The sequence below is a fragment of the Triticum urartu genome, chromosome 1, assembly GCF_003073215.2.
Source record: "Triticum urartu cultivar G1812 chromosome 1, Tu2.1, whole genome shotgun sequence".
Classification (NCBI taxonomy): Eukaryota; Viridiplantae; Streptophyta; class Magnoliopsida; order Poales; family Poaceae; genus Triticum; species Triticum urartu.
In genome coordinates, this window is record NC_053022.1 from 370,782,753 (window position 1) to 370,854,841 (window position 72,089).

Below are 72,089 nucleotides of genomic sequence, written 5' to 3' on the forward strand. Positions count from 1 at the left end.
GGGGCAATCTCCACAACTCAATTGGAGGCTCCCAACGACACCACGAAGCTTCACCACAATGGACTATGGCTTTGCGGTGACCTCAACTGTCTAGGATGCTTAAACACCCAAGAGTAACAAGATCTGCAAGGGATTAGTGGGGGGAATCAAATCTCTCTTGGTGGAAGTGTAGATCGGGGCCTTCTCAACCACTCCCGAGCAAATCAACAAGTTTGGTTGGCTAGGGAGTGAGATCGGGCGAAAATGAAGCTTGGAGCAATAATGGAGCTTGGTGGTGGAAGAGGTGAGTCAACGGGGAAGAAGGGGACCCCTTATATAGTGTGTGGAAAAGATCCAACCGTTACCCACCAACCAGCCTGCGGCCAGCGGTACTACCGCGCCTGGCCAGCGGTACTACCGCAAGGCCGCGCGGTACTACTACTTGCAACCAAGCGGTACTACCGCACGGCTGTGCGGTACTACCATACCGACCCACGGTACTACCACAACCCCAGCACAGAACCGATAAACAGACGCACAGAAGCTGGGGGCGGAACTTCCGCACGCGCGGTACTACCGCGCCCCCCCATGCGGTACTACCGCGAGGCAAAAGTCCTAGCCAGGGGAGAAGCAAAACTTCCGTGCCTACTTCTGCAAAAAAACGGAAGTAGCAAAAACCCGACACAGTAGTACTGCCGAGGGGCGATACTACTGCCTGACCGCATAGCGCGGTACTACCGCACGGCGAAAGCGGTACTACCGCGGTAGGTGCGGATGTAAAAAATTACATCCGCTCCTACTACCGCAAGGGGGCGGCACTAGCCTGGTGGGCAGCGGTAGTGCGGCTCCGGGGGAGCGGTACTACCGTGGGCACCTGCGGTACTACCGCGCCACCGCGCGGTACTACCGCGGATACCTACGGTACTACTGTTGACCCAGGAGCAGTACTACCGCAACCAACAATGGCAGCGAGACAAGGGAGGCAAGAAAACGGAGGAAGCTCCAAGGAAGAAGGAGGGGATAAGAAGGAGACGTGTACGTGATGATTCCACCCAAACCTTTCCAACACGGACCCCCTCTTAATAGTACGGCTTTCCTATGACTCAAATCCACCAAAAAGAAACGTAGAAAAGACGCCGTCTTCGTCAGTCTTCGAGGGGCACCCAATCGTCTTGTGCCTAGCAAAGAAGTGTCTGGAATACTCATGGCACACGATTAGTCCGCAAATGCGTTGTCATCAATCACCAAAACACTTAGGGATAAATATGTCCTTACAATCTCCCCCTTTTTGGTGGATTGATGACAAAACGGGATTTGCACAAAGAAAATACTATTAAGTAAATGAAAACCCCTCCTCTCTATAATATAGACGGGCTCCCCCTAGATGTGTGCCACTTAGATGAGTGCTATGGACTGCATGGCACACGAATACTAGGACCAGAGCTCCCCCTATATTATAGAGACAAGGCATATCTATCACTAGACAAGATAGTACAAACATAAGTTAACTAAGATAGATAGAGTGCATATGTCTTACACCATATGTAGGATAGGTCTCGAAGGAACAAACCAAACAAAAGCAAATGAGGTCCAAACGACAAAGCAAACAAACACACCAAGCACGACACAACGCAAATCCCTACACTCTCTCCCCCTTTGGCATCGAGACGCCAAAAAGGCAGAGAGGACACCTACACACACGGGGTGGCTCGGGCAGAGAAGTCGTCCCACTGCTCCTCATGCTCCTCGTCAGACTCAGTGGCGGGGATAGTCTCCTCGAGGTCATCCTCTGAACTGGTCCACTTGTATCCCTGCTTTGACATCCAGGCAGCCTCAGGTGTGATGACGTCCTCAGACCCGCCAGACACATTCTCTCCAAAGAGCCTCATAACCTTCTTGTCACGGCGGCGACTCTCCTTGTCTGCCACGTGAGCCCTGTACTGTCCCTTCGCCTGCATGCAGAAGAGAGTCTTCATCTTGTCCTTTAGCTTCTTGGCCCATGACGGCTCAGAGGAAGAAGTGGTGGACCTAGCAGCACGGTCATCAGCAACATTCTCAGCAGCAGTAGCCTCCCCCTCACCAGCAGCCCTCCTAGCAGAAGAGGCCTCAGCACGGGTAGTGGTGTTGGCCCAGTTGGGCTTGACGCGGAGGCTGATGGACTCATGGCGAATCCAGTCTGGAGCAAGGAACTCATCACCCGGGTACATCTTCTCCCAAGTGGTGGAGAGCAGTAGAAACATGTACGGTCCATAGATAGGTACCTTGCGAGTGAACACCGCAAACCGAAGCTCACACCACATGATGTGTGAGACATCAAGTGGCTGAGTCTGAGAAGAATGTGCCTCTGCACACAAGAGCAACATGTCCACTAGATATGCATGTACCTTGTCCTTGTCGCCAATGCATGGGAACAGAGTGTTGCGGAAGATGCGATGCATGATATCCAGAAAGGAGTTTAACACCCAAGATGACTTGCCATTGGGGAGTACCTTCTCAACAAGGAAGGGCTGAAGCAGGTTCTTGTTGGCAGACTCAGAGTTGGCATGGGGGCGAACGCCAACGGGGGTGTGAAGCCCGTCATCAGGAATGTGCAGCAGATCCATGAACTCTTTCCATGTAGCAGACAGCTGGCGGCCATTGGTCATCCAGGTCATCCTCCGCTCCTCCCCGGGATGAAAGTATACTGAGGCAAAGAACTGACAGATGAGCTCAGGGTCATAGTCAAGGTGAAAAGAGATCACCGCCTCAATAGCAAACTGCTCCACCAAGTCCAAAGCCTCTCCAAAATAGTCACGAAACTTGTCCTTCTGCATGTGATGCATGTCTATCCACTTGACCTCCACGAATGTATTCTGCTTGCTCTTGATTACATCCAGATAGATGAGAACCTGTTGCTTGTTCCAGAACATCTCAGTGCCTCTGAGCATAGCCCGAGGAGTCACATATGGATTGACCTTCCGGCGTTCGACATACTCAGTGACAGAAATCTCGTCCATGCCCTTAGCAGGTTCCTTTTGCTTGCTGGCAGTGGTCTTGACATTGCGCTTGGGGACATTGGAGCCCTCTGGGGCTTCATCTTGGGGGTTGCGCAGATGCTTGGAGCCGGTGTCACGACTGGGATTGGAACGGCGAGAGCCACCACCTGAGACACAAAACGCAAAAACACCCACAACAGCCAAGAGAGATTAATGCAAAGACCACAACAACGCAAGTGAAACAAGCAGAAAGCACACATGATAAATGCCTAGAGAGAGATTTGATTCCTACGGTAGTACTGCCAAGTGCTGCGGAGCTAAGATAGTAGTACGGCTCTTAGACGCAGTAGTACCGTGCAACATCACGGTAGTACCGGGTGTAGGAGCGATAGTACGACCTTAGCGCCGCGGCTGGCGTGGTAGTACCGCGTCTACAGAGCGGTAGTACCGCACATTAGGCGCGGTAGTACCGCACATTAGGCACGGTAGTACCGCACCGCGTCAGATCTGAACAGGTTCAAATCTGAAAAAGCCCGCGAAACCACGGCGGTACTACGGTTGGACAAAGCTACCACAAGACAGCATATCAAGTATGTTTCCTACGCATCACGACTCTCCTACATCCTACTCTTGCAAAGATTTGGCCTAAAATCTCAAGAATGACAAGTTTCTCCCCAAAAACCTAGAAGCAAGAGAACAACCAAGAAAAAGAGGGATTTGGGGAAAAACCTTGGTCCATGGCAAGAGGAAGTGGTGGGGAACGATCCCACCGGTCGGAATCCGAGGAGAGTGGCCGGAGACGGAGATCCGGCGAGGGCCTCCGGCGCCGTTCTTGAGAGAGAGACGTGGAGAGAGAGACAAACGAATGGGTATGGGGAGTTGGAACTCCCCTGCCCGAGTCATAACCCCCACGCGCCCTCGACGGCGCGGTAGTACCGTGCCCAAACACGGTAGTACCGCCCGCGCGGTACTTCCGAAGTATCGCACCAGAGCGGTAGTACCGTGCTGTGGCGCGGTAGTACCGTGCCTCCCAAAGCGGTAGTACCGCGGCTAGACGTGGTAGTACCGTGAGCTCAAGAAGATGCATGTTTCGAGCACACGAAAAACTGGATCTTTGCACAAAACACTCCGAGCCAACACGACACCACAAGACCACGCAACACACAAAACCAGAAAGGCACACGACAAACGAACCAACCATGAGACACCACCTCTCCAAAAGAGAGGGCGGTGGTCGTAGCCACCTATATTTGAGTCAATTGGTATGGCACCGCGAAGAATTATCCTTGGGTCCATGACCAAAACTCGTCTTTGAAGCACAAGTACCATCAAACATGGCTAATGTGAAAGACTTGATTGATTTATGCATAAAGGGGGGAGGGAGAGTTCATTGAGAGAACATCACTCCCCCTATGTCCATGCCTACATCTAAATAGGACAACACGTTGAGTATGGTGGGGTGTGCAAGGGTTCAAGCAACATTGCTCGAATCAATGATATTTAGCTCATGCCTTAACTCGCGAAATCTTGCTTCATCCAAGGGCTTCGTGAAGATATCTACAAGGTTATCATGAGTGTTGACGTAGTTGAGCTCGATCTCTCCTCGCCTAATGTGATCCCGGATGAAGTGATACCGGATCTCAATATGCTTCGTCTTGAAGTGTTGCACCGGGTTGAGAGAGATCTTGATGGCACTTTCATTGTCACACCAAAGAGGCACTTTGTCACAAGTGACACCATAATCCTTTAAAGTTTGCCTCATCCATAAGAGTTGTGCACAACAACTACCGGCCGCCACATACTCCGCTTCAGTGGACGAGAGAGACACACAACTTTGCTTTTTGGAAGACCAACTTACCAAAGAGCAACCAAGGAATTGGCACCCTCCGGAAGTGGACTTCCTATCCACTTTGTCTCCCGCCCAATCGGAATCCGAGTACCCTACAAGCTTGAAGTTTGATCCTCTTGGGTACCATAAGCCAAAGTTTGGGGTATGAGCCAAATATCGAAAGATTCGTTTGACAGCCACATAGTGACTTTCCTTAGGTGCGGCTTGAAACCGTGCACAAATTCCCACACTCAACATGATGTCCGGTCTAGACGCACAAAGGTAAAGCAAGGATCCAATCATGGAACGATATACCTTTTGATCCACCACTTTACCATTGGGATCTAAGTCAAGTTGGCACTTGGTGGGCATTGGAGTGGAAGCCGGCTTGACATCACTTAGCTTGAATCTCTTGAGCATGTCTTGAGTGTATTTGGATTGATTGATGAAGGTTCCTTCTCTTCTTTGCTTCACTTCGAACCCTAGAAAGAACTTCAACTCTCCCATGGAGGACATCTCGAACTTTGAGGTCATGAGAGTGGCAAATTCCTCATTGAAAGCTTTGTTAGGAGAACCAAAGATAATATCATCAACATATAATTGGCACACAAACAACTCCCCTTTGACCTTCTTAGTAAAAAGAGTGGGGTCGATTAGCCCAACTTCAAAACCACGGTCTTGTAACAACTCGGTAAGGTGGTCATACCACGCACGTGGGGCTTGTTTAAGGCCATAGAGTGCCTTATCGAGTTGATACACATGATCGGGAAAGTAGGGATCCTCGAACCCGGGGGGTTGCTTGACGTAAACCAATTCATTAATAGGACCATTAAGAAAGGCACTCTTCACATCCATTTGTTGTAACTTAAAGTTGTGATGAGAAGCATATGCAATCAACATGCGAATGGATTCAAGACGAGCAACGGGAGCAAAGGTTTCACCGTAGTCGATACCCTCGACTTGGGAGTAGCCTTGTGCTACCAGACGAGCCTTGTTGCGAATGATAATCCCATGGGCATCTTGCTTGTTCTTGAATATCCACTTGGTTCCTATGACATTGTGATTCCCAGTTGGTCTTGGCACCAATCTCCACACTTTGTTGCGCTCGAAGTTGTTGAGTTCTTCATGCATGGCATTGAGCCAATCCGGATCTTCTAGCGCCTCATAGACCTTGTGGGGTTCCACACAAGAGCCAAACGCATGATGCTCAGCTAATTGTCTACGAGTGCTTACCCCCTTTCTTAATCTTCCAAGCACATTCGTCATGAGATGATCCTTGGGGGAGAGCTTGGAAGCAACCTTGGCGGCACGACGCTCTAATTCCTCCTCGGTGGTGAGTTGAGGAGCGGTTACTTGATCATCTTGAGCGCCGTCATGAACTTGTTCTTGATCTTGAACTTGCTCGGGGGAGAGAACTTGACCTTGGGCATCACTTGGTGTGTCCACACCATCTTGAGTATGATCTTGCCCTTGGTCTTGTTCATGAGGTTGAGGGCCTTCACTTTGTTCTTCGGAAGCGTGTGGGCCTTGGGTTGGTGATGGCTCCACTTGAGTGGAGCATTGTCCTTCTCCTTCGGCCACAAGGGGTTCCTCAATGGGTAGGATAAAACCAACACCCATTCTTCTTATGGCTTGAGGAGGAATTTCATCACCTACATCACAAGTGCCACTTTGCTCCATTTGGGAGCCATTATTCTCATCAAACTCCACGTTACACGTCTCCTCAATAAGTCCCGTGGATTTATTGAGGACACGGTAAGCATGAGAGTTTGTAGCATAACCAACAAATATGCCTCATAAGCTCTAGCCTCAAATTTAGACAACCGAACACCTTTCTTGAGAATGGAACACTTACACCCGAATACCCGGAAGTACTTGAGGTTGGGCTTGTTACCGGTGAGTATCTCATATGGAGTCTTGTTCAAGCCCTTGTGGAGGTAGAGCCGATTGGATGCATGACATGCGGTGTTGATGGCTTCGGCCCAAAAGTTGTACGGAGACTTGAACTCCGCCAGCATGGTCCTTGCCGCATCCATCAACGTCCGGTTCTTCCTCTCCGCAACACCATTTTGTTGAGGGGTGTAGGGTGCGGAATATTGATGTTTGATTCCCTCATCACTAAGAAACTCATTCAAGGTGTAGTTCTTGAACTCGGTGCCGTTGTCACTTCTTATTGTCAAGATCTTTGCATTGTGTTGACGTTGAGCTTCATTTGCAAAGTCAATGACAATTTGTTGGGTCTCACTCTTCCTCTTGAAGAAATACACCCACGTGTACCTTGAGTAGTCATCCACAATCACCAAGCAATACTTCCTACCTCCAAGACTATCGAAGGATGGAGGCCCAAAGAGATCCATGTGAAGGAGCTCCAAAGGCCTCTTTGAATAAATGATAGTCGTGGGAGGGTGAGCCTTCTCATGTAGCTTTCCTTCGATACAGGCACTGCAAGCACGATCTTTAGCAAAACTAACATTCATTAGTCCACGAACATGGTCCCCCTTGAGGAGACTTTGCAAAGATCTCATATTGACATGGGCTAAACGGCGATGCCAAAGCCATCCCACATCAACTTTAGCCATTAGGCATGTCGCGGTCTTAGTGGGTCGCTCCGAAAAGTTAATCACATAGAGACCGTTCTCGGCATGCCCAACAAAAGCTACTTTAAGAGTCTTGCTCCACAAGAGGGCCACGGTATCGATAGCAAAGAAAGTGGCAAAGCCCATGATAGCAAGTTGACGAACGGAAAGTAAATTGTATGCAAGGGACTCAACAAGCATGACCTTCTCGATCGTGAGATCATGAGAGATGACCACTTTGCCGAGTCCCAATACCTTAGAAGATGAGGCGTCACCCCACTCGACATTGGTGGGCATAGATGGAACTTTGTGCACGTCCACCACCAAGTCCTTGCTTCCGGTCATATGATTTGTAGCTCCGCTATCGAGAAACCATGATCCACCACCGGAAGCAAACACCTACAAGAGATCAATGCTTGGTTTTAGGTACCCATTTTGTAATGGGTCCTTTCATGTTAGTAACAAGGGTCTTAGGAACCCAGATAGACCATTCAATGTACTCATGAAGAGAACCAACAAATTTGGCATAAACATGCCCATCACTAGCACGGCATAACACATAAGAAGGGTTAAAATCGTCGGCTTTGTTGAGAGGGGTGACATTGCCCTTCTTGACATTGTTCTTCTTCTTCTCCTCGGGGGCACTCTCTCCCTCCCTCACAAAGGTTTGCATGAGGGGAGGAGGTTGTTTGGTCTTGTCATTCTTCTTCTTGTTCTTGGAGTCGGGCACATACCCAACCCCTTCCTTGGCCACACCTCCCTTTTGGTTGATCAAGAGATCGTTGAGGTCATTCTTGCCTTGTATGCAAGTCGCAAGACCTCTCTCAAGTTGCTCCTTCAACTTAGAATTTTCCTCAACAAGATGTATATGCTCACAACATGGGTTAGTAGCATTTGCATTATCAATTAAAACCATATGAGGAAAAGTTGCTTTCTCCTTAGTTAGCTTCACTTGGAGTTGATCATGAGACTCCTTGAGACTAGCGTGAATACCCTTCAAGGCCTTGTGGGCCTTGTCAAGTATATCAAACTCCTCTTTGAGTCTAGCAAGATCAACCCCGAGTTTGGCCTTCTCGAAATTTAGCACACGGGAAACAATGAGGACATGATCATAATCTTTCTTTAACTTAGCATGATCAACATTGTGTGACTCCTCAAGAGCCAAACGAAGACCACGCTCTTCCTCAAGAGCATTGGAAAGATCCGAAATCTCATCGGCATAGTCACGACTATGCCCTTCCATCTTAGAGATGGTGTCTTCGTGAGCCTCGATCATGTCATTGGCTTCACCAAGTTGTTCCAAGAGAGCAACAAAGTGCTTCTTGGATTTTCCCTTCAATTTGCCCATAAAGGCCTCAAACTCGTTAGCCTCCACATCAGCTCCCTCAAGTTCATTAATGCTATCCGTCGGGGAAGGATGATTAATGATGGTAGTTTTGATGTTGGAGGTTACCTTGTTGGTGGCTTTAGCCATGAGGCACTTGGTGATGCTCTCATTGGGTGAGTCAAAGAGAGACACCCGTGACGTTGTTGCAATGGCAACGGAGGCCATGGCAACCGACTCACCATCTTCATCATCGTCATCATCCTCATTGTACTCTTCTTGCACAACCAAAGCCTTGGGAGGAGTCTTCTTGGTGAAGTTGTTCTTGTTGGGGAACGACTTGGCCTTGTCCTTTCGGATGAGCTTGCCACCATTGTCTTCCCTCTTCTCATACGGGCATTCCGCAACGAAATGACTCACGTTGCCGCAATTGTAGCAAGTCCTTACACGTTGCTTGCCCCTTGTGCCACTCGAGTTGCTTTTGCTAAAGTTTGGCCTCGAGTTTTTCTTGCTCCAAAATTTCCTTGAAGCAAGTGCCATGTGTTCATCATATGCATACTTCGTATCTTCGGGGTTTCTCTCCTCTTCTTCCTCTTCTTCTTCTTCCACGGTGAGCTTGGTCTTCAATGCAAGGTTAGGCTTCTTTGCCCGTTGAGAACGGAGCACCGCATTGTCGGCGGTCTTGTCCAAAATGTTCATGGCCACAAACTCATCCAACACTTCGCTTGAGGTCAAAGTGTGGAAGTCCGGTCTTTGACGAATGACGGAGGACATGGCCTTGTGATAGGGCATCATTGCCTTGAGGAATTTGCACTTGATCCAATTGTCATCCGTGTCCTTGCTCCCGTGATCTCGTAGTGAGACCGCGAGTTTGGTTACTCTCCGATAAAGCTCACGAGGTTCTTCATCTTCTTTCATTGCAAACTCATCGGCCTCATCTTGTACCACTTCATAATTAGAGGGTTGAATGCTTGCGCTTCCCCGGTAGAGAGAGACAACACAATGCCATGCATCTTTGGCCAAGGCGAAGGGACGAAGATGAGGTAGGTCTTCGGGTGGAATTGCATCTTGAATGATGAAGAGAGCATTCTCATTGAATTGATTATCCGCGGCTTCTCGAGGAGTGAAGTTGCTTGGATCATGCGGATAAAAACCTTCTTCAATGATTCTCCAAAGGTTAGTGTTCACATGATTTAAATGACGTTTAAAGCGGTAAACCTAAGAATCAAAGTCCTCATTTTTCACAATCTTAGGGGGAGGACCGGCATGATTCAAATGAGTGGAAGGAACCGGTCCACCATAAACAAGTGGTGGTTCCACATGGGCAAAGATGCCGGTGCCATTCTTACCACTAGAAGAAGGAGCCTTTTCACTACTAGCTTCCCCCTTGTCGGGGATAGCATCCGTCACCTTGTTGGTGAGGTCACCCACTTTCAATGGTGCGGTGGATAGTTTAAGCCCCTCAAGAAATTTAGTAAACATGCTTTCAACTTCGGTCGTCATGGAGGTTTTCAATGTCTCCAAGGCCACATTGAACTCCTCACGAGAGACCGAGGTTCCCCCATCACCCGTACACGAGATAGGATTCACACCGGAGTGTTCCTCCACACCGTCTACGGTATCAACCATACTTTTTGGACGATAAAGTCCTTAATAAAGAGACGAGGCTCTGATACCAATTGAAAGGATCGATATGGTTGACTAGAGGGGGGTGAATAGGCAACTAACAATTTTTAACTTTTCTTTAGCAATTTAAACTTTGCATCAAAGTAGGTTGTCTAGATATGCAACTAGGTGAGCAACCTATATGATGCAATACAGATAGGAACACAAGCAAGCAAGATATATGAAACAAATAAGCTTCCACAAGTAAAGGCATGAGATAACCAAGAGTGGAGACGGTGGAGACGAGGATGTGTTGCCGAAGTTCCTTCCCTTTGAGAGGAAGTACGTCTCCGTTGGAGCGGTGTGGAGGCACAATGCTCCCCAAGAAGCCACTAGGGCCACCGTAATCTCCTCACGCCCTCACACAATGCGAGATGTCGTGATTCCACTATTGGTGCCCTTGGAGGCGGCGACCGAACCTTTACAAACGAGGTTGGCGCAATCTCCACAACTCAATTAGAGGATCCCAACGACACCACGAAGCTTCACCACAATGGACTATGGCTTCGCGGTGACCTCAACCGTCTAGGATGCTCAAACACCCAAGAGTAACAAGATCCACAAGGGATTAGTGGGGGGAATCAAATCTCTCTTGATGGAAGTGTAGATCGGGGCCTTCTCAACCACTCCCGAGCAAATCAACAAGTTTGGTTGGCTAGGGAGTGAGATCGGGCGAAAATGGAGCTTGGAGCAATAATGGAGCTTAGTGGTGGAAGAGGTGAGTCAACGGGGAAGAATGGGACCCCTTATATAGTGTGTGGAAAAGATCCAACCGTTACCCACCAACTAGCCCGCGGCCAGCGGTACTACCGCGCCTGGCCAGCGGTACTACCGCAAGGCCGCGCGGTACTACTGCTTGCAACCAAGCGGTACTACTGCACGGCTGTGCGGTACTACCGTACCGACCCACGGTACTGCCGCAACCCCAGCACAGAACCGATAAACAGACGCACAGAAGCTGGGGGCGGAACTTCCGCACGCGCGGTACTATCGCGCCCCCCCATGCGGTACTACAGCGAGGCAAAAGTCCCAGCCAGGGGAGAAGGGAAACTTCCGTGCCTACTTCCGCAAAGAAACGGAAGTAGCAAAAACCCGACATAGTAGTATTGCCGAGGGGCGGTACTACTGCCTGAACGCATAGCGCGGTACTACCGCACGGCGAAAGCGGTACTACCGCGGTAGGTGCGGATGTAAAAAATTACATCCGCTCCTACTACCGCAAGGGGGCGGCACTAGCCTGGTGGGCAGCGGTAGTGCGGCTCCATGGGAGCGGTACTACCGTGGGCACCTGCGGTACTACCGCGCCACCGCGCGGTACTACCGCGGATACCTACGGTACTACCGTTGACCCAGGAGCAGTACTACCGCAACCAACAACGGCAGCCAGACAAGGGAGGCAAGAAAATGGAGGAAGCTCCAAGGAAGAAGGAGGGGATAAGAAGGAGACGTGTACGTGATGATTCCACCCAAACCTTTCCAACGCGGACCCTCTCTTAATAGTACGGCTTTCCTACGACTCAAATCCACCAAAAAGAAACGTAGAAAAGACGCCGTCTTCGTCAGTCTTCGAGGGGCACCCAATCGTCTTGTGCCTAGCAAAGAAGTGTCTGGAATACTCATGGCACACGATTAGTCCGCAAATGCGTTGTCATCAATCACCAAAACACTTAGGGATAAATATGTCCTTACACCATGAGTCCCATCTACACGTTCGAGAGGCATACCGAGCATGTTCGAGAGGACTCGCTTAAAACTCGTTGTTTTTCTAGCTGTTTTCATGAGCTATTGCCTACTATTTTGGGGCTTCAGAACGTTTTACAAGGCCCATGAGTCCTGGAACACATTTGAAAGGCATACCAAATAATCATCGTTTTCAAGTTTCTGGCCGTTTTCATCAGCTATTGCCCATAGTTTTGGGGTTCCGAGGCGATTTACAAGGCATGTGTGTGTCATTACATGTTAGAGAGGAATCGCTAAATACTCGTGGTTTCATATTTTCTGACAGTTAACATAAGCTATTGCCCACTGTTTTTCAGGTTCTGGTATGATTTACATGGCTCCTGAATCCATATACACGTTCAAGAGGCATACCAAATACGTTTGAGAGGACTCGCTCAAAACTCGTCTTTTTCTAGTTGATTTCATGAGCTATTGCCCACTATTTTGCGGTTCCTGGACGTTTTACAAGGCCCATGAGTCCCAGTACACATTTCAAAGGCGTACCAAAAACTCGTCATTTTCATGTTTTCTCGCCGTTTTGATGACCTATTGCCCATAGTTTTGAGGTTCCGGGGCGATTTACAAGGCTCTTGAGTGCTGGTACATGTTAGAGAGGAATCATTGAAAACTCATCGTTTTCACGTTTTCATGAGCCGTTGGCCATAGTTTTGGAGTCCCTGGGCAATTTACAAGGCCGGTTAGTGTCGATACAAGTTAGAGAGGAATCATTAAAAACTCGTCGTTTTCACATTTTTTGGCCGATATCGTAAGCTATTGCCCACTGTTTTCGGGTTCTAGGACGATTTACAAGGCCCGTGAGTCCTGATACATGTTTGAGAGGTGTACAAAAACTCATCGTTTTCAAGTTTTCTGGCCGTTTTCATGAGCCCTTGCCCATAGTTTTGGGGTTCCGGGCCGATTTACAATGACCTTGAGTGTCGGTACATGTTAGAAAGGAATGGCTAAATACTCATTGTTTCCACATTTTTTGGCTGTTTTCATAAGCTATTGCCCATTGTTTTCGGGTTCTGGGATGATTTACAAGGCCAGTGAGTCCCTCTACATGTTCGAGATGCATACCAAACACGTTCCAGATGACTCGCTCAAAACTCATCGTTTTCGCATTTTCTGGCTGTTTTCATGAGCTATGCCTGCTGGTTTGGGGTTCTTGAACGATTTACAAGGCCCATGAGCCCCAGAACACGTTTGAGAGGAATCCCTTAAAACTCATCATTTTCATGTTTTCTGGCCATTTTCAAAAGCTATTGCCCACTTTTTTCGGGTTCTAGGATGATTTACAAGGCCCGTGAGACTCTCTACACGTTCGAGAGGACTCGCTCAAAACTCGTCGCTTTCGCATTTTCTGGCCATTTTAATGAGCTATTGCCCGCTGTTTTGGGGTTCTCGAACGATTTACAAGGCTTGCGAGTCCGCGTAAATGCTTAAGAGGCGTACCAAAAAATCGTTGTTTTCATATTTTCTCGCCATTTTCATGAGCAGTTTTGGGGTTCCGAGGCGATTCACCTGGCCCGTGAGTGTAGGTACATGTTAGAGAGGAATCGCTAAAAACTCATCATTTCATAGGCTATTTCCCGCTATATTCGGGTCCTGGGACGATTTACAAGGCCTGTAAGTCCCTCTACACATTCGAGAGGCGTACCAAACACGTTCGAGAGAACTCACTCAAAACTCATCATTTTTTGGCATTTTCAAATGTGTACCAGGACTCATCTGGCCATTTTCATGCTTTCTGGCAATTTCCGTGAGCCCATAGTTTTGAGGTTCTGTGGCGATTTACAAGGCCCGTGAGTGTCGGTACATGTTAGAGAGGAATCGCTAAAACTCATCATTTTCACATTTTCTGGCCGTTATCATAAGCTATTGCCCACTGTTTTTAGGTTCTGTGATGATTTACATGGCTCGTTAGTCCCTATACATGTTCGAGCGGTGTACCAAACACGTTCGAGAGGATTCGCTCAAAACTAGTCGTTTTCATGTTTTCTGGCCATTTTCATGAGATATTGCCCGCTTTTTGGGGTTCGCAAAGAAGGCCTGTGAGTCCCGATACATGTTTGAGAGGTGTAGCAAAAACTGGTCATTTTCAAGTTTTTCGGTCATTTTCATTAGCCATTGCTCACAGTTTTAGGGGTTTGAGGCGATTTACAATGCATCTGGGTGCCGGGACACGTTAGAGAGGTATCGCTAAAAACTCATCATTTTCACATTTTCTGGTCATTTTCATAAGCTATTGCCCGCTATTTTGGGGTTCTGGGACGATTTACAAGGCCATGACTCCCTATACATATTCGAAAGGCATACCAAACGCATTAGAGAGGACTTGCTCAAAACTCATCGTTTTCTGGCTGATTTCCAGAGCTATTGCCCACTGTATTGGGGTTCCTGAATGTTTTACAAGGTCCACGAGTCCCACTACACATTTGAAAGGCGTACCAAAAACTCGATGTTTTCATGTTTTCTAGCCGTTTTCATGAGCTATTGCCCATAGTTTTGGGGTTCTGGGGTGATTTACATGGCCCGTGAGTGTCGATACACGTTAGAGAGGAATTGCTAAAAACTCGTTGTTTTCACATTTTCTGGCCGTTATCGTAAGCCACTATTTTCGGGTTCTGGGACGATTTACGTGGCCAGTGAGTCCCGATACATGTTTGAGTGGTGTACGAAAAACTCATCATTTTCATGTTTTCTGGACGTTTTCATGAGCCATTGCCCATAGTTATGAGTTCCTGCGCGATTTACCATGCCCGTGAGTGCCGGTACACGTTAGAGAGAAATCGCTAAAAACTCGTCGTTTTCATGTTTTCTGGCCGTTTTCAAAAACTTTTGCCCTAGTTTTGTGTGTTTTGGGACCATTTACAAGGCTCATGAGTGCCTATACTTTTCATGAGCTATTGCCCGCTGTTTGGGGGTTCTTGAACGATTTACAAGGCCCATGAGTCCCTATACATGTTTGAGAGGTGTACCAAAAACTTGTCGTTTTCATTTTGTTTGGACGTTTTCATGAGCCATTGCCCATAGTTTTGGGCTTCCGGGGCGATTTACAATGCCCGTGAGTGCCGGTACATGTTCGAGAGGACTCGCTAAAAACTCGTCATTTTCGCGTTATCTGGCCGTTTTCATGAGCTATTGCCCGTTGTTTTGGGGCTGTTGTACGCTTTACAAGGCCCGTGAGTCCTGGTACACGTTTGAGAGGCGTATCAAAAAATCATCGTTTTCATGTTTTCTGATCGTTTTCATGAGCTATTGCCCACACTTTTGGGGTTCCTGGGCGATTTACAAGGCCCGTGAGTTTCGGTACTGTAGAGGCATAGCACACCACCGAGCTGTTCAAGATATACCGAGAGCCCGACGCCATGGTGGGGGTGGACGGCGCTGCCATGACGCGCTTCCTCTTCATGCACCCGAGGAAGGTGTTCATCCAGGTGGTGCCGATCGGCACGGACTGGGCCGCCGGCGACTACTACGGCGAGCACGCGGCGCGGCTGGCCTTCGATACGTCGGCTACATGATCCTCCTGGAGGAGAGCACGCTCTCCGCTAGTACCTCACCGGCGACCCCGTGCTGATGGACCCCGCTGCCACCGTGCAACATGGATAAGACGTGACCAAGAAGGTGTACCTGGACCGGCAGAACGTTCGACTGGACCTGGCCCGATTCAGGGACAGGGAGGAGCTCCTGAGGGCTCACCAGTACCTGGCTGCCGGGCCGCGGCGACCAAGAGCAACCGTGTGATGTGATCAGACAGTTTGACCGGTTTGATTAACCAACAAATAGATCATTAATGAACATCACCTGCTATAGTTTTTTTCTTTCTTTCCATTGGGTATACTGACTTGACAATTCTTTGCATTAGTTTACTTTAGTTGGTGTCGTCCTGTGCCTGTGATCGGTGGTAAATTTACAGTCTGACCTTGCTATGCGTACATACTCAATAAAAAGATTCAATTACAGTGGATGCACAATGCAGGCGCAAACAAAAAGATTGATTTTTTTAACTATGTACATTGGAAGTAGTGGTTGGTGTGCTCTGAACTCTGAAGAGGTAAATACACCAATGGTGTTTGAACTTATCATGAATGTTCACTTTACTGTCTGAAGTTGAAAAAATGCCAAACTGATTCTAAAACTTGGTTGGCACATGTAAATACGGTGCTAATCTTATTTGTAGACGTATAGTGTGCTGAAGTGGCCCCGTATATGCTGCCATTTGTAGTGGTGAAACATTATTACGCCAATGCTATATATTTGTCGAGCCTACAACCTGCAGCTTGATAGAGGATACGCTTACCAATAGGACCAAACACACTGTGATAACTTTAACCATTGGGAAAGAAAAATGTGAAAAGATACCAGATAATTTATGTGTAAATACGTGGTAATATACGCAGTGCACATCTGATAACTGAGATAGAAACACCATGGTAACTTTGACCATAGGGAAGATTTTTTTTAAGATACTCCGATATCTTCTGTGTAAATAGCATGGTACTATACATCCCTCCTCTCGTATTTTCATGTGTAAATAGCATGAAAACATATGCACCGCGATAACTAAACACCATGATAAGTTTTTGACCCGTGGGGGGGGGATTTTGCTGAAACATATTCCTGATAAATTTTGTGTAAATAGCATGATATTTTAAGCACTGCGGGCTTGATAGGTTACCTAGAATCACCATGATAACCTTTTGTCCTGGGGAAAAGTTGTTCAAAACATCCCCGATAATTTTTGTGTGAATAACATGATAATATAAGCATCGCATAACTAATAACTTACAATATAAACATGATGGTAACTTTTTACCAAAGGAAAACAAGTTGTTAAAAACATACACTCGCCTCGCGGGGCCTCTTAGATGAACACAACGCATGATGTGCCACAGAAAAGCCACATAATGTTTAGTGTCATGAGGAGGCACACATGCTCATGGGTTGGCCCAGAAAAACGGCCCACTTTGACCCGCTATAGGCGTGATAAGTTACGCAAAAACATCGTGGTAATTTTTGATCTATGAAAAAAGTTACCGAAACACACCCAGGTTTTTAGGTGTAAGTTACCATGATAATATACGAACTGTAGACCTGGTAACTCATGTACAATCCCCCGTGGTAACTTTGACCAGGGACGAGGTCGATGTACACATACCCTGATAACTTATGTGTAAGTACCACGGTATTTTACACATCAAAGACCTTATAACATAGTGGTAACTTTGAAAGTGGTGTAGTTGTTGAAACATATTACTTGGTAAATTCTATGTAAATAGCACGGTAACTTACGCAACACAGGTCTGATAACTTGCATGCGAATCCATGGTAACTTTGTCCTGAGGGAAAATCGTGATAATTTTCTATACTTTTTTATAGTAACACAATTGTAAAAAAATGATCAAGACGATTAGTTTCTTTAGTTTGAGCAACAAATACTAAGGGTGAGGTTGTTGTGGTGGCGCACTTTGGTGCCAAGAAGGTGTGGGTTTGAACTACATGCGCATTATTATTTTTATCATGTGATAGACGTGAAGAAGTGGTAATTTTCTCGGGGGTGGGCGCGCGAGATGTGCGGGAGAAGCAGGTTTCTCGGGCGAGCCTACATGGTTGTTCGGAAAAAGTGGGGTCGAAGGAAAATGGATCATATGGTACTTTAAAGTGAAAGAAGTAGAGGTGTGACAGTTTTGCTTATATGACACACATGTGCCAAATATCATAGTCCTTTAATCAATAGTAAATAGCATGCCTTGTTTTGCTTAAATGGGCTGCAACCCGTGGCCCATTTAGCACACCGTAACGTTTTTGAAGAAATGTAAAAGGTCTGTAAATTCTAATCATAATAATAAATTTTATATTCAAATATTCATGTGTTCTTAATAATTACCCCGTGTATGGTTTGTATTCACAAACATTTAAAAATGTATTTAATGAACATTCATAAATAATCCAGGATTGTATATTTTAGAAATTTGTATTTACGAAACATTTTTAGACACTCATGGCTTATATTTAACTAGTATTTTCAAAATAATAGGTGAATATTTCTAAAAATCACAGGAACATTTTTTAGTAAGTTATTTTATTACATACCTCTATATATTTATTGTGTGTGCACACAAATATTTGTGTACCATGAGGTTATTATTTATGTACCACAAATATTTATAACCCACAACATGGCATGGTGCCTGTTTTTTTTAAATACATGCACGGGAATATTTTTATACCACGAGGTAATCATTAATAACACACAGATATTTGTATATCATGAGGTAATTATTAGGAACACACAAATATTTGAATCTAACTTTTATTATTATGACTAGCACATATGTCCGTGCGTTGCAACCGGACAGATAATATGAAAAAAGGAACGTTTTTTGAAATTTACAACTTTTTTAGACGAGAGGATGAGCGCCTTTGTCACCGAGCTGCAATCTGTCTCGATGACTAAGGGTAGATCCGTCCCCGACATTGCCTTCCGTAGTCCTTCTAGGCAAGCCATGGCTTCAGCGCAGTCCGCTCCATTGCACCGCGGTATATAATCCCAAACTGATAAGATAATTCTTTCAAACAAGAATGTTATTTTAAATTTGTGAACATTTTAGTAAAACAAGAATATTTTTCAAATTTTGATTTTTAATGTAATTGTTCTTTGAAAATTTGAAAAAAAACTATAATTTTTTGAATTTTAAAAAACTTTTGGAGCAAGAAAAATAAAATTCCAAAAAAATTCAAAAAAGTATCTATTTTAAATTTACCAGGCGATTGGCCGTCTGTGGTGGACCTACCCACCGCTCTATTCAAGTGGTGCCGATCGGCACGGATTGGGCCGCCGCCGACTACTACGGCGAGCCCGCGACGCGGCTGGGCCTTCGGTACGTCGGCTACATGATCCTCCTAAAGGAGAGCTCGCTCTCCGCTAGTACCCCACCGGCGACCCCGTGCTAACGGACCCCGCTGCCACCGCGCGGCGCGGATAGGACGTGACCAAGGTGTACCTGGACCAGCAGAACGTTCGACTGTGTTGGGGATCGTTGCAAAAACTAAAAAATTTCTACGCATCACCAAGATCAATCTATGGAGTAACTAGTAACGAGAGGGGAGTGCATTTTCATACCCTTGAAGATCGCGAGTCGGAAGCATTGCAAGAACGCGGTTGGAGGAGTCGTACACATAGCGATTCAGATCGCGGCCGAATCCGATCTAAGCACCGAACAACGGTGCCTCCGCGTTCAACACACGTGCAGCCCGGTGACGTCTCCCGCGCCTTGATCCAGCAAGGAGGAGGGAGAGGTTGAGGAAGAAGGCTCCAACAGCAGCACGACGACGTGGTGGTGATGGAGTGGCAGTTCTCCGGCAGGGCTTCGCCAAGCTCATGCGGAGGAGGAGAGGTGTTGGGGAGGGGAGGGACTGCGCCTTGGATGTGGTGTTGCAGCCCTCCCCTCGCCCCTCTATTTATAGGGAGAAGGGGGAAGGGGCCCGGCCCCTCTAGATGAGATCTAGAGGGGGGCGGCGGCCAAGGGGGAGGGGGCTTGCCCCCCAAGCAAGGGGGGCGCCCCCCTTTAGGGTTCCCCCAAACCCTAGGCGCATGGGCCCTAGGGGGGAATGGCGCCCAGCCCACTAGGGGCTGGTTCCCTTCCACCTACAGCCCATAAGACCATCCGGAGCAGGTGAACCCTCCCGGTGGACCCCCGGAACCCCTCCGGTGGTCCCGGTACGGTATACCCCCGAATATTTCCGGTGACCGTATGATGACTTCCCATATATAAATTTTCACCTCGGAACTATTCCGGAACTCCTCGTGATGTCCGGGATCTCATCCGGGACTCCGAACAACATTCGGTAATCACTTACAAATCTTCCTAATAACCCTAGAGTCATCGAACCTTAAGTGTGTAGACCCTACGGGTTCGGGAACCATGCAGACATGACCGAGACAACTCTCCGGCCAATAACCAACAGCGGGATCTGGATACCCATGTTGGCTCCCACATGTTCCACGATGATCTCATCATATGAACCACGATGTCGAGGATTCAAGCAATCCCGTATACAATTCCCTTTGTCAATCGGTACGTTACTTGGCCGAGATTCAATCGTTAGTATCCCAATACCTCGTTCAATCTCGTTACTGGCAAGTCACTTTACTCGTTGTGTAACACATCATCCCGTGACCAACCCTTAGTCACATTGAGCTCATTACGATGATGTCTTACCGAGTGGGCCCAGAGATACCTCTCCGTCATATGGAGTGACAAATCCCAGTCCCGATTCGTGCCAACCCAACAGACACTTTCAGAGATACCCGTAGTGCACCTTTATAGTCACCCAGTTACCTTGTGACGTTTGGCACACCCAAAGTATTCCTACAGTATCCGGGAGTTGCACAATCTCATGGTCTAAGGAAAAGATACTTGACATTAGAAAAGCTTTAGCAGACGAACTACACGATCTTGCGCTATGCTTAGGATTGGGTCTTGTCCATCACATCATTCTCCTAATTATGTGATCCCGTTATCAATGACATCCAATGTCCATGGTCAGGAAACCGTAACCATCTATTGATCAACGAGCTAGTCAACTAGAGGCTCACTAGGGACATGTTGTGGTCTATGTATTCACACATGTATTATGATTTCCGAATAATACAATTATAGCATGAACAATAGACAATTATCATGAACAAGGAAATATAATAATAACCATTTTATTATTGCCTCTAGGGCATATTTCCAACAGTCTCCCACTTGCACTAGAGTCAATAATCTAGTTACATTGTGATGAATCGAATACCCATAGAGTTCTGGTGTTGATCATGTTTTGCTCGAGGAAGAGGTTTAGTCAACGGATCTGCGACATTCAGGTCTGTATGCACTTTACAAATATCTGTGTCTCCATTTTGAACATTTTCACGAATGGAGTTGAAGCGACGCTTGATATGCCTAGTCTTCCTGTGAATCATGGGCTCCTTGGCGAGGACAATAGCTCCAGTGTTGTCACAGAAGACTGTCATCGGGCCCGATGCATTGGGAATAACTCCTAGATCGGTAATGAACTCCTTCATCCAGATTGCTTCTTGTGTTGCCTCCGAGGCTGCCATGTACTCCGCTTCACATGTAGATCCCGCCACGACGCTTTGCTTGCAACTACACCAGCTGACTGCCCCACCATTCAAAATATACACGTATCCGGTTTGTGACTTGGAGTCATCCAGATCTGTGTCGAAGCTAGCATCGACGTAACCCGTTATGACGAGCTCTTCATCACCTCCATAAACGAGAAACATATCCTTAGTCCTTTTTAGATACTTCAGGATATTCTTAACCGCTGTCCAGTGTTCCATGCCGGGATTGCTTTGGTACCTTCCTACCAAACTCACGGCAAGGTTTACATCAGGTCTGGTACACAACATGGCATACATAATAGACCCTATGGTCGAGGCATAGGGGACGACACTCATCTTTTCTCTATCTTCTGTCGTGGTCGGGCATTAAGCCGTGATCAATCTCATACCTTGCAATACAGGCAAGAACCCCTTCTTGGACTGATCCATATTGAACTTCTTCAATATCTTGTCAAGATACGTACTTTATGAAAGACCAATGAGGCGTCTCGATCTATCTCTATAGATCTTGATGCCTAATATATAAGCAGCTTCTCCAAGGTCCTTCATTGAAAAACACTTGTTCAAGTAGGCCTTTATGCTTTCCAAGAATTCTATATCATTTCCCATCAATAGTATGTCATCCACATATAATATGAGAAATGCTACAGAGCTCCCACTCACTTTGTTGTAAACACAGACTTCTCCATAAGTCTGCGTAAACCCAAACACTTTGATCATCTCATCAAATCGAATGTTCCAACTCCGAGAGGCTTGCACCAGCCGATAGATTGAGCGTTGGAGCTTGCACACCTTGTCAGCATTCTTAGGATCGACAAAACCTTCCGACTGCATCATATACAATTCTTCCTTAAGGAAACCATTAAGGAATGTTGTTTTGACATCCATTTGCCATATCTCATAATCATAGAATGCGACAATTGCTAACATGATTCAGAAGGACTTCAGCTTCGCTACGGGAGAGAAAGTCTCATCGTAGTCAACCCCTTGAACTTGCCGATAACCCTTAGCGACAAGCCGAGCCTTATAGATGGTCACATTACCATCCGCGTCTGTCTTCTTCTTAAAGATTCATTTATTTTCTATGGCTTGCTGATCATCGGGCAAGTCAGTCAAAGTCCATACTTTGTTTTCATACATGGATCCTATCTCGGATTTCATGGCTTCCAGCCATTTGTCGGAATCTGGGCCCGCCATCGCTTCTTTATAGTTTGAAGGTTCACCATTGTCTAACAACATGATTTCCAGGACAGGGTTGTTGTACCACTCTGGTGCGGAACGTGTCCTTGTGGACCTACGAAGTTCAGTAGCAACTTGATCTGAAGTTTCATGATCATCATCATTAACTTCCTCTCTAGTCGGTGCAGGAACCTTAGGAACATTTTCTTGAGCTGCGCCACTCTCCGGTTCAAGAGGCAATACTTCATCAAGTTCTACTTTCCTCCCACTTACTTCTTTCGAGAGAAACTCTTTCTCTAGAAAGGATTCATTCTTGCCTTCGGATCTGAGGTAGAAGGTATACCCAATAGTTTCTTTAGGGTATCCTATGAAGACGCATTTTTCCGATTTGGGTTCGAGCTTTTCAGGTTGAAGTTTCTTGACATAAGCATCGCATCCCCAAACTTTCAGAAACGACAGCTTAGGTTTCTTACCAAACCACAATTCATACGGTGTCGTCTCAACGGATTTCGAAGGAGCCCTATTTAAAGTGAATGCGGCAGTCTCTATAGCATAACCCCAAAATGACAGCGGTAGATCGATAAGAGACATCATAGATCGTACCATATTCAATAGAGTGCGATTACGATGTTCGGACACACCGTTATGCTGAGGTGTTCCAGGTGGCATGAGTTGTGAAACAATTCCGCATTTCCTTAAGTGTGTGCCAAATTCGTGACTCAAATATTCTCCCCCACGATCTGATCGTAAGAACTTGATTTTCCTGTCACGTTGATTCTCAACCTCACTCTGAAATTCCTTGAACTTTTCAAAGGTCTCAGACTTGTGTTTCATTAAGTAGACATACCCATATCTACTCAAGTCATCAGTGAGGGTGAGAACATAACGATAGCCACCGCGAGCCTCAACACTCATTGGACCGCACACATCAGTATGTATGATTTCCAATAAGTTGGTTGCTCGCTCCATTGTTCCGGAGAACGGAGTCTTGGTCATTTTGCCCATGAGGCATGGTTCGCACGTGTCAAATAATTCGTAATCAAGAGACTCCAAAATTCCATCTGCATGGAGTTTCTTCATGCGTTTGACACCAATGTGACCAAGGCGGCAGTGCCACAAGTATGTGGGACTATCATTATCAACCTTACATCTTTTGGCATTCACACTATGAATATGTGTAACATCACGTTCGAGATTAAATAAGAATAAACCATTGACCAGCGGGGCATGACCATAAAACATGTCTCTCATATAAATAGAACAACCATTATTCTCAGATTTAAATGAGTAGCCATCTCTCATTAAACGAGATCCAGATACAATGTTCATGCTCAAAGATGGTACTAAATAACAATTATTGAGCTTTAAAACTAATCTCGTAGGTAAGTGTAGAGGTAGCGTGTCGACAGCGATCACATCGACCTTGGAACCATTCCCGACGTGCATCGTCACCTCGTCCTTCGCCAGTCTCCGTTTATTCCGCAGTTCCTGTTTTGAGTTACAAATATGAGCAACTGCATCGGTATCAAATACCCAGGAGCTACTACGACCGCTGGTTAGGTACACATCAATAACATGTATATCACATATACCTTTGGCATTGTCGGCCTTCTTATCCGCTAAGACTTGGGGCAGTTCCACTTCCAGTGACTGTTTCCCTTGCAATAAAAGCACTCAGTCTCAGACTTGGGTCCATTCTTTGGCTTCTTCCCGTCAGCTTGCTTACCGGGCACGGCAACTCCCTTGCCGTCCTTCTTGAAGTTCTTTTTACCCTTGCCTTTCTTGAACTTAGTGGTTTTATTCACCATCAACACTTGATGTTCCTTTTTGATTTCCACCTCCGCTGATTTCAGCATTGAATATACCTCAGAAATGGTCTTTTCCATCCCCTGCATATTTAAGTTCATCACAAAGCTCTTGTAGATAGGTGGGAGCGACTGAAGGATTCTGTCAACGACCGCATCATCCGGGAGATTAACTCCCAGCTGAGACAAGTGGTTGTGCAACCCAGACATTTTGAGTATGTGCTCGCTGACGGAACTATTTGAAGGAAATATGCCCTAGAGGCAATAATAAAGTTATTATTTATTTCCTTATTTCATGATAAATGTTTATTATTCATGCTAGAATTGTATTAACCGAAAACATAATACATGTGTGAATACATAGACAAACAGAGTGTCACTAGTATGCCTCTACTTGACTAGCTCGTTAATCAAAGATGGTCATGTTTCCTAACCATGGAACAAAGTTGTTATTTGATTAACGGTCACATCATTAGGTGAATGATCTGATTGACATGACCCGTTCCATTAGCTTAGCACCCGATCGTTTAGTATGTTGCTATTGCTTTCTTCATGACTTATACATGTTCCTATGACTATGAGATTATGCAACTCCCGTTTGCCGGAGGAACACTTTGTGCTACCAAACGTCACAACGTAACTGGGTGATTATAAAGGAGCATTACAGGTGTCTCCAAAGGTAGATGTTGGGTTGGCGTATTTCGAGATTAGGATTTGTCACTCCAATTGTCGGAGAGGTATCTCTGGGCCCTCTCGGTAATGCACATCACATAAGCCTTGCCAGCATTGCAAACTAATGAGTTAGTTGCGTGATGATGTATTACGGAACGAGTAAAGAGACTTGCCGGTAACGAGATTGAACTAGGTATTGGATACCGACGATCGAATCTCGGGCAAGTAACATACCGATGACAAAGGGAACAACGTATGTTGTTATGCGGTCTGACCGATAAAGATCTTCGTAGAATATGTAGGAGCCAATATGGGCATCCAGGTCCCGCTATTGGTTATTGACCGGAGACGTGTCTCGGTCATGTCTACATTGTTCTCGAACCCGTAGGGTCCGCACGCTTAAGGTTACGATAACAGTTATATTATGAGTTTATGCATTTTGATGTACCGAAGGTTGTTCGGAGTCCCGGATGTGATCACGGACATGACGAGGAGTCTCGAAATGGTCGAGACATAAAGATTGATATATTGGAAGCCTATGTTTGGATATCGGAAGTGTTCCGGGTGAAATCGGGATACCGGAGCACCGGGGGGTTACCGGAACCCCCCGGGGGGTTAATGGGCCTTATGGGCCTAATGTGGAGAAGAGGAAGGGGCTGCCAGGGCAGGCCGCGCGCCCCCTCTCCCCCTAGTCCGAATTGGACAAGGAGGGAGGGGCGGCGCCCCCCCTTTCCTTCTCTCCCCCTCTCTCCTACTTGGACAAGGAAAAGGGGGAGGAGTCCTACTCCCGGTAGGAGTAGGACTCCTCCTGCGCCCACCTCCTGGCCGGCCGCACCCCTCCCCTTGGCTCCTTTATATACGGAGGCAGGGGGCACCCTAGGACACACAAGTTGATCCACGTGATCATATTCTTAGCCGTGTGCGGTGCCCCCTTCCACCATAATCCTCGATAATATTGTAGCGGTGCTTAGGCGAAGCCCTGCTACGGTAGTACATCAAGATCGTCACCACGCCGTCGTGTTGACGGAACTCTTCCCCGACACTTTGCTGGATCGGAGTCCGGGGATCGTCATCGAGCTGAACGTGTGCTAGAACTCGGAGGTGCCGTAGTTTCGGTGCTTGATCGGTCGGGCCGTGAAGACGTACGACTACATCAACCAAACGCTTCCGTTGTCGATCTACAAGGGTACGTAGATACACTCTCCCCTCTCGTTGCTATGCATCACCATGATCTTGCGTGTGCGTAGGATTTTTTTTGAAATTACTACGTTCTCCAACAGTGGTATCTGAGCCTAGGTTTTATGTGTTGATGTTATATGCACGAGTAGAACACAAGTGAGTTGTGGGCGATATAAGTCATACTGCTTACCAGCATGTCATACTTTGGTTCGGCGGTATTGTTGGACGAAGCGGCCCGGACCGACATTACGCGTACGCTTACACGAGATCGGTTCTCCCGACGTGCTTTGCACAAAGGTGGCTAGCGGGTGTCAGTTTCTCCAACTTTAGTTGAACCAAGTGTGACTACACTCGGTCCTTGCGAAGGTTAAAACAACACCAACTTGACAAACTATCGTTGTGGTTTTGATGCGTAGGTAAGATTGGTTCTTGCTTAAGCCCGTAGCAGCCACGTAAAACTTGCAACAACAAAGTAGAGGACGTCTAACTTGTTTTTGCAGGGCATGTTGTGATGTGATATGGTCAAAACGTGATGAGATATAAGTTGTTGTATGAGATGATCATGTTTTGTTAAAGTTATCGGCAACTGGCAAAAGCCTTATGGTTGTCTCATATGCATAAGATGCAAGCGCCAAATAATTGCTTTACTTTATCGCTATGCGATAGCAATAGTTGCAAGAGCAATAGTTGGCGAGACGACCGTGTGACGACACATTGATATAGATCAAGATGATGGAGATCATGGTGTCATGCCGGTGACGATAGAGATCATGACAGTACTTTGAGATGGAGATCAAAGGCGCAAGATGATGATGGCCATATCATGTCACATATTTTGATTGCATATGATGTTTATCTTTTATACATCTTATTTTGCTTAGTTTGACGGTAGCATTTTAAGATGATCTCTCACTAATTATCAAGAAGTGTTCTCCCTGAGTATGCACCGTTGCCAAAGTTCGTCGTGCCCAGACACCACGTGATGATCGGGTGTGATAAGCTCTACGTCCATCTACAACGGGTGCAAGCCAGTTTTGCACACGCGGAATACTCAGGTTAAACTTGACGAGCCTAGCATATGCAGATATGGCCTCGGAACACGAGACCGAAAGGTCGAGCGTGAATCATATAGTAGATATGATCAACATAGTGATGTTCACCATTGAAAACTACTCCATCTCACGTGATGATCGGTTATGGTTTAGTTGATATGGATCACGTAATCACTTAGAAGATTAGAGGGATGTCTATCTAAGTGGGAGTTCTTAAGTAATATGATTAATTGAACTTAAATTTATCATGAACTTAGTCCTGGTAGTATTTTGCAAATTATGTTGTAGATCAATAGCTTGCGTTGTTGCTTTCATATGTTTATTTTGATATGTTCCTAGAGAAAAATTGTGTTGAAAGATGTTAGTAGCAATGATGCGGATTGGATCCGTGATCTGAGGATTATGCTCATTGCTGCATAGAAGAATTATGTCCTTGATGCATCGCTAGGTGACAGACCTATTGCAGGCGCAGATGCAGACATTATGAACGTTTGGCTAGCTCAATATGATGACTACTTGATAGTTTAGTGCATCATGCTTAACATCTTAGAATCGGGACTTCAAAGATGTTTTGAACGTCATGGACCATATGAGATGTTCTAGGAGTTGAAGTTAATATTTCAAGAAAATACCCGAGTTGAGAGATATGAAGTCTCCAACAAGTTATATAGCTAAAAGATGGAGGAGAATAGCTCAAGCAGTGAGCATGTGCTCAGATTGTCTGGGTACTACAATCGCTTGAATCAAGTGGGAGTTAATCTTCCAGATAAAATAGTGATTGATAGAATTCTCTAGTCACCATCACCAAGTTAGTAGAACTTCGTGATGAACTATAATATGCAAGGGATAACGAAAACGATTCCCAAGCTCTTCGTGATGCTGAAATCGACGAACGTAGAAATCAAGAAAAGCATCAAGTGTTGATGGTAAACAAAACCACTAGTTTCAAGTAAAGGGACAAAGGGAAGAAAGGGGAACTTCAAGAAGAACGGCAAGCAAGTTGCTGCTCAAGTGAAAAAACCCAAGTCTGGACCTAAGCCTGAAACTGAGTGCTTCTACTACAAAGGGACTGGTCACTGGAAGCGGAACTACCCCAAGTAATTAACGGATAAGAAGGATGGCAAAGTGGACATAGGTATATTTGATATACATGTTATTGATGTGTACTTTACTAGTGTTTATAGCAACCCCTCAGTATTTGATACTAGTTCAGTTGCTAAGAATAGTAACTCGAATCGGGAGTTGCAGAATGAACAGATACTAGTTAAGGGTGAAGTGATGATGTGTATTGGAAATGGTTCCAAGATTGATATGATCATCATCGCACACTCCCTATACTTTCGGGATTAGTGTTGAACCTAAATAAGTGTTATTTGGTGTTTGCGTTGAGCATGAATATGATTTGATCATGTTTATTGTAATACGGTTATTCATTTAAGTAAGAGAATAAATTGTTGTTTGTTTACATGAATAAAACCTTATATGGTTACACACCCAATGAAAATAGTTCGTTGGATCTCGATCGTAGTGATACACATAATCATAATATTGAAACCAAAAGATGCAAAGTTAATAATGATAGTGCAACTTATTTGTGGCACTGCCGTTTAGGTCATATTGGTGTAAAGCGCATGAAGAAACTCCATGCTGATGGGATTTTGGAATCACTTGATTATGAATCACTTGATGCTTGCAACCATGCCTCATGGGCAAGATGACTAAGACTCCGTTCTCCGGAGCGAGCAACTGACTTATTGGAAATAATACATACTGATGTATGCGGTCCGATGAGTGTTAAGGCTCACGGCAAGTATCGTTATTTTCTGAACTTCACAGATGATTTGAGCAGATATGGGTATATCTACTTGATGAAACATAAGTCTGAAACATTTGAAAAGTTCAAAGAATTTCAGAGTGAAGTGGAAAATCATCGTGACAAGAAAATAAAGTTTCTACGATCTGATCGCGGAGACAAATATTTGAGTTACGAGTTTGGTCTTCAATTAAAACAATGTGGAATAGTTTCACAAACTCATGCCACATGGAACACCACAGCATAATGGTGTGTCCGAACGTCATAACCGTACTTTATTGGATATAGTGCAATCTATGATGTCTCTTACCGATCTACCACTATCGTTTTGGGGTTATGCATTAGAGACAGCTGCATTCACGTTAAAAGGGCACCATCTAAATCCGTTGAGACGACACCGTATGAACTATGGTTTGGCAAGAAACCTAAGCTGTCGTTCTTAAAGTTTGAGGTTGCATGCTTATGTGAAAAAGTTTCAACCTGATAAGCTCGAACCCAAATCGGAGAAAGTGCGTCTTCATAGGATATCCAAGAAACTATTGGATACACCTTCTATCACAGATCCGAAGGCAAGACTTTTGTTGCTAAATTCGAAACTTTCTAGAGAAGGAGTTTCTCTCGAAAGAAGTGAGTGGGAGGAAAGTAGAACTTGATGAGGTAACTGTACCTGCTCCCTTATTGGAAAGTAGTTCATCACAGAAATCTGTCCTTGTGACTACTACACCAATTAGTGAGGAAGCTAATGATGATGATCATGTAACTTCAGATCAAGTTACTACCAAATCTCGTAGGTAAACCAGAGTGAGATCCGCACCAGAGTGGTACGGTAATCCTGTTCTGGAAGTCATGTTACTAGACCATGACGAACTTGCGAACTATGAGGAAGCGATGATGAGCCCAGATTCCGCGAAATGGTTTGAGGCCATGAAATCTGAGATATGATCCATGTATGAGAACAAAGTATGGACTTTGATGGATTTGCCCGATGATCGGCAAGCCATAGAAAATAAATGGATCTTCAAGAGGAAGACGGACGCTGATAGTAGTGTTACTATCTACAAAGCTAGAATTGTCGCAAAAGGTTTTCGACAAGTTCAAGGTGTTGACTACGATGAGATTTTTTTCACTCGTATATATGCTTAAATCTGTCTGAATCATGTTAGCAATTGCCGCATTTTATGAAATCTGGCAAATGGATAAACAAAACTGGATTCCTTAATGGATTTCTTAAAGAAGAGTTGTATATGATGCAACCAGAAGGTTTTGTCAATCCTAAAGGTGTTAACAAACTATGCAAGCTCCAACGATCCATCTATGGACCGGTGCAAGCATCTCGGAGTTGGAATATACGCTTTGATAAGTTGATCAAAGCATATAGTTTTATACAGACTTACAGTGAAGCCTGTATTTACAAGAAAGTGAGTGGGAGCACTTGAACATTTCTGATAAGTATATGTGAACAACATATTGTTGATCGGAAATAATGTATAATTTTCTGGAAAGCATAAAGGGATATTTGAAAGGAGTTTTTCAAAGAAAGACCTCGGTAAAGCTGCTTACATATTGAGCATCAAGATCTATAGAGATAGATCAAGACGCTTGATAAGTTTTTCAATGAGTACATACCTTGACAAGATTTTGAAGTAGTTTGAAATGGAACAGTCAAAGAAAGAGTTCATGCCTGTGTTGCAAGGTGTGAAATTGAGTAAGACTCAAAGCCCGACCACGGCAGAAGATAGAAAGAGAATGAAAGTCATTCCCTATGCCTCAGCCATAGGTTCTATAAAGTATGCCATGCTGTGTACCAGATCTATTGTATACCCTACACTGTGTTAAGCAAGGGAGTACAATAGTGATCTAAGAGTAGATCACTGGACAGCGGTCAAAATTATCCTTAGTGGAATAAGGAAATATTTCTCAATTATGGAGGTGACAAAAAGGTTCGTCGTAAAAAGTTACGTCGATGCAAGTTTTGACACAGATCTGGATGACTCTAAGTCTCGATCTAGATACATATTGAAAGTGGGAGCAATAAGCTAGAGTAGCTCCGTGCAGAGCATTGTTGACATAGAAATTCGCAAAATACTTACGGATCTGAATGTGGCAGACCCGTTGACTAAAATTATCTCACAAGCAAAACATGTTCACACCTTAGTACTCTTTGGGTGTTAATCACATAGCGATGTGAACTAGATTACTGACTCTAGTAAACCCTTTTGGGGTGTTGATCACATATCGATGTGAACTATGGGTGTTAATCACATGGTGATGTGAACTATTGTGTTAAATCACATGGCGATGTGAACTAGATTATTGACTCTAGTGCAAGTGGGAGACTGAAGGAAATATGCCCTAGAGGCAATAATAAAGTTATTATTTATTTCCTTATATCATGATAAATGTTTATTATTCATGCTAGAATTGTATTAACCGAAAACATAATACATGTGTGAATACATAGACAAACAGAGTGTCACTAGTATGCCTCTACTTGACTAGCTCGTTAATCAAAGATGGTTATGTTTCCTAACCATGGACAAAGAGTTGTTATTTGATTAACGGGATCACATCATTAGGTGAATGATCTGATTGACATGACCCATTCCATTAGCTTAGCACCCGATCGTTTAGTATGTTGCTATTGCTTTCTTCATGACTTATACATGTTCCTATGACTATGAGATTATGCAACTCCCGTTTGCCGGAGGAACACTTTGTGTGCTACCAAACGTCACAACGTAACTGGGTGATTATAAAGGTGCTCTACAGGTGTCTCCAAAGGTACATGTTGGGTTGGCGTATTTCGAGATTGGATTTGTCACTCCGATTGTCGGAGAGGTATCTCTGGGCCCTCTCGGTAATGCACATCACTTAAGCCTTGCAAGCATTGCAACTAATGAGTTAGTTGCGGGATGATGTATTACGGAACAAGTAAAGAGACTTGCCAGTAACGAGATTGAACTAGGTATTGGATACCGACGATCGAATCTCGGGCAAGTAACATACCGATGACAAAGGGAACAACGTATGTTGTTATGCGGTCTGACCGATAAAGATCTTCGTAGAATATGTAGGAGCCAATATGGGCATCCAGGTCCCGCTGTTGGTTATTGACCGAAGACATGTCTCGGTCATGTCTACATTGTTCTCGAACCCGTAGGGTCCGCACGCTTAAGGTTACGATGATAGTTATATTATGAGTTTATGCATTTTGATGTACCGAAGGTTGTTCGGAGTCCCGGATGTGATAACGGACATTATGAGGAGTCTCGAAATGGTCGAGACATAAAGATTGATATGTTGGAAGCCTATGTTTGGATATCGGAAGTGTTCCGGGTGAAATCGGGATTTTACCGGAGTACCGGGAGGTTACCGGAACCCCCCGGGGAGCTAGATGGGCCTTTATGGGCCTTTGTGGAAAAGAGAAGAGGCAGCCCATAGTGGGCCGCGCGCCCCTCCCCTCCCTTGGTTCGAATTGGACAAGGAGAGGGGGCCGGCCCCTCTCTCTCTTTTCCCCCCTCCGCGAGTCCTATTCCAACTAGGATTGGGGGGGGAATCCTACTCCCAGAGGGAGTAGGACTCTCCTGGCGCGCCCTATGTGGCCGGCCGGCCTCCCCCCCTTTGGTCCTTTATATACTAAGGCAGAGGCACCCCAGAGACACACAAGTTGATCCACGTGATCATATTCTTAGCCGTGTGCGGTGCCCCCTTCCACCATAATCCTCGATAATATTGTAGCGGAGTTTAGGCGAAGCCCTGCTGCAGTAGTACATCAAGATCATCACCACGCCGTCGTGCTGACGGAACTCTTCCCCAACACTTTGCTGGATCGGAGTCCGGGGATCGTCATCGAGCTGAACGTGTGCTAGAACTCGGAGGTGCCGTAGTTTCGGTGCTTGATCGGTCGGATCGTGAAGACGTACGACTACATCAACCAAACGCTTCCGTTGTCGATCTACTAGGTATGTAGATTACACTCTCCCCTCTCGTTGCTATGCATCGCCATGATCTTGCGTGTGCGTAGGAAACTTTTTGAAATTACTACGTTCCCCAACACTATTCTCCTCCATCTTACAACTGTAGAACTTGTTGGAGACTTCATATCTCTTGACCTGGGCATGAGCTTGGAAAACCATTTTCAGCTCTTGGAACATCTCATATGCTCTGTGTTGCTCAAAACGCTTTTGGAGCCCCGGTTCTAAGCTGTAAAGCATGCCGCACTGAACCAGGGAGTAATCATCACTAGCGTCTGCCAAGCGTTCATAACGCATTGTTCTGCTGGGAAAACAGGTGCTTCACCTAGCGGTGCATCAAGGACATATGCTTTCCTGACAGCTATGAGGATAATCCTCAGGTTACAGACCCAGTCCGTGTAGTTGTTGCCATCGTCTTTCAACTTGGTTTTCTCTAGGAAAGCATTGAAGTTGAGGGCAACATTAGCATGGGCCATTTGATCTACAAGACATATTGCAAAGAATTTTAGACTATGTTCATGATAATTAAGTTCATCTAATCAAATTATTTAATGAAGTCCCACTCAGATAGACATCCCTCTAGTCATCTAAGTGATACATGATCCGATTCAACTAGGCCGTGTCCGATCATCACGTGAGACGGACTAGTCATTATCGGTGAACATCTTCATATTGATCGTATCTTCAATACGACTCATGTTCGACCTTTCGGTCTTCCGTGTTCCGAGGCCATGTCTGTACATGCTAGGCTCATCAAGTCAACCTAAGTGTATAGCGTGTGTAAATCTGGCTTACACCCGTTGTATGCGAACGTTAGAACCTATCACACCCGATCATCACGTGGTGCTTCGGAACAACGGACCTTAGCAACGGTGCACAGTTAGGGGGGACACTTTCTTGAAATTATTGTGAGGGATCATCTTATTTATGCTACCGTCGTTCTAAGCAAATAAGATGTAAAACATGATAAACATCACATGCAATCAAATAGTGACATGATATGGCCAATATCATTTTGCTCCTTTTGATCTCCATCTTCGGGGCGCCATGATCATCATTGTCACCGGCATGACACCATGACCTCCATCATCATGATCTCCATCATCGTGTCTTCATGAAGTTGTCTCGCCAACTATTACTTCTACTACTATGGCTAACGGTTAGCAATAAAGTAAAGTAATTACATGACGTTTATGTTGACACGCAGGTCATAAATAAATTAAGACAACTCCTATGGCTCCTGCTGGTTGTCATACTCATCGACATGCAAGTCATGATTCCTATTACAAGAACATCATCAATATCATACATCACATATATCATTCATCACATCCTTTTGGCCATATCACATCACACGGCATATGCTGCAAAAACAAGTTAGACGTCCTCTAATTGTTGTTGCAAGTTTTTTACGTGGCTGCTATAGGTTTCTAGCAAGAACATTTCTTACCTACGCTAAAACCACAACATGATATGCCAATTTCTATTTACCCTTCATAAGGACCCTTTTCATCGAATCCGATCCGACTAAAGTGGGAGAGGCAGACACCCGCTAGCCACCTTATGCAACTAGTGCATGTCAGTCGGTGGAACCAGTCTCACGCAAGCGTACATGTAAGGTCGGTCCGGGCCGCTTCATCCCACGATGCCGCCGAATCAAGATAAGACTAGTAACGGCAAGTAAATTGACAAAATCGACGCCCACACACAACTTGTGTTCTACTCGTGCATAGAAACTACATATAGACCTAGCTCATGATGCCACTGTTGGGGACCGTTGCAAAAATTAAATTTTTTTCTACGCATCACCAAGATCAATCTATGGAGTAACTAGCAATGAGAGGGGAGTTCATCTTCATACCCTTGAAGATCGCGAGTCAGAAGCATTGCAAGAATGCGGTTGGAGGAGTCGTACACATAGCGATTCAAATCGCGGTCGAATCCGATCTAAGCACCGAACAACGGTGCCTCCGCGTTCAACACACGTGCAGCCCGGTAACGTCTCCCGCGCCTTGATCCAGTAAGGAGGAGGGAGAGGTTGAGGAATAAGGCTCCAACAGCAGCACGACGGCCTGATGGTGATGGAGTGGCAGTTCTCCGACAGGGCTTCGCCAAGCTCACGCGGAGAAGGAGAGGTGTTGGGGAGGGGAGGGGCTGCACCTTGGATGTGGTGTTGCAGCCCTCCCCTCGCCCCTCTATTTATAGGGAGAAGGGGGAAGGGGCCCGGCCCCTCTAGATGAGATCTAGAGGGGGGGCGGCGGCCAAGGGGGAGGGGGCTTGCCCCCCAAGCAAGGGGGGCGCCCCCCTTTAGGGTTCCCCCAAACCCTAGGCGCATGGGCCCTAGGGGGGAATGGTGCTCAGCCCACTAGGGGCTGGTTCCCTTCCACCTACAGCCCATAAGGCCATTCGGAGCAGGTGAACCCTCCCGGTGGACCCTCGGAACCCCTTCGGTGGTCCCGGTACGGTATACCCCCGAATATTTTCGGTGACCGTATGATGACTTCCCATATATAAATTCACCTCCGAACTATTCCGGAACTCCTCGTGATGTCCGGGATCTCATCCGGGACTCCGAACAACATTCGGTAATCACTTACAAATCTTCCTAATAACCCTAGCGTCATCGAACCTTAAGTGTGTAGACCCTACGGGTTCGGGAACCATGCAGACATGACCGAGACAACTCTCCGGCCAATAACCAACAGCAGGATCTGGATACCCATGTTGGCTCCCACATATTCCACGATGATCTCATCAGATGAACCACGATGTCGAGGATTCAAGCAATCCCGTATACAATTCCCTTTGTCAATCGGTACGTTACTTGGCCGAGATTCGATCGTTAGTATCCCAATACCTCGTTCAACCTCGTTACTGGCAAGTGACTTTACTCGTTGTGTAACACATCATCCCGTGACCAACCCTTAGTCACATTGAGCTCATTACGATGATGTCTTACCGAGTGGGCCCAGAGATACCTCTCCGTCATATGGAGTGACAAATACCAGTCTCGGTTCGTGCCAACCCAACAGACACTTTCAGAGATACCCGTAGTGCACCTTTATAGTCACCCAATTACGTTGTGACGTTTGGCACACCCAAAGTATTTCTACAGTATCCGGGAGTTGCACAATCTCATGGTCTAAGGAAAAGATACTTGATATTAGAAAAGCTTTAGCAGACGAACTACACGATCTTGGGCTATGCTTAGGATTGGGTCTTGTCCATCACATCATTCTCCTAATGATGTGATCCCGTTATCAATGACATCCAATGTCCATGGTCAGGAAACCGTAACCATCTATTGATCAACGAGCTAGTCAACTAGAGGCTCACTAGGGACATGTTGTGGTCTATGTATTCACACATGTATTACGATTTTCGGATAATACAATTATAGTATGAACAATAGACAATTATCATGAACAAGGTAATATAATAATAACCATTTTATTATTGCCTCTAGGGCATATTTCCAACAGACTGGACCTGGCCCGATTCAGGGAGGAGCTCCTGAGGGCTCACCAGTACCTGGCTGCCTGGCCGCGGCGGCCAAGAGCAACCGTGTGATGTGATCAGACAGTTTGACCAGTTTGATTAACCAACAAACAGATCATTAATGAACATCATCTGCCTGATATAGTTTTTTTCCATTGGGTACACTGACTTGACTTGACAATTCTTTGCATTAGTTTACTTTATTTAGTTGGTGTCGTCCTGTACGTGTGATCGATGGTAAATTTACAGTCTGAGCTTGCTATGCGTACATACTCAATAAAAAGATTCAATTACAGTGAATGCACATTGCAGGAGCAAAGGAAAAGATTGATTTTTTTAACTATGTACATTGGAAGCAGTGGTTGGTGTGCTCTGAACTTTGAAGAGATAAATACACCAATGGTGTTTGAACTTGTCATGAACGTTCACTTTAATGTTTGAAGTTGAAAAAAAATGCAAAATTGATTCTAAAACTTGGTTGGCACATATAAATACGGTGCTAATCTCATTTGTAGACGTATAGTGTGCTGAAGTGGCCCCGTATATAATGCCATTCGTAGTGGTGAAACATTATTACACCAATGCTATATATTTGTGTGACTAGTAGGTCACGTAAACAAAGGGAAAATTGAAATTAAAAATAGTGCCCAACCAGAGTCGAGCCTATGACCTGAAGCTCGATAGGATACGCTTACCAATAGACCAAACACACTACTATGAGAAATTATTCCACTATAAGTTTAATCAACGAAATATGTAAGTTGCAACCGTGCGGCAGATTGCAAAACTGCCACACGCATCGCCCTCCCGATCTCCTTCCTTTCCCGCACGTCCTCATGATCTCCTCCTTCCTTTCCCGCACGCCTCCCGATCTCCTTCTTTTCCTCGCGATCTTCTTCCTTTCCCGCACGTCCTCCCGATCTCCTTCCTTTCCCGCCCTCCTGATTTCCTTCCTTTCAATCACCAGTTACGACCCCACGCGCCTTCCAGATTCCTTTCCTCGCGATCTTCTTCCTTTCCCGCACGTCCTCCCGATCTCCATCCTTTCCCGCCCTCCTGATTTCCTTCCTTTCAATCACCAGTTACGGCCCCACGCGCCTTCTAGATTTTTGGGCAAAAATAATGCTTGAATTGAGATTTGATCTCTGGTCCGCAGGTAATCAATGAAGGGAGCTAACCATCTCGCCTATGACACTCATTGTTGAACAAGCTAAGGAAAATATTGTTTTTGACATGTTTTGCCTTCAATATTTTAGCACTGAAAAGCTTTTGTTTCACCTATCAAACCTGGCACATAAACTTTTCCCGTGGTAAATTCTCCATCACCACCACGATAAATGATGCACCACCAATATGATAACTTTTGTATACCACGCGGTACATTATCTGTAAGTAGCATGGTCATAAGCATTGAAGGCGTGATAACTTTGGTGAAAACATCGTGGTAACTTTGATCATTGGGAAGAAATTTGTTGAACCCCGGCCCCCGGTAATTTATGTAAATAGCATGATAACATTCACGCCATAGACCTGATAATTTAGATACAAACATCGTGATAACTTTAACCATTGGGAAAGAAAAATGTGAAAAGATACCAGATAATTTATGTGTAAATACGTGGTAATATACGCAGTGCACATCTGATAACTGAGATAGAAACACCATGGTAACTTTGACCATAGGGAAGATTTTTTTTAAGATACTCCGATATCTTCTGTGTAAATAGCATGGTACTATACATCCCTCCTCTCGTATTTTCATGTGTAAATAGCATGAAAACATATGCACCGCGATAACTAAACACCATGATAAGTTTTTGACCCGTGGGGGGGGGATTTTGCTGAAACATATTCCTGATAAATTTTGTGTAAATAGCATGATATTTTAAGCACTGCGGGCTTGATAGGTTACCTAGAATCACCATGATAACCTTTTGTCCTGGGGAAAAGTTGTTCAAAACATCCCCGATAATTTTTGTGTGAATAACATGATAATATAAGCATCGCATAACTAATAACTTACAATATAAACATGATGGTAACTTTTTACCAAAGGAAAACAAGTTGTTAAAAACATACACTCGCCTCGCGGGGCCTCTTAGATGAACACAACGCATGATGTGCCACAGAAAAGCCACATAATGTTTAGTGTCATGAGGAGGCACACATGCTCATGGGTTGGCCCAGAAAAACGGCCCACTTTGACCCGCTATAGGCGTGATAAGTTACGCAAAAACATCGTGGTAATTTTTGATCTATGAAAAAAGTTACCGAAACACACCCAGGTTTTTAGGTGTAAGTTACCATGATAATATACGAACTGTAGACCTGGTAACTCATGTACAATCCCCCGTGGTAACTTTGACCAGGGACGAGGTCGATGTACACATACCCTGATAACTTATGTGTAAGTACCACGGTATTTTACACATCAAAGACCTTATAACATAGTGGTAACTTTGAAAGTGGTGTAGTTGTTGAAACATATTACTTGGTAAATTCTATGTAAATAGCACGGTAACTTACGCAACACAGGTCTGATAACTTGCATGCGAATCCATGGTAACTTTGTCCTGAGGGAAAATCGTGATAATTTTCTATACTTTTTTATAGTAACACAATTGTAAAAAAATGATCAAGACGATTAGTTTCTTTAGTTTGAGCAACAAATACTAAGGGTGAGGTTGTTGTGGTGGCGCACTTTGGTGCCAAGAAGGTGTGGGTTTGAACTACATGCGCATTATTATTTTTATCATGTGATAGACGTGAAGAAGTGGTAATTTTCTCGGGGGTGGGCGCGCGAGATGTGCGGGAGAAGCAGGTTTCTCGGGCGAGCCTACATGGTTGTTCGGAAAAAGTGGGGTCGAAGGAAAATGGATCATATGGTACTTTAAAGTGAAAGAAGTAGAGGTGTGACAGTTTTGCTTATATGACACACATGTGCCAAATATCATAGTCCTTTAATCAATAGTAAATAGCATGCCTTGTTTTGCTTAAATGGGCTGCAACCCGTGGCCCATTTAGCACACCGTAACGTTTTTGAAGAAATGTAAAAGGTCTGTAAATTCTAATCATAATAATAAATTTTATATTCAAATATTCATGTGTTCTTAATAATTACCCCGTGTATGGTTTGTATTCACAAACATTTAAAAATGTATTTAATGAACATTCATAAATAATCCAGGATTGTATATTTTAGAAATTTGTATTTACGAAACATTTTTAGACACTCATGGCTTATATTTAACTAGTATTTTCCAAATAATAAGTGAATATTTCTAAAAATTGCAGGAACATTTTTTAGTAAGTTATTTTATTACATACCTCTATATATTTATTGTGTGTGCACACAAAAATTTGTGTACCATGAGGTTATTATTTATGTACCACAAATATTTATAACCCACAACATGGCATGGTGCCTGTTTTTTTTAAATACATGCACAGGAATATTTTTATACCACGAGGTAATCATTAATAACACACATATATTTGTATATCATTAGATAATTATTAGGAACACACAAATATTTGAATCTAACTTTTATTATTATGGCTAGCACATATGCCCGTGCATTGCAACTGGACAGATAATATGAAACAAGATTATTTTTTTGAAATTTACAACTTTTTTAGAAAACATGAACTTTTTATAAAATCACTAATATTTTTTGAATTGGAGATTTAAAAAAACAGGAACATGTTTTCAACATTCAAAAGAATTTTAGAAAATGGATTTTTTCAAACAAGAATGTTATTTTAAATTTGTGAACATTTTAGTGAAACAAAAATATTTTTCGAATTTTGATTTTTTTAAATGTAACTGTTCTTGGAAAAATTGGTAAAAAAACTATACTTTTTTGAATTTTAAAAAACTTTTGGAGCAAGAAAAATAAAATTCCAAAAAAATCAAAAAAGTATTTATTTTAAATAGGAAACACCTTCCCTTCATCCGGATGAATGCAGCCGCGCGAGCAACCTCTTCATGCGACGTCCGATCACGCTCAATCACACGGTGGGCACAGCCAATTTACCAGGCGATTGGCCGTCCGTCGATGAGCTCCCTCAAATGAATTCTCAGGAAAATAAAAGGGTGCTGCTAACGGCTGGGGGCAGTCCCCAGCTGCAACAGGACAGCCGCCGCCGCTGCAGCATGAGCTGCTGCATAGACCAGCGGTAGAGTGGCCAATTTGTACGAGAGCGCGGCCGTGCTACAAGGTGGTCCAGCTACTGCGAGCCCGACGACGGACCAGATGCTCGGCGATGCTGCAACGCAGGCTTCGATGGCGTCTCGGCTGCGACGACGTGCTACGCCCACCCGTCGGTGGAGCGCTAATGCTGCTAGCCCTGACATCGTCATGCGTGAGGGCTCCCGGTGTTGCCACGGGCGGCGCCCCTGCTACGAAGCATCACCGGTTGCTGCGATGGTCATTGGAAATCTGTGACCTGTCATGGTGCGATGCCGCTCGTCGGGAGCATCCGGTGCTGTGAGGCCGCTTGCTGGCGGGAGCGTCAGTGTTGTGAGGCCGCTCGGCGGCGGGAGCGTGGCTGCTCGCCTGAAGCATATGATGCTGCGAGGCCGCTCGGCGGTGGGAGCGCCGGTGCTCGCTTGAAGCATACGATGTTGCGAGGCCACTTGCCGGCGGGAGCGTCGGTGCTGCGAGGCTGCTCGCCGGAATCATCGGGTGTTGCGAGGTGCTTGCCGACAAGAGCGTCAGTGCTGCGAGGTGTTCGCCGGAAGCATCCAAGGCCGCCGGCGATGCCCGGAGGCGATGTCGCGTGGGAGTGTCAGAGTTGTTGTGCTGCTAGGAGTGGTGCTGCGACACTGTGAGGAAGAGGACCTCTGATGCCTGCGTGTCACGTGCACAAAGAAAGCAGTGTGCAGAAGAAGAGAGAAGGGATCAAACGGCCGCGCTCGAGCGCATCAGACGGCTGTAGGGGCGGTTGTTATTTTCGCCTCCTACATCTGGATGGCGCCTAGCACGCGCCCTTTTAAATTTCTGAAAAGTTTTCGGAAATTGAACCATAATTGAAGGGAAACGCTGATGATCTACCGACTGATTTCTGGGAAAAAGTCCGCCACCTGCAGCAGTTGACACGTGTTCTAAGGCCCACACAACACGTTGCCATGTTTCCAGAAAAATCTCACGCATCTTATCCCCATCCGTCTTCTCCTTTCCTCATCGTCCCCATGCTGGTCCAACCGCAGCCATGGCTAGGCCAGCGCGGAGGCGCGCCACCACCACCACCACAGGTTGCTACATCTCCGTCCACCTCGCCCTACCACACCCAATCTGACTTTCACCCTCCTTAGATGCAGCCCGCCCGGTTCACTCCGCCGTCGGCCATGGGCACGGCCCCGCACAACCGCCGGAGCTCCAATACCTGCCGGCCACCTAGCGGCGACAACGCATCCCTGTCGACCGGATTGATGGACCCACAAAATATGCCACGCCGACGGGGAGCGCCATCTTATCTCTGCAACAACGGTGTTGTTACAGGAATGGTGGAAGACTACGCAAGTATGCGAGCGCCCGGAGATGCTTTTTGCAGTTTTTGCAACATGAGTCATATTGTAGAAATTTAGATGCGGCGGAGATGTTGCATTAACTTTTGCAACAAGAGTCTTGATGCAGAAAATTAGACGCAACAGAAAATGTTGTTGTAATTTTTGGAGTGAATTCCGGTTTTACCTCCTATTTTGACATTTTTGACACTACTTACCCCATTTAGCGAAATTTCATCCATTTTACCCCATTTAACAAAAGTTCTGCCACGATTTACTCTGTTTAAAATTTCATGAGTGTTCTGGCAGACAGGTCCCAATTGTGAAGTCTAGCTGGCATGCCACATCGATGGTTTTTTCCTGCTTTATTTTTCTCTCTCGTGAACCAGTCCTTACGGCTTCTCCCGACCGGACCGGCCCAATGGAGGTCACTTGCATCTCGTCCAACGCATAATGCCTGAGCCGACCATGCTCCTTACTCACGCCTAATAGATTGCATCGCCCGTCCAGGCTTCTGCCCACACGTACCCGTCAGGCTCGCTCGAACTTATGGTTAGGGATTGTCAGGCAACGGCAGCGGCGTGATTTCATACCTCCTCGAACGGCGTTATATATGGTCGTGACATCAAGGCAAGAAATGACCCCGTGGAATCCGGCTCCGTCAATCTCGCCGACGTCTGGGCGCGACATCAAGGCAAGAAATGACCCCATGTAATCCGGCTCCATCAAGCTCGCCGACGTCGGCGTGGGCGCGTCCATGTACATGCCCCCATCAGGTTGTGCTCGGTTGCAGATCTATGGGGGCCGCTCGTCCAACAAATCAGCGAGGTTGGTGAACAAGCAAGCCCTCACGTCGTACCCCATTCCACATGATTTTGACCATCTCCATCATATGTGTATTATGAAGTTTTCCTGACTCATGCATTGGCCGGTGAGGCGTTTGATTCAGACAGAATTAAAATGCTTATTAGAAGATCACGTGTATACATATCACCCATCTATAACTGACGTACATTGATTTAAAGTTTTTTCACCATTTTGAATATTGTTAAAATCCTTTTTTTTCTTTGTTTGCAGCGTGTGTGTGATTCGAAGGAAGGCGAACAATGTGTGCTATGAATATTGGAGGCCAGAGTGGTGCGGCCCAACTTACGCCTTGTGCGTTGGACGCGAGCGACCTGCTCTGGCGATCATATCAGGCCAGCCTAGTCGAGCGAAGCTGCGAGGACTGGTTCAACGTGGAGAAAAATAGGTAGGTAAAAACTGTTGATGGGGCATGCTAGGTGGACCTAACAATTGGGACCTGCTCATCAAAATGCTCGCAAAATTTTAAAATGGGTAAATTGTGACAAAACTTTTGCTAAATGGGGTAAAATGGATGAAATCCTACTAAATAGGGTAATTAGTGTCAAAAACATCAAAATAGAGGGTAAAAACCAGAATTCACTCTAATTTTTGCAATAAGGATCTTGTTGCAGAAAATTAGACGTGTGAAAGATGTGCAGGAAATTAGACGCGTAAAAGATGTTGCAGAAAATTAGACGCGTGAAAAATGTTGTTGCAGAAAATTAGACACAGTGGAAGATGTTGTTTGCAATTTTTCTAAGGGTCTTGTTGCAGAAAACTATGAGTTTTTGCAATAAGGTCTTGTTGCAGGAAATTAAAGAAGACCAGATCTTGCAACAAGAGCATCGTTACAGGAAATTAGGAAGGAGGATTGAACGGTTCGCGTTACGCATCGAATGGCTCGCGAGATGCTTGTTTCTGCAACTCGATCGTTGTTTCAGAATTAATGGGTGAAACTAAGTCAGATGCCAGAAGTAGATCGGACGTCTACGCGCGCGTACATCGAACACCGTCGAGGTGGAGGATATTTTATACGGCAAAAAAACAGTTCAATGCGAAAAAAGAAAAACTAACAGGAAAGAAAAAGGAAAGTAATAAGTAAAGAAAAAAAGAAATGGGCCGGCCCTGTCTTGGGCGCCCTATGCGAAGCCCCGACTATATGACGCACAGTGCTTATGATTATGATTTACAGACTTTTACAAATTTTTTAAGTTAACATGTACTGAATGGGCACTGGATGCAGCCCTTTTAAGCACCAAAAGCCAGTCTATTATAGATAAAGTTAGAGGGACCGTGGTTGGCATGGAATCCTCTTCGGTGTAGTGGTCAGCGCGTACTTCCTCAAATAGCTGGTCGTAGGTTCTACTCTACTTGAGCAGAATTTTCTATTTTCATTTTTTCTTCTGGGCTGACAGGCAGAACCCAATAGTCATAGATACAGATATAGCATTCAAATAATCATATTTCATCGTTACAAGCATGGACCCGAAAATACAATGCCATGTCTTGTTTGTAATTTTACTTCTTGGCCGTTGTTCCTTTGTGCAAAGGCTAGCGTTCTACTATTTGTTCAGTTTTATCAGGTCGGTGTGTATGTGGCTTGTACTATGATCTTTTTAATATAAATGAGACACGTATTATCATGCAAAAAAAGAGATGTGTCTAGCATCGTATTTGCACGCGCTAGACAAGTTTTAGAACCAGTTCAACACATTTTTCAAGTTCATGCATTAAAATGAACATCTATGGCAAGTTCAGGCATCACAGGTATAATTACCTCAACTCTGAATGTATCAGAGACAGAAAACAAGTTGGTGCTTGCATGTGCTCTGAAGTCTGAATTACTTCAGGCCAGTCACAAGAGGCGGGATAGATACATCCATCTGAAATGCATGAGCGGGCCATTGGCCGGTCACTGCAAACATTTGCTGAGCTCGGCAGGTTCAGGGATCCCATTCCCGGAGGAATCCAGGCTGTATCAGTTGGTTGAAACGGAGTAATCATCTTTCGTTAAAGCCTGCTAATCAGTGGCCCGTAAAGCGTCACCAATCGGACCTGGACAGCCCTAAAGGATATGATCACGCACACAGTACCACGGCGATGCATCAACATACCTTCTCGAGCTCAAGCAACAGCTTGTTGATAACAATCAACATCCGTGCAGAGGAAACGAAAAAAAAAGGAAGAAGCTTGCTGATGAAATGAGTCAGGAGGTTCCTCGGTTGGCAGGGAAAGGACCGGTGGTTCCAAACGGGGGAAATTTTCACTCGCAAGCCATTGAGAAAACCATGGCTGGAAATTAAAGCGCACCGAGGAAAGAATTGAAGAAGAGGAGGTCCACGGGGATGGCTCGTCGCAGCACGTAGTCGCAGTAGCCGAGAAGGAACAAGCGCACCGAGGTGAAGGATTGGCGGGCATTGTGGAAAAGTTCAGTGGGATCAATCCGATATCCCGATGGTTAGAACAAGGCTCCCTGGGGGTCGTGGGGGAGGAACGGAGACGCTCTCTTGGGTCGTTTGCTTGCGGTGGAATTTTCACTCACTCGTAGAAAAGGGATGGCTTCGGCACTTGCCCTGTGTGCGGGCTGTGGTGGGTTAGGAACTTTGGGATCCAAGTCGATGGTGATGAGATGCTCAGGGTTGTCCAGGCAAATGACAGTAGCTCCATTACAACTGAGTTCAGATGCAACATTGTATCTAATGGACCAACACGAGATTACACTCTTATGTCACCAAGCTGATCTACCCAGCTTCCATAACAAGAACTCTTCAAGTTGGATAGATTAATCAATCACAGTTTAGCAAACATGTGAGAAGATCAGGAACACCATTACATCAGATAATGTGCGCGGCCATAATATCTGTTGATGTACCTCGACTGCACACAATAGTAAATAACCAAGTTAAATCTAGTGTTGCAGGTTCAGATACATTCAAGTAGTGGGCACTCAGGAACAACTTCATACCTTCATATTGTTAACATCAGGTGTATCCGGGGTTTTCACGGGATATAATTTGTAAAGTTCCATGTTTTCAAATGCCTCTCTTTGCTTAGGGTCCATATCTTCAATAGCTTTCTTCCTGGCTTCTTCAGCCTGAACAAGTTTTGGGGAATATTGAATATTGTAAAGCGTCAAATCTCTTGGAAAATAATTAAATATTTCAGTTAAATGGACCTGTTCCAGTTCTATTTTCCCTTGTTTAACCTTCTCCTTTAGAAATTCCCGTCAAAGAAACGTGGCAGCAAAGTTAGGAAGGGAGTTACTGCTGTAAAACAATGCTAACCTTAGAGTGTATAATTGATCAAGAAGAGTTTAGTGACCTCAATTTTTTCCCTCTCATCCTCTGGCAACCCCTCATCTTCGACTAGCTTATGAGCTAAAACCTGCATTGCAACATGATATGATTCAACATGGATGTCCTTTCATAGGTAGCATTGTACATCAGAGTAGAACAACTGAAATTCCTTACAAACCTTGTAATCATCCAATTCCAAGTGAAAATCACAAACTATCTGCAACAAGCAGCACAAGGTAAACATCAATGTATGAACAATTTACAGCTACTTGAAACCAGACCTGGAGACTTAATTAGGATGCACGAGTGCACTTCTGCGAATAGTGTTTGAAATAGAAATACAATAACTACAAAGTGGAAAGCAGGCTAAGAAGATTTTATTGTTGTTTTATTATCAACAGAAGGAAACCTCAAACAACCCACCCATCCACTTGGGTTTTGAACCATCAAATTGCCACGGGAACAACTTAGGTCAAGCATCCAACATACTACAAAACAGGTGATAACATTTAAGACAAAACGGAAGCAATGCGCATGATCAGATACCAGCAATGGAAGATGAGGAGGGGTCCCCACAGCACGAGATTGCCTTATGTAGCAACAGCAATGGCAGCAAGTCACCAGTACCGGACAAAAACCATGACCTCATCGACTGATGATCACGTCACAGACTAAAGCAGACTAGATCACAGCAATTATACGCTTAAAGGAAGCTTACCGGGGATTCTAGAGGATATATGACGCGGACAACTGTGCCACCTTCATCTTCAGGAGGATTTAGTGGTATGTCTGCAAGATATTAAACAAGGTTCATATGCCGATGAGATTACCCTATAGAGAATGATATCATTAAAACAACCAGTGCCATATAAATTTAAATCAAGTGAGCAACTGGTAGAACAACTTTAGGATATGGGCGTGTATCTGAGAGTGGACTGTGCCAAACAGGATTCAGTGAGTGTTGGGTCATTTTGAGTACTTAGCAATCTTTTCGTGCTTATGATGTCTTAGAATGTGATTGACAATTCCATCCTGGCAGTTCTTAGGCACTAGGCGCAACCCTGCCACATAGCATTACCTGCTGCCTAGGTTTCTGCTTTGCTAGACAGTAACAGGTACTAGGCGCCACTTCGCTGCCTACTGAGTACTTTCTGAAAATAGCATGACCTGAAAATCTGCACGCTCTAGAGATGCTAACCGTCAAGGTGCGAACAGCACTAAAGGCCAAGCAAATATGCACCAAAGTGCAAAAAATGAAAAGAAGAAATTTATCCCCTCAGAAGAAAAAGGAGAATAAAAGAGATTCGCTTATGACAGGATATTATGTGCCATCAAATTACTAGAAAGCAACCAGGATATAATTCAAACTGGTGTTACTAAATATGATGCCATTATGATTTTGTAAAACGGAATACCAGTCAAAAAAAAAAAAACAAGTTTAAAAGCCATTGCGTGTGTTCGCAGGCATGTTTCTTAAACTGCCACTTCAATGAATTAACAATTTGATTAGGGAAAAGGGCATCATTCCAAGACGAAGAATTGCATTGCAACCATTCAACTAATAGTGGCTGCAGTTCTGCAGAATCATGCACACTTTTGGATGGTTGGGTTTACATGATCTTGGCATGACACGTGCCAAAGATAGGTACAACAGTGGAACCTCTAATGGTAAGGGGTATTCAAAGGATCATAAAGAAAAAAGGGTTAAAAAGTTAGATATTACTAGAGAAGCATAATACAGGCCTAAAAAAATAAACCCAATTCAGCTTACAGGGCGTGTAGTAGTAGAACTTGTTGGCTCTCTCAGTTTCCATTCGGTTCAGCGCAGACCTGTAAATGTATAAACCTGGGATTTAATAATCTTAACTAGTGGTAATGGAAATATAGCACATCATTGAATGAGAATGAAAATGCCTGGCAACAGAAATAAATATGTACCTAAAGCATGAAATTCTGAAAGCATAAATTCATAAAACTCACCTCCGCTGGGTGCAACAGAGAGTGAAGATTTTTGTTTTCAAACTTTCAATCCTGCCAAACCTGTAGGCAAAGCAATAGCAAGGTGAGTAAAATAAGTTACAAAGTAGAGGGAAAAAGCAGGGATATAAACAATGAAAACAAAAGGCAACAAATATTGCTCGATATAAGTAACGCAACAGTACCGGTCCTGAAGAGGAACATAAGGCACCCATGACATCTTCATCTCTTCCATTGGTACTATTTCTTCTTTTCCCGTTCGAACAAAATTTATGGCAATCTTATCCGATGGAGGAAAAGGACAGTCAACCTGTAAAATTGAACATGTCAACTGCTAAACAAGACAGATCATCCAGATCATATGTTATGGCGCTGTTAGAAGGAGGGCGCGAGAGGGCCGGCCGGGGGCCTTTCTGCCCACGGCCGGGCAAGAGGGAAGGGATTTCCTTCTTAATTCTTGACTCCCAAGCAAGGCTTACTTGACCCCTAAGCAAGCGACTCTTATCTCTAATTAACCCTAAAACTAACGGGCCCATTAGGCCCATTACGTACTCTAACACTACACCCCACCTGGACATGCAGCTTGTCCTCAAGCTGCAGCCTAACCAACTTATAACCATGACGCGACGCAACACAAACCTAACACCTAAAAACAAGCCTTTTACATCTCGGCTTGTTTTATTATGCTCAACCTGAAATGGACTGGGACACTTTATTTTGGACCCCTTAACAAAAAGTGGACACCATCCGCACGTCGGACGTGCACGTGTACAGCCACCTGGATCCCATGGACACCATCTAGACAAAAGAAGTGCATGTGTAGGACCACCTGGAAGTGGTCGCAAGAGTGACCAGCAGAGGCGCTCTCGCGGCGGCCGGTGACGGAATGCAGTGGTGCTACGTGGTGCGCTGCTGTTGGTGACACCATGGCTTCTTCCTGCCGGACGGCTGTTGGTCTGCACCGCACAGGGAAGAGTGGAGGGCTTGCGATGGAGAATGACGAGGGGTGCGCCCCCCCAACCGCCGATGTCGCAGACTTTGAGGTCGCTGCCCGTGGGGAAAACAGCATGCCCGCTGCCCTGGGGGAAACCGCATGCCCAAGATCCCCGGCGCAACGGATGAGATCGAGGTCCTTTGCGCAGCGAAGGGCAACTTGGAGGAGCGGCAGCTGCAGACCACGCATCTCCCGCACACGCCGACGCGCTAGGAGGCCGCGTGCAGTAGCCTGCAGCCTCACCGCCGCCGACACGTGGCAGGTAGCGATCCAAGACGGAAGCGGTGACGACGACGGCAGGGACTGGACTTGGTGGAGCGGGACTCCCGCCGGCGCGGTTGATGCGGGGCCGGAGCTGACCGGCGGTGGCTGTTGCAGCTGCAGCGGCGGTGGCGCATCGAGCAGCGGCAGCGGCTGTTGCGGCGGAGCGCCGGGCGAGGCTGCCAGGAGCGGCGGCTGCCATTGCAGCCAGGGCTGGGCGGTGGTGGCGATGGATGGAAGCTGCAGTGGCTGCTGCAGTGGTCCGGCGAGCGCGGCGAAGGCTGCCTGGTGCGGCGATGGGCGCTGGAGGCGCGGCGGGAGCCGGCGCCGGCCACTGCGGCCACTGCGGGGCGGCGGCGGGCGACAGCTGCAGCTGGGGCAGCAGCGTCCCAGCGAATGCCGCGGAGGCCCCTGGATGCGGCGAGTACCACAACAGGGCCGGCGGCTCGGCAGTGGCGGTTAGCGGCAGGGGCGGCGGCGGCCCGTAGGGGCTGGCCAGGTACAGCCGGATCCCCTGGACGGCTGTGACAAGGTCGTTGAGGACCCCGGTGATCTCCTCCGGGGTGTAGACGGCGGACGGAGGTGCGGTGGAGGGCGCCGGCATCTGGGCGGTGGCGGCGCCGGAGGATGCAACCAGCGGCGTGGACGGGGAGGGCAGCGGCACGGTGTAGATGGCCAGCGGCGCGGTGGTGACGGTCGGCAGCGGAAGCGACGGGGTGGGCGGCGACGAAGACATGATCGGAACTGAGCTACCTGATACCAAATTGTTATGGCGCTGCTAGAAGGAGGGCGCGAGAGGGCCGGCCGGGGGCCTTTCTGCCCACGGCCGGGCAAGAGGGAAGGGATTTCCTTCTTAATTCTTGCTTGATTAGATTGATACATCTCCTCTCTTTATATAGAGAGGTTTACTTGACTCCCAAGCAAGGCTTACTTGACCCCTAAGCAAGCAACTCTTATCTCTAATTAACCCTAAGACTAACGGGCCCATTAGGCCCATTACGTACTCTAACATCATAGGCCTTAAACAAGTATTTGATCAAATTAACAAATATGAAAAAATATTTGATACTGCATGTTTGGGTAAAAAACATCGGTGAAGAGCAAGACAAGGTCACCAGCCAAATAATTTTTGACAAGTTAACAGGAAATCTTAGAGAGAGAAAACAGGATCATAACAGAACAACAGCAATAGAAGGAAATAAATGCTCCTGCCAAGATAATTCTCTTGGTAACATCAACTGATAAAATAAATGAATTTTCTTACTCCTTTTATTTTCAAAAGCTTGTAGCAACTTCCTAAACTTAAAAGCTGATGCATAAATTTTCATCTTGTGCAATTCATAATTCTACATGAAAATCATAAACAATAATATACTAAAGATGGTATGTTTTTAAGTAATGCAAAAGGTATAAACAGAACTGCTGATTTGTTTATCTGATGTAGACATGAGCTAAAGGTTCAGCTCAATATGTACAACTGCAAGACCATTCTCCGCTGTACATTTTTTTCCTACTAACATGTTTTGCTTTGAAACACAAAATGTAAACATAATGGTGTTATAGATGCTGGGCCAAGAGAGTGGATAAGAACTTACAGCAAGTACAGCAGGAACAACTACAATCTTCAATTCACCATTAACATCCAATTGTTGTGCTGCACGCCAAGAGGAGCCAATTTGACTTGTATGGAATAATATTCAACAGGTGTAAAACTAGAATGGAAATAAGAAGATGGCAGATACTAAATCCACTTTACATACAATATATAAAGTGATACACAAATACAATTGTTGAATCTCACTAAACCAGACTAATAGCACTTAAAACAAACATCAATAAATTTATGGCCAGATAACCCTACTTTGCTACAGATTACGAAATATTACCAACATTATAAAACATGTATCAAGGATCAACGGTAGCAAAATTAACTTTAGAAACAGATTACTGAAATATTATCAACATTATAAAACATGTATCAAGGATCAACGGTAGCAAAATCAACTTCAGAAATAGCTTAGTGCCAAGTATACTTAGTTACTTACGCTCGGTGCTTCCAAACAAGTAAACCGTCTTCCCATATAGTTCCCCCCTTCCTCTAGTGTTTTCTGCTCATCAACAACAACCACATATCACTGTATGCTGAAGTTAAACATTCAAAAAGGGGGTAAATCTTACAAGATTAAGTTTGACTATCATACCTCTAAATTTTCGAAGTTCCAATTGAATTCCTTTATCATATCAGTGTTTTCCCACTGCAGATGACAAGCCAAGTTCTATAAGTTTTTCAAGGCAAGGAAATGCGTACAGCTTAAGCTATATAATATGTCCAAGTGCGCACGACTAACATACACAATACGAAAAAATGGGATGGGAACAAACCTCAGTCCCAACAGGAAAAGCAGACCACCACAGATCCTCCTGAACAGAGTGGCAAACCATTAGTCAAAACACACATTAATCAAAATAGCAAGGCCATCACACAAGATCACAATTCTAATCATAATGGCACCTTCCGAAAACAGTCATAATGGTTGCTTCCAAAAGGAAGAAACCGCTGTCATAAAAAGAAGAAGAAAAACCCTGCAAATAGAACATGGCACCTGTTGTGCAATAATGAATATGTTCTGAGTCAGCATGCCAGAAACATGTTGCTGGCTCATCATCTTCCAATACTACCATAAACCTAGTGCTAATGTGGCATGCTCCTCGACTGACATAGCAATTGCTAGCACCAGACTTGGAAAAAGGTTGACCAGCAGAACGCACACGGCTTAAATTTTTTTCATCAGTCACGAATTCTCTAATACCACGGGGTAGAGCATTCCAGTTTCCTATTTACATGAGAACAAACTAATAGTCAAACCAAGTGCGCATTTGAGCATCACTAGCAGAAGACACAACGAGAAAAAGGAACCCCCCCCCCCCCCCCCCCCCCCCCTTTTTTTTTTACCAAAAATCCCAGCGATGCGAGCACCAATCGAAAGTGAAGCTGGCCGCGAGCTAATCAGATAAGGACCGACGCTCCCTACTTGGGGATACCAATTATCGGAACGCAAAGGAAGTGTCTCCGTGTGAATCGATTGAAAATTAAAATTAGTTTTTCTCTTAACCAAAGCCTATAACCATTAGACACTGATCCAACAGTCCGTCCAGACCTGGATCTCCTTTCTCTCTTTCTTCTTCCTGCTTTCATCTTCACGTGCGATACACCCGGTCGCGCCGAACCGCCAACGCGGAGCCCCCGCCGCCCCCACCTCCCCTCGGCTCCCGTCAGGGCCAGACGCCACTGCCGCCTCCGCCGCCCACTGGGGTTCCCCAGATCCCCTAATTCCTAACCCCAAATCCCATTCGTTTTTGTAATACTCCAGGGTTTAGGGTTTAGGTGATTGATGTGACAACCAGATTCCTCTTCGGGGGTAAGTGCTCCATGTCGACCTTGGGCTTGCTCAGCACCTTGACGCGCTACTCCGCCCCAGAGGAGCTGCCTACTTCGCCGCCGCCTCCTGCTTGCTCGAGGGCTTTCGGCGCCCGGGGGGGCCCCCCCCCCCCCCACCCCGACTCCAGTCCGCGCCCCTGCCGCGCCTCCCTAGTCTTTGCCGGCGGCGGCTGCGGCTCGGCTGGAGCTGGGGTATCCATCGTCGGAGACCTCATGAGCATCGTCGCCTCGCAGATGGAGGGCCTCATTTGTTGAAATTTGGGAACAATTTTGGAAATCTACGAACATTTTTTGGTTTGACATTTTCAAATTTGGGAAAAAATTGGGAACAAAGTTTCAAATTGGCAAACATTTTTTGAATATTGTGAACGTTTAAAAAAATTCATAACTGTTTTTTAATTTGCAAACATTTTTTTTCAAATTCATAAACATTTTTTGAATAAGCAAACGTGTCTTTTGATATCATGAACATTTTCTGATTTCCAGAACATTCTTTTTGAAACTGTGAACATTTTTTAAATTATGAACATTTTTTGAATCCACAAATATTATATGATTTCCCAAACATTTTCTAAAATAATTAACATTTTTTATTTGACGTGTATTTCTTGAACTGGTTTCTTGAAATTCACAATTTTTTTTGAAATTTAGAACTTTTTTGAAATCCTGAATTATTTTGAAGAGGAAAAAAATACAGAAAGGAAAAACAAATGAAAAAACAGGGGTGTCCCGCCCTGCACATGGGCTGGCTCAAAGCAGGTGCGGGGAGGAGCGGGAGGTGCGCGTCTGTGCTATTCAGCGCGTTAGTCGCTGGATAGGGGCGCCCGACTAAATAGTACCCAACTCATTTGTTCTCATTGAGCCCACACAGCCCATTAAGCCGAACACAACTCATTTGTCTGGACCACAACCCTACACCCAAACCAAGCCCACGCTCGCCGAGTTGTTTGCGTCTCCGCCGCCTACGACGACGAGCACACCCGCAGGCGCAGATCTGAGATTGAGTGAGTGTGTGAGAGAGAAATCGGTGGGGATGGCCGGGAGGCTGACTGCGATGGGATCCCGCATCATGGGCGGCCACGGCGCAGCCGCGCGCGCCGCGGCCTCCGCCCTCCGCAACCGCGCCGGCATGGGCCTCCCCGCCGGCAGGCACATCGTCCCCGACAAGCCCGTAAGCTAGGAGACGCCCCTCCCCTCGCCTCCCCCGCTCTCTATTGTTTGTGTGATCTCCATCTCTAATCGGTTCCATTTCGGATTGGGGATTTTTGCGTCGCAGCTGCCTGTGAACGACGAGCTGGTGTGGGACAATGGCACACCCTTCCCTGAGCCCTGCGTCGACCGCCTGGCGCCGCACATCGGCAAGGTATGCTGATCCGACCCCCTCCCCCTCCCCCCTCCCTACTGCTGCAATACACAAGACCGCATCCACTGCAATTTGGTGCGTTGCAGCGCATCAAATGCGTCTGTATCGGTTTGATTTTGATGTGTTTTGGTTGGACAGTACGAGGCTCTGGCGTGGCTGTGTGGAGGTCTGAGCTTCTTCGCCGCTCTCGGCCTGGCCGCCGTTGTGAATGACAAGGCCTCCAAGATGCCATATGTGAGTTTCCAGTGCCACTGCTTCTACTGCCTCGTGATGTTACAACCCCCATTGTTTGTTTAGAGACCATCTTTGTAGTGTTTATCTGTTTGGGCTATGATTTAAAGGAGACTTTCCTGCAAAAAAGTACACCCTCTGTTCCTAAATATATGACGTTTTGGCAGTTCAATTTAAACTGCCAAAACGTCTTATGTTTATAAACAGATGTAGTAAAAGATTTAGCGGAGACTTGCCTTATGCAACTGTACAAAAAATATTGTTGCTAAGATGGTACGACCGTTGGGTCATTGTGAGAGCGTTCCAATTGTTAATTTTAGGCTAGAGTTGCAATTGTTATGAATTGATGTAAATTTGCACAATTTACCTAAACTAGACCTGAAAAATGGTGCAAACCCAGTCAATTTAGTTAACTGCAAATAGAGTACATTTTGGCGTTTTGTTGTTGTTGCAACTAGGGAGGATTCTTGTACTGTATGATCATCAACATATTTTCCTTGTGGTTTATTAGTTGTGATTTGTGTTCTAGCTGTCTAGTGCATGATCTAAATTGTTTCTTGTTAGAAGTTTATATTCCGAGAGAATTAAAGACTGCAACTAGAAATTGATTAATTGAATTGGAACCAAGTTAATTGACCTCAGTTTGTGCAAAATATGTTCTCCCTTGTTCCTTGAAACAAATAAAATGTTGAGAGCTTCCTTGATTTCTTATGTATCTATGGGGGCATTCGTTGTGGGTATTCTTTTCTTATCAAATGAACTGCAATTAATCATCTAACTCTATGGATAACAAATGTAAATATCTGCCACCTCATTGCTTAGCAAGTTATTTTATTGCCTTCATTCAACTGGCACTGCTGGCTTAAATTTCCCATGGAGGATCTCACTTTAGGAAAAAGTCCACATTAGTACATTACACTCTCAAACTATTGGCTGTGCTCATGTACCCACTTAAACAATTTTTGGGCTCATTCAGTAACTCGCTGATTAATTTGAGATCCACTTAACCCCCTAACTAGACTCAGTGGTTCCCAAACAGGGGTTTCATAATCTTGGTTTGACATGTAGGCATGTCACATGTCACGCCATCATCAGCCACAACTCCTTTCCTCCATTTGGTTGATTTAAGCGGAAAATTTTCAAGGAAACAGAGTGCAGTGACGCGGCGGAGGGGTAGGAATTAAGGTTCCAGTGGTTGCTAGAGATATCGCGGGGCATCCAAGTGCTAGCTACCTTGGAGACGTGGCAGTCAGGGTGTCCTAGTGATAGGATCCATCAAGCAGGCTGGTCGTGTTCTTGGCCTTGAACTGCAGACGGAAGTGGCGCATATTTTCTCACCACATCATTTCCAGGAGCTCCTATATGATACCCTTGTTGACCTTCTGGAAGAAAGGACCCCAGTATGCGGGATTGCAGGTGCCCGGTGATCGCAGCTGCTCAGGACGCTATCTCCTCCGTGGCCCCGCCATTCTTTGTCAGGCACCTGAAATTGATCACTGGGAGCTCGCACTCTAACACGTGCAGAGGCTGACTGGCCAACAGCACTGTCATGCACAGGTGCTTGTTCTGTCAGATCACCGTGGCAGAGCAGCACTGCAACAGTGCCTAGTAGCTGTCCGCTAGCGGCTGGTTAGCTAGCTCCAAAGCTAGATGTTCGAATTCACTACGGCGAGCTGTAAATACATCCTAGCTGTGAGCATCATTGTTTATAAGGCGTTAAGGCAAGCACCAACCGCCCTGACGCGTAAGCGCCTAAAGTGGGCATAATTGCAAGGCACTGCCAGGGCGCCTTGGCGCCTAAGCGTCCGCCTTATAAACAATGGTTAGCATATCGTGTCCTTGGGCTAATCAAAGTGAGCTGTGCCTATTCTGGATGCAAGGAAGCTATAGAGAGCGCCCGGTGTGCTTGAGTGTTGTTTTGTGGTGCAAACCCTGCCATGTCATCACCAATCCTGGTATAGGGGGTTAAGTAGACCTCAGATTCTTCATCAGGTGGTTAATTGGGCCTAGAAATTGTTTTGGGTGCATTCAATAGTTTAGATATTTACTTCCTTAGAGAGCAGTTAGTATTTTGGTACACCCTTAAACCTTATATGTATGTCGGGCCTTAGATATTTGTGTTAAGTTCCTTATTATGATTTCATCCCGACACAACCTTGCACTTCCCCAAGATTTGATGCTGGAATCTGTTACTGGATATATACTGGTGATTATTGAGTCTAGATGATCGATTTATTCTGATAACTGTGAACTTCACTGTCATGCTGTATGTTACTCTATTGACTTGAACAATTGGATAGCCATGTTAGTAAGCATGGCCTGTGTCAAACCCTTCAATCCCTAAGCTGTAATGCCTCCTTGATATGCAAAGTTTATACCCACGTCAGAAGGTATTGGTATTAGCATCGCTGGATACTCATGATGTTGCATAATCTGTTATATCCTTCGAAGCACGGAGGACTTTATCATGTATGCTTGTTACCTTATGTGCTATACACGTGTGGAAACAAAGGTTTGGTACTCTCCTGAAGGTTACAGTAGTCAGTAAAGCTAAAATAATCTTATATTTTGGGACGGAGGGAGTATCTGTTAAGCTTATGCCCTTTGTCCTAGATGAAATTCCTTAATATGTCATATCATCCCAATCCTACTTTTTCAGAATACTGCAAACGAAGAAGGCCCTAAAACTAATCTTCTGTTTAAACTTAATCTGATAGTTACTACAGATGCGAACTTGACTTGAAAACTTAATCTGATTTGTGATTGCGGACCTGAAAACTATCTAAACTAGACAATGCCCCATGCGTTGCTGTGGGAACCTTGTTAAAAAATATATGGCTAAGTGGTAGAATACTAAAGTTAATGCAAAAAGCAAATACAAAATGTCTTACATGACTTAATTTCCTTGGAAAAAAGTCATGCATGAGGTGGTATGCTTTGCATTAAGAGATTAATGAAAAAATAACTTATGAATACATGCATGACTAGGTGATGTGGCATTGTTGCATGGAGAGGAAAATTAGGTAGTGAGTTGTAGCTATTTAAGAATAGAGGATTTGTTGTAAATTGGTAAAGAAGGATGCCTGTTTTTAGTTTATTTTGCTGAACAAGCTAACTAAACTCATCATACTTTCTCTTGCAGACACCAAAAGTCTACCCGTTCGACAATTTGAGAGCGGAACTTGGTGATAGATCATAAAATATTTCCCCCCACCTTTTCAAGTGTTGCGAGGAACTGAACTCAGCACACCTCCTTTCATCGGGATGGTGTTTGTTGTCGTTTGTCATGTTATAAACATTGGTCTTGTAGTTTGCTGAATCGAGATAATCGATCCCAGTTTGCGCATATCTATGCATTGATCCATGTAATAAACAATATTGGGTATCTTGTTGATTTCAGATCAATTGACGATGGTACTCTTTGCAAATGTTTTCAAACAAAGTTTTTCCTCTCAATCATTCTTTTTTATAACCAGGCATGCACTTTGCGGCTACTTGTTTTACTGACAATGGCAGAACTGTGATAGTACTTGTAAAGCTGCATGTATAATGTCTGCTTGGTCAGCAACGTCCATATCCCATTCTAATTCGTTTCGGAAAGCACGGCGTTCACAGGGAATAACCATTTAGCAAAGTTGGAACTGAAGGTATAGCGCAGCAAGCACCGAACATGTCATTACGTTACCACACGACACAAGATAGTAGACTTAACATTAAAGGACCAGTACACAGACAAACTTAATTAAAATTCGCGCGCAGCACGTACCACTACTAGCAAGCAAATTAACAACGTTCCATTCGTGCGTGCGTGCGTACGGACTTGGCTGGTCAGTTAGTGCACTGGAAGCCAGCCGGGAGCTTCCTGCCGCAGTGGTTGACGAGGAGGCCGAGCTGGAGGGGCAGGCCGACGTCGACGACGCCCAGCACGTTGGCCTTGATGGCGGTGCAGAGGCAGACTGCGGCGTCCAGGTCGGCGAGGCCGCCAACGAGCTCGCAGCACGGCTTCTTCCCCGACGACGCCGTCGACCAGGAGCCCGCCATCAGGTTCGTCAGCCCGTCGCCTAGGCCCAGCACGTCCGCGCACACCCCCAGCTTCAGCGCGTCCACGGGGCACTTACCTCCGCCGCTCCCGCTCCCGCCCGTCACCGTCGGTGCGCTCGGCGTTGGTTTGCTCTTGCTGGGGCAGGCCGCCTCTGACGAGACGGGGAGGAGGAGGAGGCTCGCCGCTAGAGCCAGGGTAGACAGTGCAACCACCGTGCTGCTGGTTTTGCCCGTCGCCGCCATGACTATGCTGTGACAAAGGTTAGAGAGATCGACGAGAGAATGAGTACCTAGTACGGGTGCGTGCCGTAGCTGCCGTGCATGTGGTGGTATTTGTAGGGGAGTCATCGGTTCGAAAGTTGCGAATTTACTTGAGTCAGGTGTCCGATCGGCTTTATCGCGGCGGCACTTACTGGAGCAACGTGCAATCTGTACTGTAGCTTTGGTACAACATGTAGGGAATGTTAATTCATTGTGGTTCTTCTTGTCGGTGACGCATTAATTCAGGCGCTGCCTGCCGCGTGGTCACTTTGATAGAGAAAATGATCAAAGTTTTTTTAAGATATTTCGCATGGCTCAGTTTGCTGTCTCACGCCAAAGAAAAAGGAAAAGGAAAAGAAAGGTTCGATTTTTTTTGAGGAAATCTCAGTTTGCTGTTCTATGCCTATCCACACAATTCCTATTTGGCCCTGCAGGCGCCCGTTACAACATTGCAATCTGCAAACGGGCGCCTGCAGCAGTCCGAGCTGGGTCGGCCCGTTCTTCATTTTTCTTTTCTGGAAAGGATAAAAAAATCAGCGTGACCCAGATTTGAACTCAAGACCACTCCATAGCAAGCAAATCGACTTAACCACTACGACACCACCATGGGTCATGCAATCTTTTCAAAATCGATGAACTTTTTCGAAATCAGGTGAATTTTTTTCAAAATTGATGAACTTTTGTTTCAAATTTGATGATTTTTTTGAAATCGATGAACTTTTTGCATAATCAATGAACTTTTTTCAAAACCGCGATCTTTTTCTTAATTAATTCAAAAAAATTAAGTGGTACAGTACATGAATAAAATAGCGCTGCAGCCCTGTTATTATGCTGTCGCCTCTGGTGCTAATCAACAATGGCAAGTAGGTCTTCTGGCTAGTGACACTTGTATGTTAACACTATTAAGCGTGCACGTGCAACGCACGTACCCTAATAAAGTACACTAAAAGCATGAACTTTCACTCCAGTTTTTACCAGAACATTTAAATGCATGTCACGCCCAATGATTTGAATGCAATAATTTATTTTAGATTAAGTCATAAGTCTTGTTTGACTGGTGAAAGACTTTCATTGTTGAAATGTTGTGATCCCAAAATTACAAAAACAAAATGAAAAAACCCGCGCATGTAACACGCGACCAATACACGTGTCTTCACATAAAATTAACAATGACATAAATGTATTGTATTTGTTACTTATTACAAAAACACTTAAAAATAACAACTAAGGAACATTATCTAGTAATCATTATTTGATGATGATCCTCTCTCGAAGATCCATCTTTTGATCCGATCGATGATGCTTCGTTCTAAGACCGGGATATTGTTTAAAACTTCATTCTCTTCATACTTCAAAATATGAACCAAAAATCGCTTCCTCAGTTCAAAATCATCCTACATATGCATTATATAACATCGTTATTAAAAAAAAACATGTGTAATGTGTGTAGAAATGAGCATGGTGTCAATACTTACCTTGGGTACTGGAAAATGCAGCATCCCATCGTGCCATGAGTGTATTAAATTGAAAACCAAATAACCAGACAGGGGACTGCATGTATGAAATGTTACATGCAAATTGAATGAATCAATTAAGATTGTGATATATTGACAAGATTCGTACCCGTATGAGTTTGTTGGAACAGCAGGAACTTTGCATCCCCATTTCACAATGTCGTCCTTGAAGGCAGGGTTTGCAGCTTGGAGTGCAAGGTTTAGATTGTTGGCCATAGTTTTGTTGGAAATATGCCCTAGAGGCAATAATAAATTGATTATTATTATATTTCCTTGTTCATGATAATCGTTTATTATCCATGCTAGAATTGTATTGATAGGAAACTCAGATACATGTGTGTGGATACATAGACAACACCATGTCCCTAGTAAGCCTCTAGTTGACTAGCTCGTTGATCAATAGATGGTTACGGTTTCCTGACCATGGACATTGGATGTCGTTGATAACGGGATCACATCATTAGGAGAATGATGTGATGGACAAGACCCAATCCTAAGCATAGCACAAGATCGTGTAGTTCGTATGCTAAAGCTTTTCTAATGTCAAGTATCATTTCCTTAGACCATGAGATTGTGCAACTCCCGGATACCGTAGGAGTGCTTTGGGTGTGCCAAACGTCACAACGTAACTGGGTGGCTATAAAGGTACACTACGGGTATCTTCGAAAGTGTCTGTTGGGTTGGCACGAATCAAGACTGGGATTTGTCACTCCGTGTAAACGGAGAGGTATCTCTGGGCCCACTCGGTAGGACATCATCATAATGTGCACAATGTGATCAAGGAGTTGATCACGGGATGATGTGTTACGGAACGAGTAAAGAGACTTGCCGGTAACGAGATTGAACAAGGTATCGGGATACCGACGATCGAATCTCGGGCAAGTATCGTACCGCTAGACAAAGGGAATTGTATACGGGATTGATCGAATCCTCGACATCGTGGTTCATCCGATGAGATCATCGTGGAACATGTGGGAGCCAACATGGGTATCCAGATCCCGCTGTTGGTTATTGACCGGAGAGTCATCTCGGTCATGTCTGCATGTCTCCCGAACCCGTAGGGTCTACACACTTAAGGTTCGGTGACGCTAGGGTTATAGAAATATTAGTATGCGGTAACCCGAAAGTTGTTCGGAGTCCCGGATGAGATCCCGGACGTCACGAGGAGTTCCGGAATGGTCCGGAGGTAAAGAATTATATATAGGAAGTGCTATTTCAGCCATCGGGACAAGTTTCGGGGTCACCGGTATTGTACCGGGACCACCGGAAGGGTCCCGGGGGTCCACCAGGTGGGGCCACCTGCCCCGGGGGGCCACATGGGCTGTAGGGGGTGCGCCTTGGCCTATATGGGCCAAGGGCACCAGCCCCTAGAGGCCCATGCGCCAAAGGGACAAGAGGAGGGGAGAGTCCTAAAGGGGGAAGGCACTTCCGAGGTGCCTTGGGGAGGATGGACTCCTCCCCCCCTTGGCCGCACCCTTCCTTGGAGGAAGGGGCAAGGCTGCGCCCTCCCCCTCTCCCTTGGCCCTATATATAGTGGGGGGAAGGGAGGGCAACCATACCTATGCCCTGACGCCTCCCTCTCCCTCCCACGACACATCTTCCTCCTCCCGCAGCGCTTGGCGAAGCCCTGTTGGAATCCCGCTACTTCCACCACCACGCCGTCGTGCTGCTGGATCTCCATCAACCTCTCCTCCCCCCTTGCTAGATCAAGAAGAAGGAGACGTCGCTGCTCCGTACGTGTGTTGAACGCGGAGGTGCCGTCCATTCGGCGCTAGGATCATCGGTGATTTGGATCACGACGAGTACGACTCCATCAACCCCGTTCTCTTGAACGCTTCCGTGCGCGATCTACAAGGGTATGTAGATCTACTCCTCCCTCGTTGCTAGATGACTCCATAGATTGATCTTTGTGACACGTAGGAAAATTTTGAATTATTGCTACATTCTCCAACAGTGGCATCATGAGCTAGGTCTATGCGTAGTTTCCATGCACGAGTAGAACACAAAGTAGTTGTGGGCGTTGATTTTGTTCAATATGCTTGCCGTTACTAGTCTTATCTTGATTCGGCGGCATCGTGGGATGAAGCGGCCCGGACCGACCTTACACGTACTCTTACGTGAGACTGGTTCCACCGACTGACATGCACTAGTTGCATAAGGTGGCTAGCGGGTGTCTGTCTCTCCCACTTTAGTCGGATCGGATTCGATGAAAAGGGTCCTTATGAAGGGTAAATAGCAATTGGCATATCACGTTGTGGTCTTTGCGTAGGTAAGAAACGTTCTTGCTAGAAACCCATAGCAGCCACGTAAAACATGCAAACAACAATTAGAGGACGTCTAACTTGTTTTTGCAAGGTATGCTATGTGATGTGATATGGCCAAAAGGATGTGATGAATGATATATGTGATGTATGAGATTGATCATGTTCTTGTAATAGGAATCACGACTTGCATGTCGATGAGTATGACAACCGGCAGGAGCCATAGGAGTTGTCTTTATTTATTTATGACCTGCGTGTCAACATAAACGCCATGTAATTACTTTAATTTATTGCTAACCGTTAGCTGTAGTAGTAGAAGTAATAGTTGGCGAGACAACTTCATAAAGACACGATGATGGAGATCATGGTGTCATGCCGGTGACAATGATGATCATGGAGCCCCGAAGATGGAGATCTAGAGGAGCAAAGTGATGATGGCCATATCATGTCACTATTTGATTGCATGTGATGTTTATCATGTTTATACATCTTGTTTACTTAGAACGACGGTAGTAAATAAGATGATCCCTCATTAAAATTTCAAGAAAGTGTTCCCCCTAACTGTGCACCGTTGCGACAGTTTGTTCGTTTCTAAGCACCACGTGATGATCGGGTGTGATAGATTCCAACGTTCACATACAACGGGTGTAAGACAGATTTACACATGCAAACACTTAGGTTGACTTGACGAGCCTAGCATGTACAGACATGGCCTCGGAACACAGAAGACCGAAAGGTCGAGCATGAGTCGTATGGTAGATACGATCAATATGAAGATGTTCACCGATGTTGACTAGTCCGTCTCACGTGATGATCGGACACGGCCTAGTTGACTCGGATCATGTAATCACTTAGATGACTAGAGGGATGTCTATCTGAGTGGGAGTTCATAAGATGAACTTGTTTATCCTGAACATAGTCAAAAGGATTTTGCAAATTATGTCGTAGCTCGCGCTTTAGTTCTATTGTTTAGATATGTTCCTAGAGAAAATTTAGTTGAAAGTTGATAGTAGCAATTATGCGGACTAGGTCCGTAAACTGAGGATTGTCCTCATTGCTTCATAGAAGGCTTATGTCCTTCATGCACCGCTCAGTGTGCTGAACCTCGAACGTCGTCTGTGGATGTTGCGAACATCTGACATACACGTTTTGATGACTACATGATAGTTCAGTGCGTAATGCTAAACGGTTTAGAGTTGAGGCACCGAAAACGTTTTGAAACGTCGCGAAACATATGAGATGTTTCGAGGGCTGAAATTGGGATTTCAGGCTTGTGCCCACGTCAAGAGGGATAAGACCTCCGACGATTTTCTTAATCTGCAAACTAAGGGAGAAAAGCTCAATTGTTGAGCTTGTGCTCAGATTGTCTGAGTACAACAATCATTTGAATCGAGTGGGAGTTGATCTTCCAGATGAGACAGTGATGTTTCTCCAAAGTCATTGCCACCAAGCTGCTAGAGCTTCGTGATGAACTATAATATATCAGGGACATATATGATGATCCTTGAGATATTCGCGATGTTTGACACCACAAAAGTAGAAATCAAGAAGGAGCATCAATTGTTGATGGTTGGCGAAACCACTAGTTTCAAGAAGGGCAAGGGCAAGAAGGGATACTTCATGAAACGGCAATTCAGCTGCTGCTCTAGTGAAGAAACCCAAGGTTGAACCCAAACCCGAGACTAAGTGCTTCTGTAATAAGGGGACCAGCCACTGGAGCGGGATTACCCTAGATACTTGGTAGATGAGAAGGCTGGCAAGGTCGATAGAAGTATATTGGATATACATTGTGTTGATGTGTACTTTACTAGTACGCCTAGTAGCACCAGGGTATTAGATACCGTTTCGGTTGCTAAGTGCTAGTAACTCAAAATAAAAGCTACGGAATAAACGGAGACTAGCTAAAGGTGAGCTGACGATATGTGTTGGAAGTGTTTCCAATGTTGATATGATCAAGCATCGCACGCTCCCTCTACCATCGAGATTGGTGTTAAACCTAAATAATTGTTATTTGGTGTTTGCGTTGAGCATAGACGTGATTGGATTATGTCTATCGCAATACGGTTATTCATTTAAGGAGAATAATGGTTACTCTGTTTATTTGAATAATACCTTACATGGTCTTACACCTGAAATGAATGGTTTATTGAATCTCGATCGTAGTGATACACATGTTCATGCCAAAAGATAGTAATGATAGTACCACCTACTTGTGGCACTGCCACGTAAGTCATATCGGTATAAAACGCATGAAGAAGCTCCATGTTGATGGATCTTTGGACTCACTCATTTTTGAAAGGTTTGAGACATGCGAACCATGTCTATTGGTGTATATGCATAAAGAAACTCCATGCAAATGGACCATTTGGACTCACTTGATTTTGAATCACTTGAGACATGCAAATCATACCACATGGGCAAGATGACTGAAAGCCTCGTTTTTCAGTAAAATGGAACTAGAAAGTAACTTGTTGGAAGTAATACATTTTGATGTGTGCAGTCCAATGAGTGCTGAGGCGTGTAGTGGACATCGTTATGTTCTTACTTCATAGATGGTTTGAGTAGATGTTGAGTACATTTACTTGATGAATCACGAGTCTGAATTATTGAAAGGTTCAAGTAATTTCAGGGTGAAGTTGAAAGATCGTCGTGACAAGAGGATAAAAGATCTATGATATGATCATAGAGATGAATATCTGAATTACGAGTTTGGCACATAATTAAGACATTGTGGAAATTGTTTCACAACTAATACAGTCTGGAACACCATAGTGTGATGGTGTGTCCGAACATCATAACTGCACCCTATTGGATATGATGCATACCATGATGTCTCTTATCGAATTACCACGATAGTTTATGGGTTAGGCATTAAAGACAACCACATTCACTTTAAATAGGGCACCACGTAATTCCGATGAGATGACACCATATGAACTATGGTTTAGAGAAACCTAAGCTGTCATTTCTTAAAAGTTTGGGGCTGCGACGCTTATGTGAAAAAGTTTCAGGCTGATAAGCTCGAACCCAAAGCGGATAAATGCATCTTCATAGGACACCCAAAACAGTTGGGTATACCTCCTATCTCAGATTCGAAAGCAATAAGGGATTGTTTCTAGAATCGGGTCCTTTCTCGAGGAAAAGTTTCTCTCGAAAGAATTGAGTTGGAGGATGGTGGAGACTTGATGAGGTTATTGAACCGTCTCTTCAACTAGTGTGTGGCAGGGCACAGGAGTTGTTCCTGTGGCACCTACACCAATTGAAGTGGAAGCTTATGATAGTGATCATGAAACTTCAGATCAAGTCACTACCAAACCTCGTGGGATGACAAGGATGCGTACTACTTCAAAGTGGTACGTAATCCTGTCTTGGAAGTCATGTTGCTAGACAACAATGAACCTACGAGCTATGGAGAAGCAATGGTGGGCCCGGATTCCGATAAATGGCTCGAGGCCATAAAATCCGAGAGAGGATCCATGTATGAAAACAAAGTGTAGACTTTGGCAGAACAGCTCGATGGTCGTAAGGCTGTTGAGTATAGATGGGTTTTAAAAGGAAGACGGACAATGATGGTAAGTATCACCATTAAGAAAGCTCGACTTGTCGTTAAGATGTTTTCCGACAAGTTCAAGGAGTTGACTATGATGAGACTTTCTCACCCGTAGCGATGCTAAGAGTCTGTTGGAATTATGTTAGCAATTACTGCATTATTTATGAAATCTTGCAGATAGGATGTCAAAACATTGTTTCCTCGATGATTTTTTTGAGGAAAGGTTGTATGTGATACAATCGGAAGGTTTTGTCAATCCTGAAAGATGCTAACAAGTGTACAAAGCTCCAGCTATCCTTCTAACGACTGGAGTAAGCATCTCGGAGTTGGAATGTGTGCTTTGATGAGATGATCAAAGATTTTGGGTGTATACAAAGTTTATGAGAAACTTGTATTTCCAAAGAAGTGAGTGGGAGCACTATAGAATTTCTGATGAGTATATGTTGTTGACATATTAAGGATCAGAAATGATGTAGAATTTCTGGAAAGCATATAGGGTTATTTGGAAAGTGTTTTTCAATGGAAAGCCTGGATTAAGCTACTTGAGCATTGAGCATCAAGATCTATAAGGATAGATCAAAACGCTTAATGGTACTTTCAAATGAGCACATACATTGACATGATCTTGAAGGTGTTCAAGATGGATCAGTCAAAGAAGGAGTTCTTGCCTGAGTTGTAAGGTATGAAGTTAAGACTTAATGCTCGACCACGGCAGAATAGAGAGAAAGGACGAAGGTCGTCCCCTATGCTTAAGACATAGGCTCTACAGTATGCTATGCTGTGTACCGCACCTGAAATGTGCCTTGCCATGAGTCAGTCAAGGGGTACAAGAGTGATCCAAGAATGGATCACAGGACAGCGGTCAAAGTTATCCTTAGTAACTAGTGGACTAAGGAATTTTCTCGATTATGGAGGTGGTAAAAGAGTTCGTCGTAAAGGGTTACGCCGATGCAAACTTTGACACTAATCCAGATTATTCTGAGTAGTAAACTGGATTCGTATAGTAGAACAGTTATTTGGAATAGCTCCAAATAGAACGTGGTAGCCGCATCTAGGAGATGACATAGAGATTTGTAAAGCACACACGGATCTGAAAGGTTCAGACCCGTTGACTATAACCTCTCTCACAAGCATAACATGATCAAACCCAGAACTCATCGAGTGTTAATCACATGGTAAATGTGAACTAGATTATTGACTCTAGTAAACTCTTTGGGTGTTAGTCACATGGGGATGTGACCTGTGAGTGTTAATCACATGGCGATGTGAACTAGATTATTGACTCTAGTGCAAGTGGGAGACTGTTGGAAATATGCCCTAGAGGCAATAATAAATTGATTATTATTATATTTCCTTGTTCATGATAATCGTTTATTATCCATGCTAGAATTGTATTGATAGGAAACTCAGATACATGTGTGTGGATACATAGACAACACCATGTCCCTAGTAAGCCTCTAGTTGACTAGCTCGTTGATCAATAGATGGTTACGGTTTCCTGACCATGGACATTGGATGTCGTTGATAACGGGATCACATCATTAGGAGAATGATGTGATGGACAAGACCCAATCCTAAGCATAGCACTAGATCGTGTAGTTCGTATGCTAAAGCTTTTCTAATGTCAAGTATCATTTCCTTAGACCATGAGATTGTGCAACTCCCGGATACCGTAGGAGTGCTTTGGGTGTGCCAAACGTCACAACGTAACTGGGTGGCTATAAAGGTACACTACGGGTATCTTCGAAAGTGTCTGTTGGGTTGGCACGAATCAAGACTGGGATTTGTCACTCCGTGTAAACGGAGAGGTATCTCTGGGCCCACTCGGTAGGACATCATCATAATGTGCACAATGTGATCAAGGAGTTGATCACGGGATGATGTGTTATGGAACGAGTAAAGAGACTTGCCGGTAACGAGATTGAACAAGGTATCGGGATACCGACGATCGAATCTCGGGCAAGTATCGTACCGCTAGACAAAGGGAATTGTATACGGGATTGATTGAATCCTTGACATCGTGGTTCATCCGATGAGATCATCGTGGAACATGTGGGAGCCAACATGGGTATCCAGATCCCGCTGTTGGTTATTGACCGGAGAGTCATCTCGGTCATGTCTGCATGTCTCCCGAACCCGTAGGGTCTACACACTTAAGGTTCGTGACGCTAGGGTAGAGATATTAGTATGGTAACCCGAAAGTTGTTCGGAGTCCCGGATGAGATCCCGGACGTCACGAGGAGTTCCGGAATGGTCCGGAGGTAAAGAATTATATATAGGAAGTGCTTTCGGCCATCGGGACAAGTTTCGGGGTCACCGGTATTGTACCGGGACCACCGGAAGGGTCCCGGGGGTCCACCGGGTGGGGCCACCTGCCCCGGGGGGCCACATGGGCTGTAGGGGGTGCGCCTTGGCCTACATGGGCCAAGGGCACCAGCCCCTAGAGGCCCATGCGCCAAAGGGACAAGAGGAGGGGAGAGTCCTAAAGGGGGAAGGCACCTCCGAGGTGCCTTGGGGAGGATGGACTCCTCCCCCCCTTGGCCGCACCCTTCCTTGGAGGAAGGGGCAAGGCTGCGCCCTCCCCCTCTCCCTTGGCCCTATATATAGTGGGGGGAAGGGAGGGCAACCATACCTAGGGCCTGGCGCCTCCCCTCTCCCTCCCACGACACATCTTCCTCCTCCCGCAGCGCTTGGCGAAGCCCTGTTGGAATCCCGCTACTTCCACCACCACGCCGCCGTGCTGCTGGATCTCCATCAACCTCTCCTCCCCCCTTGCTGGATCAAGAAGGAGGAGACGTCGCTGCTCCGTACGTGTGTTGAACGCGGAGGTGCCGTCCGTTCGGCGCTAGGATCATCGGTGATTTGGATCACGACGAGTACGACTCCATCAACCCCGTTCTCTTGAACGCTTCCGCGCGCGATCTACAAGGGTATGTAGATCTACTCCTCCCTCGTTGCTAGATGACTCCATAGATTGATCTTTGTGACACGTAGGAAAATTTTGAATTATTGCTACGTTCTCCAACAAGTTTCAAGTATATGCTTTCCGAAAGTGGGTCCAAAATAGATACAACTTTTTTATGTTGGTCCAAGACAAACAATAAAAATAACCCAAGAATATCACGAGGCAATAAAATCTACAATTATACATGCATTTAGAAATACATCAATCATTATCATTCATTAAGACCAAATAATCAATAAATTTAAATTTAAATCTTACCGTATCACATTCTGAGATATGATACTCATTGTTGTCAGGCCAGCTATCAAACAATTGTGCCAACATAGCAATGTCCATACCTTCACGATGACTTGGGACTCGTGCATAGTGGGACATGGACTACAATGTTGTAAGAAAATATTAGTAGAATGAGGCAAAATGTAAAATGTGATTAAAATAACTTACACAGAATCGTAGATCCATATAGTGTACTGGGACGTCTCTAGCAAGCTGGACGTCGTGGCACGCTAGTATCCTCACAGCCATGTTAAAACAATCAGCATCCATGTACTCATCATTTTTTAATATGTTCTTTAATTGTCTCAAGTTTAAATTAATAGGGTAAGGCTGGGAGCTTGTCACCCATTCGCTCCTGTGAAATAGGAATTCTGTCATTATACAAGAGTAATAGGAACAAAAATGAATTGCAAAAATGTGTCTTACTCTAGCATCGGGACATCATAAACCATGCTGATGAACAAGCAAAGTTCATCTATTAAGTCGTCGTTTGTTGGAGTGACAGGCGGCGAAAGGATAAATGATTGCGAGATGAGCTCAACTTGTGAAGATGAGTTGGATACTTTAGGTTTGTTAGGAGGTCTTTCGACAATCATACAATCAGTGGGATCCGTGTTGGTTTCATCATCATCCAAGTCTCGGTTTCTTATATCGTCATCATTGAATTCCGAGTCGACTAAAATGACAACTAATTTTGTTCTAAAATCTTTCATGTGAACCTAAAGTGAAGTAGTAATAAGACTTAGTTCTCAAATAATGATACAACACAAAATAATTATTATCATGATACGATGCAAAATATACCTGTTCGGGAGTGTCGGACAAACTATCTCCTGTGAAGTACTCCATGAAATTTAACATCCAGAGACCACAAGATGACCTTGATGATAAATAAATTTTGTTATGCTTAATAACAAAAATATTAATAAAAAATAGTATCATAAAATGATGATGACTGAACCACACTATCATACCGGATACGCTCGATAAAAAAGGAACTAAACAACGTTTGCCGCTAATATAAATCAAATGACCAAAAGGGCTATCAATAAAATAACTAAATTTCTAAACCCATATATTTTGTATATAAATCAAATGAACAAAACGGTTATCAATAAAAAAATGAATTTGTGAATGCATAATTATTTTGAGAGAAACCCATATAATTATTACTTTCACCGAATAGGTTGTCGATCATAGATACAAAAGTTAAACAAAAGAGACACGGCCAATGATCCATTTGGTCGATGTACTGTTTAATCTGGGTGGCCTAATTAGGTGATAGAAAAGCAACCAGAGGTCGGATTGCAAAAGAGAGAGAAAAAGCAACCAAAGAAACACTAATAAGGAACAACCGGTGAAAAGTAAAATAAAAAAAGAGCAACAGGATGTAACCCGTCGCACTATCACTATATCGATCTCTCCAGTACACTATCACTTTGCTTTCTCCACTTCTCACTTCTTCCTCCGCCAGCCGCCTCCTCTGTAGCACGACGCCTACTCTGCAGCACGCCACATCCTTTCCCGGCACGACGTCGGCCGGCGCCCCCCCCCCCGCCCCCACCCCCACCCCACCACCTCCACCACCATGGCCTGCCCCGTCTCCTCCTATTCCCACCAGGGCCTCGCCCCACCGGCCCTTATCCCCAGCACGGCCTTGCCCCACCCCCTCCTCTCACCACCGCGGTCGTGCCTCGCCGCCAACCCCGCGGATCTTCCCAGGATCGACTCTGCCGCCTCCATCCTACTGCCTCAGAGGAGATCGAGATGTGAGCTGGTCGACACTATTCGGGAGCAGGCATATCGAATTGGATCGAGATCCAGTGCGTCATCAAGTCGCTCCGGGAAGGAGTTCGCAGCTCGCATACGTGCTCTACAGGATCAGCCTAATCTCTCTGTCGCCGCTGTTGTCATAACGGCTTGCAATAGACCAGACTATTTCCAGAGGTCAGTTCAATCTATCCTCAAGTAGGCTTTGTCTCCATTCCTTTGTTTTTCATGCAGCTTCAGTTTGTACACTTAGTAGAACACACTTCCTGACCAAATGATGGACAATAACTCTTCCAGGTACCACAAAAGCGGTTGATTCAAAGTTCCCACTATTTATATCACAGGTAATGGTAATAGCAATTTCAGTTATTGTTCCGCAGTGAGTATGTTGTCTGGCCTCATCCTCCTTCCAATGTTTTGTATCAGGTATGTATCATTTGTGTGTAGCCAATCACAATCTTCATCAGCTACAAAAACATTGAGTGTATCTTAGTTAGGAAATCAAAGATAAGATATACAGTGTTTCATGTAGCTGGCATCATGTGTATCAGATTGGTTTTGTTCTCCAGTTGTAAGCACTACTGTAGATTTGGCAGCACGACGTTTGTCACGTAGGCTTTGCAATATCTTTTCTTTATGTTGCTCATATCGGACATTTTCCCTCTGCCTCTTCAGTGCTTGTTTTGCTTCTGTATAGTAAGTGTGAATTAGGTTCAAAACAACTTGAGCAACACACGATTATGGTCCATGTACTATGTATGTGTGAATTATGTATGATAGTTAATATGAGCCAGAAATGATTACCATATGAACTGTTGCATCTGTAGGCTTGAAGTGGCGGTCGTAACACAGTCAGTTGGGAGGACTCAATGGCAGAGTTGATATTATTAACATTTTCATTGTTAGAGACGACAGTACCTAGTGTTGTTAGTGAACATGGACCATTAAGTGGAGTCTGGTCACTCATTACCACATCAACAGGTATGCCTGCATCCAAATTGTATTACCAAAGTCAGTTGCTGACACACAAAAGCTGCTAGTATGTTTGGATGTAGGAGAACACATGACCTTCCACAACTGGTGTGTGTCGTTGCTGGGTGATAGCAGACTGCGCACTGGGCATCTCCATAGTGTCAAAACCTGTCCAAAGAGAAAATTAAT

The 72,089-nt window shown here is 45.1% G+C and overlaps 2 protein-coding genes, 1 long non-coding RNA gene and 1 pseudogene across 3 annotated transcripts; 2 read left to right on the top strand and 2 right to left on the bottom strand.

The window, feature by feature from the left end:
- Positions 1–40,902: 40,902 nt before the first annotated feature.
- Positions 40,903–42,098, top strand: LOC125513118. The gene is made up of 2 exons (XR_007285685.1): positions 40,903–41,631; positions 41,692–42,098. It is a non-coding gene; the product is annotated as an uncharacterized LOC125513118 (long non-coding RNA).
- Positions 42,099–45,376: 3,278 nt separating this feature from the next.
- Positions 45,377–52,944, bottom strand: LOC125532871 (annotated as a pseudogene).
- Positions 52,945–53,594: 650 nt separating this feature from the next.
- LOC125513134 (NADH dehydrogenase [ubiquinone] 1 beta subcomplex subunit 8, mitochondrial) lies at positions 53,595–57,746 on the top strand. The gene is made up of 4 exons (XM_048678175.1): positions 53,595–53,867; positions 53,973–54,059; positions 54,198–54,293; positions 57,433–57,746. The coding sequence occupies exons 1-4, from the start codon at positions 53,730–53,732 to the stop codon at positions 57,487–57,489; spliced, it is 378 nt and encodes a 125-aa protein (XP_048534132.1). The 5' UTR covers positions 53,595–53,729; the 3' UTR covers positions 57,490–57,746.
- A 235-nt stretch (positions 57,747–57,981) lies between these two features.
- Positions 57,982–58,640, bottom strand: LOC125513124 (14 kDa proline-rich protein DC2.15-like). Its single transcript, XM_048678171.1, has one exon. The coding sequence runs from the start codon at positions 58,572–58,574 to the stop codon at positions 58,119–58,121; it is 456 nt and encodes a 151-aa protein (XP_048534128.1). The 5' UTR covers positions 58,575–58,640; the 3' UTR covers positions 57,982–58,118.
- Between the last annotated feature and the right edge of the window lie 13,449 nt (positions 58,641–72,089).

Bases quoted from the DNA above. Each gene is read 5' to 3' on its own strand.
- LOC125513134 (XM_048678175.1), top strand. From the start codon at position 53,730: ATGGCCGGGAGGCTGACTGCGATGGGATCCCGCATCATGGGCGGCCAC. The intron at 54,060-54,197 runs GTATGCTGATCC...TTGGTTGGACAG, and splicing joins TGGCGCCGCACATCGGCAAG to TACGAGGCTCTGGCGTGGCT. The intron at 54,294-57,432 runs GTGAGTTTCCAG...TTTCTCTTGCAG, and splicing joins AGGCCTCCAAGATGCCATAT to ACACCAAAAGTCTACCCGTT.
- LOC125513124 (XM_048678171.1), bottom strand. From the start codon at position 58,574: ATGGCGGCGACGGGCAAAACCAGCAGCACGGTGGTTGCACTGTCTACC.